Here is a 55,694-nt window from a genome sequence, read left to right as displayed (position 1 = left end):
AGGAATTTGCCATCATCTGGAGTGGTTTTTTACAACATTTAAATGTAGAAGCCCGAGCTGGACTGTAGTGTGGAAGCGTAGGAGAGGCGCTGGAAGCGCTGGGCACCTCCGGAGGGCACAGGGCCAGCATCCCTCCTATCCCGGCTATCCCCAAGCACAGCCGGGCCGCCCGTTCTCCCCAACAACCCCTGCAGGCTCTGATCTCCCTTCCTCCTGCAGGAGCCGCGCTGCCGCTGCCGGGGATGCGGCTGCCGGGGATGCCGATGCCGGGGATGCCGCTGCCCGGGATGCCGCTGCCGGAGGTACCGCTGCCGGGGATGCGGCTGCCGGGGATGCCGATGCCGGGGATGCCCCTGCCGGAGGTACCGCTGCCGGGGATGCCGCTGTCGGAGGTGCCCCTGCCGGGGATACCGCTGCCGGAGGTACCGCTGCCGGAATTGCCGCTGCCGGGGATGCCCCTGCCGGGGATGCCGCTGCCGGAGGTGCCGCTGCCGGAATTGCCGCTGCCGGCCGCTCTGTCTCCCCGCGCCGCTCCCGGAGCGCGGTGGGAAGCGCAGGTCCCGCCCCGTGACGCCGGTTTCCATAGCGGCCGCGCCGCCGGCCATGGCGGCCGAGGAGGAGGACGACGTGGAGTGGGTGGTGGACACCATCGCCGGCTTCCTGCGGGGACCCGCCTGGTCCATCCCCATCCTGGAGTTCATGGAGCACAACTGCGAGGGTGAGCGGGTCCCCCGAGGCCACCGCCGGGTCTGTCCCGGCCGCGGGTGTCCCCCGGGCCAGCCGGGTGTCGGGAGGTGCCGTTTGCATCCAGTAGCTCGTCCTGGGATTATGGTATGAGCTTACGGCTCACACCGAGCGAGCGCTGCACCCTGCGGCTCCTCGGACCCCGGCACGGCCTCCAAGGCTCTCCCAGAGCCGGGAGCTTTCCTTGGGAAACTGCTCTGGGCAGCCGAAGGCGCCGTCTGGTCGGTGAGACAGAGGAGGAGAAGGCCCAAAGTTGAACTCCTGCAATTGTGTGGATGCTGTCAGTTGAGAGGTGAAAACCCCTGAGTTTTAGTACTTCGCAAAAATGATGGTCAGCACTGGCAGGGATTACCGGGGACGTTTTGTGGGTGATCGTGTGTGTGAGTTTAGCTCGGAAGTAACTCCAGTTAAACTTCCATTTCTTTCTTCGTCTTCTTGAGACAATCGAGGCATGATTTGGGGAGCAGCCTGGGTAAAGTGGAAGTGCAGGCAGTGACGGGGGCGGGCCGGGATTGCCCTGTAGCCAGGGGAGGCCTGTTCAGGTTTGTATCTGCAGGGAGGGAGGGAGGAAACAAGACTTTCTGATGTAGACATTTGGATAAAATACTTCTGCTGCTTACAGAACAATTTCTGCTGCCAAAAAACACCTGGATGCTTACAGTAGCAAAGTTAGAACAATTTGGGCAAGTCTGAAAGCAGTGCCTGAGCCCTCTGGAAGAACAAAGACAGCTTTTGTTTGTGATTCCTGAAAAAAAAAAAAAAACAAAACTGCTTCTCAGTTTCTCCCTGAATTGTTTCTACCCCTGAAACTTTGCATGAGGAACGATTGTTGTGAGTCCGTACGCCTTTCCCTCTTAAAACTGGGAAAAGAGGAAGGGAAAACTCCGGGAGCCTTCACAGCTAGGAAGGGTTAGAGGAACCTAGACTGGAAGTTTTCTCCAGGGAAGTCTGCCTAAACTTGAGGTGGGCCAAACATTCTGGTTATCATGCAAAGGGTCTGTGTTTACCTATCGAGGGAATTGATTTATCCCTCTCAGGAGCAATGATCCTTTCTCCTTAGAAGGTTGAGGGGAATTTACTGACAGTAAGAAGATTTGTGGAACCGCTGTAAATTTCCACCTAGTGTGAGGCAGGCGTGATGGTCACTTCCTGTTGTGCTGATTCCATTGCTGGTTTTGTACTGACACAGTTTGTCAGGACAGAGTCCTTTGCATTCCCAAAACATTTAATCTTTGGGCTGGAGAAGCAAACTGACAGCAGTCTGATTAACTGGCAATAATTTGTGATTCCTCGAATATCCAATTTGGATTTTGGTAATTAGTATGTGAGGAATTTATTTTAGAACTATAGTTACTTAGGCCAAGTCCTTGCACTTCAACTTGTAAACTTACTGTAATGTTTTTCTATCTGTTAGTAAACATTTGCTTTCTCTCTCTCCCTCTTTCTGGGAACTTGATTAATTTTTTATAGCTTGATTAATTTCCTTAAAAGGAAACTGAAATTAAATATTTCAGTGTGTATCATCCCATTCGAGGGGTCCTAGCCAAGGTTTTCAGTTTTAACAGGAAGATAATGAGGGTCTCCCAGGACATCTGTGTCCCCTGGCTTGTTTTCGTACTGTGGTTCTTCAGATCTTTATTCCTGTTGGGCGACCAAAGACCATGCCAAAACCTTAAGGAATAATGACTGCGTGATTCAGGAGCCCTGACTCAAGGAAATCCAAGGTCTCTGTTCCAAGTACTCCTTAAAGCCACTTAGCTGAGAGGAGATGCTGACTGCAGCTTGCTTTACTTGGCACTCGACCTCATCCCGTTGTGCCCCGAGCCTGGGGACAGAGCACGGTGTGTGCCAGCTTCCCACTCTGCTCCGAGCAGTGACACCCCTGTGACACCCCTGTGACACCCCTGTGACACCCCTGTGTCACCCCTGCTTCCCAGGGCAGGAAGGGTGGGGAAAAGGGGGGCAGAGAAGCCAAGGTAAAGCTGGGAGGGATCCCCAGCCAGGAGGAGACAACTGAGGCTGCCAAGTGTCTCCACCCTCCTGGGTTTGGTAATGTGGTGGCTGCCGTAGAACTGATGTCTATAATACCTTCCCTCCTATATGAATTTAATCCTAGATATTTGTAAACATTTTATTTTCATTTCTTCATTTAAAATTTTGCCTTGAGCAAAACCCACAAGCACTGTTGGTTTTCCAAAGCATGATTAAAAAGCAGATTTTCCTCTGCTTTTGGGGGATCTGAAGTGTGTGATTTGGTTTCTGTCACTGCACTGCTGTGTTAGGAAGTGATGCTGCTTTAGGAAGTGCCACCTCAGCTCACACTGAGTGCCCAGGTTTGGAGTGGTGTGGCCTCAGGGCTGGGAAAGATGTTGGACGCCTTCAAAAAGTCACTCTGAATTTGTGTGAAGGTTGCACTGATTCCACAGGCATCACCACCATCGGAGATGTCACATGCACATGAGGAATAAATCACACACCAATTAAAGCAGAATTCCCATTCCTCAAATGACTTCAAAGGATGTTCCTGGGAAGTGACTTGTCCAAGTGCCTAATCTTGAAGGGGATTGAAGCAGTCTTATTTCTAAGCCTCTGCTTTAATTTCCAGGTTTTACATTACCTCTCTTAGTTGTTGGCATGAAAAAAATGTAAATTAACCCCCTCTCCCCAACCTCAGTTTTCAGTTCCTCTCATTTTCTGCTTTTTCTACATATTCTGCAGCATAGAAATCATGAGCTTAGGTAGTTCCAGTCAGGGATTTTAATATGAATTTACATCAATATGATTAAATGGCCTATAGTATAGGAATGTCCATTTTTCCTAAATCAGGATAGATATAATTAAAATATAACTTAACTGCACCACATTTCCTCTTTGGATTTATCCGGTTTTGCAGGCAGGGACTCATTTTCCTGCATCACCTTGGCTTCTCACTACATGAATGACACTTCAAAAAAATTGTTTAAGTCATTAATAAATACATCTTCCATGTAAACAGATGGAGAGTGAGAAATTTCCTGCTTGATGTTTCTTCTGCCACCAGAACCTTACACAGGTTCATGGGGTAGCTCTTATATTAAAACTTTCTTTTTAGTGGATATATCTGCTGAATCCTCAACTTGCTTACAAGTCTACTATGAAGACACATTTTCCCAATTTTAAATTATGCAGCTTAATTCCTTTAATTATTAATTATCAAAAGTACACGCTTAGCCCGAGTGTGTGGAAAAACACAGGAGTTTTATAAATTATGGCCTGTACTTTCAGTGATTAAATATATTACCCTGTAAAGGTTAATCTTGCTATTTAGGGTGTAAGTTAATTTGTGGTGGTTTGTACACTGAGTGCAAAATGTTTCTTCTTCCCCTTCCTCAGTTTTCGATGATGAAGAAGAAAGCAAGTTGTCTTACACAGAAATTTATCAGGAGTACCAAGCTCTGGTGAGCATTATTCACTATTTGTGGTAAATTTCTAAGCAAAACAATTTAAAATGCTAAATGAGTATTTAGATGAACTTGTGATTGGGTTATTGGGTTATTTATTTATTGGGTTATTATTGTTATTTAGGATTTTTCCACATTATTTAGAAATCCTCTGAGTTGTAGTTGTCATATGCATTTTTCTGCCTAAGACCAGGTACATAGAAAAGAAACTGTGACACAGTCATAGCTCTTAGGCTGCTTTACATATTTTTCATTAAAATTAATATATCCACTACCTCCAAGATTGTATTTATAAGCTTGATAATGTTATTTTCTGGCAAGTTAAAATGACAACCAGCAGGATGTCTGAGAGCGCTCACAACTTTTATTTTGTTCACTAATGAGTCTGGGAAATCTTTTGAATTGCCTTTCAATTATCAGAAAAAAACAACAGGAGATTTTTGGAGTTTAAATACCCATAAAACAGTACATGCAGATTTCTAACACTTTCTGTAAGGAGGCTGGGGAATACATGATATTAAAAAGCTTTGATTGAATAAATACAAACCAACATTCATTTCTGCTCTGACCCTAAAGGCTTTCAGGCACAGACTGGCAAAAAGCCTTCTACTTACATCAAAAAACCATGAGGAATACTAGCCAGGAGTCTGGGGAAAAGGTGCACAAGTGAAAGCCCTGGAAGCTGGAGAAGATACATTAAGGAGTAATCAAATTTAGCAATAAAAATGCTCATTTTGAACAGTTCATGGAAACAAATAAAGCTTGACATCAGAAAAGTCAGTTATGCTACTGTAGTGATTTTCCTTTGACTTTATAAACCACAACATCAGCAGAAAAGAATAGACAATCATGACAAAAATTCCTAGGATTCTCAGGGAAAAACCTCAGAAGGTAAGGCTTATATTTTCTTACAGGTGGAGAGATTACTAGAGGACTACCTTAAGGAAGTTGGAATTAATGAGGAGAAATTTCAAGAGGCTTTTTCTTCTCCTCTTGCAAAGACCCACACCTCCCAGGTATTTTCCTTCATTAAGAAATGTATGGATTTCATTCTTAGCTTCATGTTTCTCCTAACACTGCTAGCAGGAGATGAAACCTGGAAAAGTTTTCGTGGTGAAACTGTAATTTTCAATTGAACTGCAGCTGTAAACTTACACTGGGAAACCCAATTTTGTCATAACATTATAATATTGTCATAATGTTACTGCTGACATAACCCCCCAAGGTATTTTCCTGACTGTGATCTCTTCTTGTATATCTGTAAAAACAGCCAGGTAGGAGAATGAAATACAATTATTACAAACATGTTCCCCAGAATTGAAAAACCCAGCTCATTTCAGTCAGACCGAGCTGGTTAGGATTTCTGGGGGGGTTTAATTTTGTGCATCCCTTTCCTCCCACAGGCCATTCTGCAAACGGTGTTGGCAGCAGAAGATTTTAGACTATTTAAAAAAATGATGGTTCAGAAAAATATTGAAATGCAACTGCAAGCAATTCGAATCATCAAAGAAAGAAATGGTGAGCAATGATAAATGGGGGGGTTCACTGCAGGTTTTTAGTGTTCCTTTGATGACTCTTTAAGCCATTCATAAATGGGTGTGGAATGCTGGTTCTGCTCCAGTTCAAGTTGTGGGAAAACATCCAGTTGATGGTACTGGGACAGGGATTTCATTGCTTACTCCTTGGCTTGCACTCTCAGTACAGCTGTCTGTGTTTTAAAGTGGACAGAAATTCAGGTCTGTCTCAATTTCTCTGTGAAACCTGACTGAGTTTGCTGTTGCAGAATTTTGGTGACGAGTCTGAGTTAGAGCAGCTCCTCAAACGGAGCAGTATCAATAGCTGGAATTCTGCTCCTTGCAGGGCAAGGATGGTGTGGTGTCTGCTGTGCTTACTCTGAAAAATCCATTCAGAAAGCACAAGTTAGGGCCTTCATCATGCTCACACATGCATGATGAAGAAGATGGAAGAGGAAATAATCCACACCAAATTTTGCTGCTCTGGTGATGCTTTTGAAGGGATTTTAATCCCACTCCTTCCTTCCTTCCTTCCTTCCTTCCTTCCTTCCTTCCTTCCTTCCTTCCTTCCTTCCTTCCTTCCTTCCTTCCTTCCTTCCTTCCTTCCTTCCTTCCTTCCTTCCTTCCTTCCTTCCTTCCTTCCTTCCTTCCTTCCTTCCTTCCTTCCTTCCTTCCTTCCTTCCTTCCTTCCTTCCTTCCTTCCTTCCTTCCTTCCTTCCTTCCTTCCTTCCTTCCTTCCTTCCTTCCTTCCTTCCTTCCTTCCTTCCTTCCTTCCTTCCTTCCTTCCTTCCTTCCTTCCTTCCTTCCTTCCTTCCTTCCTTCCTTCCTTCCTTCCTTCCTTCCTTCCTTCCTTCCTTCCTTCCTTCCTTCCTTCCTTCCTTCCTTCCTTCCTTCCTTCCTTCCTTCCTTCCTTCCTTCCTTCCTTCCTTCCTTCCTTCCTTCCTTCCTTCCTTCCTTCCTTCCTTCCTTCCTTCCTTCCTTCCTTCCTTCCTTCCTTCTTCTCTTTAGTTTCACTCACTTCTTACTCTGTGTGTGTTTTTCAGAGGATAATCTTTAAGTTTCACCTTTCATATAACAGCTACATTTGGCAGTGGTTCAGGTGGCCATGGCTGCATTGCAGCCTACGGGAAATGCCACATAATGGTCAATGCAGAGTTTGGATTAACCTTTGATGATGTCAAAACTTGCATTGCTAGAAATCTTCGCCTTTTTCCTACCAGGATTTAGGACCTTTTCCTCTAGGATCTAGGACCTTTGTGGGAACAGTTTCAGAGGAAGAATTACATGGCTTTGGTTTGGTGAATGTGATTTTGTGTTTGTGAGGGTTTTTTTTAAATTTTCTTCTCTGCCAGTTGGAGCACAAAATCATTTTCCACAGAATAATGCATAAATCTTGGTGTTTTCCAGGTGTATTGCCTGAGTGTTTGACAGAGGGTTCTGATGTATTCAGTGAAATTGAACAGGAAGAAATGAAAATACTCAGGGAGGTTCTAAGGTAAGAAATCAATCAGTCCCACTTTGTACTTTCTTTTAAAACATAGCTCTGTAGGACCTAACTCTTCCAGCCTTTTCCAGGGAATTGCCTTCATCTTACAGATAACAGGAACATTCTTGTCAACACCCCACCTGAGGGAAGATGGGTGGTGCTGGGCAGTGGGTGTGCTCAGGAATGTTGAAATAGTGAGTGAGAACTGTTGCTGTGATCTGAGATAAGTGTGAGACCACTACAACTTCTGCAGATTCTCCCCCACTCCCACCTCACAGACACATAAATACTACCAGATAAATCCATCCGGGTTGTGCTATTTTCCCTCTGGATTCTGGAAGTACTTCCCTTCCTGTCTTTAAATTAGCAAATTAAATAAAGGGATAGATAAGTCCTGGAAATTCTTACACAATTATTTTTGCACAAAGATAGTTTAGGACAGTGGGCTCTTGTGTGTTTAATCCAATTATTTATCTCTATTCAGACTTAAGTCATGGGAATATTTTGGATACTGACAAATTCCTTGTAATTAATTAAATTACCTTGTAATTAATTCCTTGTAATTAAAACAAATTACCTTGTAATTGCTTTGATAGTCCTCTTATATTTAAGCAGTGTTAAATTTCCCTGAAAATCACTACCTGTGAAGGAGTTTTGAGTATTTACTCATGTTTATTGTTACAGAAAATCGAAGGAAGAGTATGAACTAGAGCAAGAGAGGAAAAGGACTGAAGAAGTGAGTATTTTACCTTTGTTATGTGAGTTATGGGGAGGGTTAAGAAATCCCCTGATACTCTGTCCTGGCTGTGCCGTGTGTTCCATCCAGGCAGTATCCCACAGGAAGCTCATTCCCTGCTCAGCACCTGAATCCTGAAATCCTGCTAACGGGTGTCAACCTTTCAGATCCAGAGAGCAGCTGAATTGCTGATATTGTCAGGATCAAAGAGCCTTCAAAGTGTAAGCTGCTTGGAGATGACAGGGCAGACAATCCCGCAGGAATTACCCTCAGGATCACTTGACAGACAGTGTAGTTACTCATTAAGTGTTCACAAGACAGAACTAATCACCAGGACCTGGAAATCCTCTCCAAGAGACCATCCCTTGGTGTCCATCAGACTAAGGCACAGAGAAAGGAAACTGAATGTAAAGGGGGACTGGCCAAATAGTGCAGTCATGGCAATAAAGCTCCCCTTGACTGGGGAAACAGGCAGGTTTTATCCAAATCTCTACAGACCACCCAGAATATCACTATTCTTGATAAACCAGATTGCAGAGCACCCAGTCAAGCTGACCTGGCCAGAGAAGGTGATAGTTAGGGGACAGTGGCACGTTTTTTGTTAAAAGAATGTTTTAACACAAAAAGTTTCATATTTTAATGAATGGTGTGGGGTTCTGACATGAATCAGATGGTTGATCAACAGCAGAGGCAATTTCTAGGCAGAAATTCTGAGAGAAGGGTTGGATTGTCTATAGTGTAAACAATGCAGTTTTAACTGAAAGTTCCTCTGGGAGATTCCTTTGTGTGGACAGTTCAGTACCTGAGGTACAGTGCCAGGAAATGTAACACTTAGGTTTATTTGTTTTCTAATTCAAGGCACGTGCTAAACTCAAAGCTCCAGATGTTACCCACAATTTTCCAGGAGATTCGAGAGAAGCTGTCAAAGTTAAGGAATCCACCGAGGGAGCTGAGGATTCTGAAGAAACCCCAAAATGCCCATTAGGTAATTTGAGGGGGAGGGCAGTGCTGAGTGGGCAATGTGATGCTGGTTTTAAATGATTCAAGAGTCCACTTGTATCAAGATTTTAAGAATTTGGCTGGATAAGGCCAAGTGTATTTGCCCTGCAGGAAAGCCTTCCAACATGGCATGTTTTACTATTCCATGATGTTCTGTTCTGACTGATTATTTCTACCTGATCTATTTCTATTCTTTCTAATTGTTTTCTATGTAAAATTACTTAGAGGGATCTCATCAATCTACAAAAGAAGACCCCAAACCAGTTTGCCCAGTACAAAAAGGAACTGAAAACTTACCCCAGCCCTCTTGTACCAAGGGGAAAGAAGACACTAAGAAAAGGTCTGCTGGGAAAGGTTCAGAGAACACAGTGCAAAAAGCTGGGGTGAAAGGACCTGTAAGTTAAAAACGAATAAGAAAAAAAAGCCAAATATAGAATTAGAATGCATAAGAGGGGAATACATGGAGAATATATATTTAAAATAGTATTATATTTAAATATAGAATTTCAGTAATTGTAATGAGGTGGGTTTGAGGTATTTTGGATTTTTTTAAAAACAAACATGTAAACACTCATGTTATTCACAGTTTAATTAGCACAAAGTTCAGCTCATGATTTCTGGTTTCAGACTAGAATTCAGCATTTAGTCCTTTGGTAATTTCTTAGGAGACAGCTCTAACTTGAAGCCTCAACCTGGATTTGTTTTCACCTGGCAATTTTGGAAGCAAATAGGATATCAGTGTGCTTTTCTTGCACAGGATATTGATACAAAAGAATTAATTTCAAAATTTTAATTTTTTTCCCCCCAGGATTTATCAGAAACTGAAAAGCAGCAGCTGAAGCAACGTGAGGATTACCTAAAGAAAAAACGAGACTTGCTGTTGGCTACGAAGAAAGAGTCAAAAAATAATGCACCACCACCAGCAGCAAGCACTGACCAGAAAGAGGAGGAATCCCCTCCCAAAGAGGTGAAGCACTTTCATATGAACCCACAGGTGCTTTCAGTGCAGGTGCCCATGCTGCTGCTCAAGAGTGGGAATGGGTTAAAAAGAACAAGGGGGGAGATATTTCCAAGTTACTGGTTTTGCAGAGGCTTTGGGCTGGAAGGTTGAGTGATGAAGCTGGCATTGGTTGGCTTCAGCATCATCAAACCCTCCTGATTAACTTCAGTTTCTGAATGGATAAAATGCCAGCTTGCTGCTAGTCTGTGACCAACGGTTTGGGCTCCTCAAATCTCAGGGCCTTTTCTTTTCCAAATGCTTGAAAACTCTCAAAAAAGAGGAAAATACTAAAAGACCTTAAAACCCTCTTACATTACAGAACAATGTAGTAACTATTCTGTTTCAAACCCAAAAATCATTACTTTATTTTATAGAGCAAGTACTTAAAGGTGTGAAGTCCAAGGACTTTCTGTTGCCTCAAATATTTTTCAAAGTTTCTGTGCATTTTGTTATGCTCAGCAGGTGCCCCAAATGCTGGTGACTGGGGAGCCTTCAGGACAATTGCTCAGCAGGAGCTGCAGTTGGGGCTCCCAAAACAGGGATCAGGGCAGTGGGAGAGGGGGGGGCTGGTGGCAGGAGCCCCATCCACACCCCTCTGGTCCATGGTGGGGGATTGGTGGTTGCTCACTGCAGTGTTGTTTTCACTCTGTTTTTAGGGAATGTCAGAAGAGAAGCAAAGGCTGCTCCAGAAGAGGAAGATGCTTGCAGAAAAGCTAAAAGAAGAAGTAATCAATAAGCGGTAGTTTTAAGAGGCTCATTGCTGACCCCAAGAACAGAAGGATGTTTTAGAGTATCAGTAAGTGAAGGGATTTCCAATCTTGCACTGGGATTTATAGAACTTGCAGACGAGCAGCTCAGTAGCTGGTAACTCCCTATTGCAAAGGCCACACCATGAACACTCATTTTCCAGAGTGCTGGAAACTCCCTGACTCTGCCCCGCAGCGAGGCCGTGCCAGCACTGCAGAGCACAGCCCTGCTCCAGCCCTGAGCCTGGAGAGCAGAGGCAGCGATGGAGAGCTGGGAAAGGAATTCCTGTGGCAACAGCTCCGAGCTCAACATTTTAACTTTTCCATTTCAACAGTGCAGAAGCTGGTTCCTTTCATTAGCCCGTTATAAACAAATGGCTCTTTTCAGCTGCGCAGTGTAATAAAGTCTGGTTTCACAAGGAAGCGCACCCTCGACCAGCTCATTTGTGAGAAAGCCAGTGTACCTTGGGAGTCAGGACATTGAGAAATTAACCCCAGGTTACAGTGGTTTACAGGCTTTTGGGGCAGCTGCCCAGTCCCCAGGTCCCAGTTTGCAATAAATGCAGCTTTAAATAAAAGGAGTTGCTTTAGTGCAAAGCTGAGGCTGTTCCCAGCGATTCACTGCCAGAGTAGCAGAAATCTTTTAAAAAGCCCCTTACTGGGTTGGCTGTGTCAAATTTGAAGAGAGGAAAGAGGTTGCCCTTTGGCATCACCTTGCTGACTTCCACAGTAACTCCCAGGAAAAGAGACAAACCCACCCATTTGAGTTTCATGGAATTTTTATTAAAATAGCATTTGTAACTGGTACACGTTGGCAGATGTTCTGTTCTTGCCCTAAAGAGTGGCAGTGGAATTCCAGGCAGGAGAACAAGCACAGCTGCCCAGGAGGGCACACTGGGAACCAGCACTGTGGGGTGCCAGCCCCAGGGAAAGGTCAGAGAGTGCTGGCTGTCACCTTCTCCCGGGATTGTAGGCTGGTGTTTAACAGGATCTCTACTGCCACTGCGCCCAGTCCTTTCCTAGGAACTATAAAAATTCATGACATTCTTGGTTTTGCTGTGAAACAGCTCCTGTTTGAGTGTTTTTAAAGCTCCTGCTGTACTGCAGCAGTGTGGGCGTGCTGGGGAGCAGAGCAAGGACCGGCGCTCCTCGGGCTCCCCTGGAGAACTCGGCTTGGGAGGCTGCTGGAGAGAATCGGGAACGCGGCTCCACGCTCCGGGTGATGCCACTTCTCCTCCTCAGGTGAGCCAAGGCACATCCCAGGTACCTGCTGCTCTCATGGCCTGTGAATCTTCTTTACTGATGGAGACAAAAGAGCCACTGGGAAGCAAAGCAGCTCAAGGGTGAGCACACGAGGATGGTGCCGCAGCTTCTCTTTACCAGCAAACACCTCCTTGGCTCCGGGGCTGACGGGTGGTCCCTCAGTGTCCTGTGCTGGGTGGCCTGGAGCTCTCCAGAGGCACCACCACTGTCCCCAGGTCCAGCAGAGCACCTGTGTCTTGCTTACACACTGGGAAGAGCTCAGCCTTTCCCTCTGGGATTCCATCCAGTGGTCTGGAGTTACTTTGAAATCTGCACGGATAACTAACCTTAAACAATACCCTACAACAGCCACGCTGAAAAATCTGAGCTCACTTACCATGAGGAACAAACCAAACAAAAGCAATAATTATGGAATTACAGGGTCACATTTTAATTCCTGAATTTTACAGTTCAGCATTAATATCACCACATGTATACAAATGGTGTAAAACAAGTACAGTGGTATCTTTAATACAAAATAAACTTCTGTTTTATGGAAAAAACTATACTTCATATCTACACAGACAGCCCATCTTTTTCCAAACAAGAGCTAAAATTAAAACTAACTACAAAAATCTCCAAAACAGAGAAACTGCTTCAGTTTAAACTATTCCAGGAGAAATGGACCCATAACACATATTACAAGAGTGATCTATGTGGTGGATTGCAGCTGGTTCCATCTTTAACATCGCTGACACAGTCGCTGGGAAATCTCCTCTCACTGAGTCATGATCTCAGATCACATATGGGCAAACTAACATTAAATATTTACAGTTCATGTGCTGCTCTTGAAAATAAAACCTGGACTGTTTGCCTCTGTCACCTCACCATGAACTCCCCCGTTCCTGTCACAGTTCACTCACCTATGTGGAATGTGCTTTTGTGTTTTAAAAAAGCAGCTTTTGTACCACCCCCAGGCGGAGGCGCTGCTTGTGGATTCCGCCTCCGAGCCCTCAAGGTGTTCTCTTGGTCCAGACTGACTTTGGTGTTAAAATGCTGCTCGGTCCATCGCAGTGAAAAACCTGTGAGTGTTGCTTATTCCCTCCCCAGCCGTGCAATTCCAGCTCCCGAGCAGGGAAACGGCTGCTCCGGGAGGAGGCAGCCCCTGGAACACCGCGCAGGAGCGCGGTTGGAACTCGGGCTCTTCCCAACCCGGAGCCGACAGCTGAGGGATGTGCCGGCTGCAGCCCCACCGAGACACGAGCAGCTCCTGCGGACCCTTGGGAAGCCACTGCTCCTTGGCATAGACATTTCTGGACGTCTCACTGACAAAATAAGCAAAACCTTCCATTTTGAATCCAGCTTCCATTCTCTCCTCTTGGAAAATTACAAATTAAAACTTAGTTTAACTGTTTTAAACAACTCAACATGCACTATAACTGCAGCATCCCTCCCCCTCCAACCATGAGAAATGCAGTTTAGTTGGTAATAAATGGTCCCAAAATATGGATTGTTCTTATGCAAACAGAGTTAGTTTTCCCTTAAATTTTTTTTAAAAGAGGCATTGCTAAAAGAACACAACTGACAGCACCATTACAAAATTAAGATTACTGGGTTCAAAATTTAAGCTTGAATTTTTTTTTTTCCTAGTTCTGTTAAAACACTGGGGAAACCCTGCAATATTTTAAAAAAAGTGTTACCATACCTTTCCCTCCCCCTTTCCCTCCCGACACCTGAGACTTTCCTTGCTGAGAAGCCATCATCCAGGTTCTGAGAATACTAACCCACCTTTTTTTTTAAAAATTTTTCATTTTTTTGACAGCCTGAATGGCAGACTCCTTGCTTTCTAGAAAGACATTAAGTTCCTTGGAAGCTTTGTGTTTACAGAACTAACCCTTTCTAGCTGATACACCGAGTTTCTTTTGCTACTCCTTGTATTATCTTATATACTCATGGGAGAAAGCTTTCTGAATCGGATTCTTTTTAGCTCTTAAAACAGTTGCAGCATTTGAAACCCCATCATAAAAGTTCTTATTCCAAAGTTTTGGTTTCTTTTATGAACCCAGACGAGGTCTTTTCCTTGGAGATGTCTCCTCCTCTTCATCATCGTCTTCATCATCAGGATAATCCACTAGCCCAACTAGACTTCCCTGCCAATTAGAAAAAGGAAATTTTTATATTGAAGAAGTTCCTAGAAAGATGCCAATTTTGAACAAAACCTCCAGCCAACCTGTCCAGGGCACACCAGCCTTTGGCATTCCAAGCCCTATTTGTCTGGAAAACCTGCTTGAACCTCAAGCTGCAAAATGTACTGGAGCTTCCTCACTCCTCTGGGTCTGGACTGAGAATTAAGTTCTCTTTCAGCCCAGCAGGACAGACAGGAACTCCACCGTGCAGGCTGACATCCCTTTGGCTGCTCAGCCTCAGGGTGGGCAATCAATCCCTGCCACTGGAGCTGCTCAGGAGCTCCACGGCTGAGGATTCCAATAATGCACGGCTGAGTCAGCACCACAGAGGGGTCACTCAGTGCATCTGTCTCCTCAAAAGCTCTCGCTAATTCCCCAGCCAGGGGGGCACTAAGGGTTCCCCAAAACCCCAAGTTCCTTTGGATACATGGGATACACAGAGCAGCAACCGGGCAGAACTAAAAGCAGCACCAGTGAAATGATGCAGAGGATGTGGGATGAGACTGAGCCCACCACATTCCAGCAGAGCCCAGCCCCACTGCGAGCTGCCCGGAGCAGAGAGGGATTCACTGAGGGCTCAGGGAGAGTTTATCCCCAGCTCAGCACAGGGACAGCCCTGTGCAGGAAGCCCCACACGAGTCCTCCCACCTTGGGGGCCGGCACCGCCGGGCTCAGGGCCGTGCTCTTGGAGGAGGAGCCGTTGGAGCTCGCTGGTGATGTCTGAGCTGCCACGGATTTGCTGTTTGCACCGTTCGCACCGTTGGCTGCGCTGGCTGAGTGGGAAAAAGTGAATTTGAATCCCCCAGCTGAAGTCCTTTTTGGAAGATTCTCTTTGTCTTCACTCTCCTTAGCTGAGGGACAAACATTGTCACACTTAGGTATCAGCTGCACACCAAGGAGTACAATCCACATCACAGTGCAATCGCAGGGCAAGAGCCAGCAGGTATTTTGGTTCCAATTCTGCTGCAATTCTCAGTTCCCCAGCCAAGCCCATCCTGAGCCCACCAGCAGCAAACTGAGCTGGGCCTGGATGCTGAGGGCACGGGGACATGGCTCACCTGGAGCACACAGGCACATTCAGAGTCCTGCTTTTGAACACCATTTAAACCAGATGCGTGCTCCAAGCAGTTTAACTCGTTATTTTAATCCTAAACTGGCTTGCAAAGACACGTTTGGATCTCATGACTCAATTACACAGAATACCCTGCACTGCTGCTTGAGGTACAGAGCACAAAGCATGGGTTACTTTAGGTGCTACTCCATGCCATGGAGCCCTTCCAGTGCCAACAAGCTCAAACGGAGTAAATACCTTTTTTAGTTTCCATAAATTTCTCATAGCTATCTGGAAAGTCATCCTCCTGTTTTGACTTCTCAACTGGAGGTACAACAGCTTCGCCTTCTTCCTCTTCGTCTTCATTGAACCACATTTCTTCATCCTCCTCCAAGGCTCTGGCATCCCTGCGGAATCTATTGCTACGCAATATGGATGGGACACTGTAAGAGACACACACAGGGATTCCAGCTTGGCTGCTGTTTCAGGCTGGGGATCAGAAACACCTTCCAGAGCTTTACAGGGAATTCAGTGCATTTGAGAAGGCAGTGCAGCTCTATCTCTGCTTCTGCCCTCACCCCAGGACACCCCAGCTGATGATGAGCTAAGACTGAATCCCAAATCAGATTGACAGAGCAACATTCTGCTCTTCTCAAGCTGAGAGGTTTCTGAACACAAAATTTAGTCCAGTGGCCAACATCAGCTCGACTACACTTGGCCACAAGGGAAGGCAGATGGGGCTTTCCTCTAATCCGAGAATGAAACCCAACCCCAGTCATAGCCTCGTGCTCCTGCTGCCCTCTGGGAAGGAGAAAAGCAAGGAGCAGCCCTGTAGAGCAGCAGCCCCTGCCAGGCTCAGAGCACAGAAACTGGGCTTACCTGTTCAGCTTCTGGCTTTGTCGGTCCTTTTCCTGCTCATACTTTGTCTTCAGCCCCTTGAACGTCTGGACATACTCAATAGATTCAAGTGCATTATAGAAGTTTTCAACTATATGTGCAATAAGGGACTTAATATCTTCCTGCAGAAGAACAAAACAGGACTTCAGGCTCAAATGGGCACAGGCAGAAGTTCAGAAAGCTTTTGAGTCTAGTTTGAAAAGTAACATTTCCTGCTCAGAGCCAAAGCATTACTGTACAGTATTAAAGCAATGTGAAGCACAAAATCAGATTTATCCTTAATAAAAGAGATGAGATTGAGAAATAATTATTAGGCTTCCCATAGAAACAGACAATGGACCCAGCAGTGTTTGTGATACTTCTGTTAAACAAAGATCTTTCAGGAAAGCTGTGCCCTGTCCTCCCCACAGGCTCCAGCTCTCCCCAGTCCTCAGCAACTACAGCAGCTCATGTGGGACCAGGAGCCTTTTGGTCAGTCTCCCTCTGTCAACTCTCTCACCAGATCAAGCAAATCCCACCATTCCTAATGTTCTTCTTGCTGGAGAATACAGCAGCTACCATATCCTACAACAAAACACCTCCCTTCACTTTCACAGAGCGCAGAGATTCCCAGCAAAGCCTCCCACGCATGAAGGCACTGGCAGCAAGCGGCTCAGGAGCTGCTGCAAGTCCTTGTTTGTTTCCCAAGGAGCTGGGTGCTCCTGTAAGAGCTGCAGCTGCACTCACCACTCTGATGAACTCAAACAGCTCAATCACAGCAGAGTTGAGCAGGTTGTACCGAGTGCCGTTGTCCAGCAGGGCGTTGATGACGGGCTCAAAGAGGTTTCCCTTGGTGATGTAACGGTTATAAAATTCATCTTTCAGGCCGATTATCCTCCTCATAAAGCGAAGAGCACCTGTGGGAAGCAAAATTCAAGGAGTTAATAAGCACATGCCAGGGCTCATGGAAAGAACTGAAACCCCTGATGTTACCCAGAGGAAGATGCAGCCCCAAACCCAGAGCATTACAATCTCACCCACACCCATCAACACGAATTCCAGGTGTGCACTGGAACACCTTCCACACATTGCCCACCACGCCTGGAAGAAGGAAACCACATCAGCTCCATACTCACACAAGGCCAGAAAGGTGTGTTTCGAATTCATCAATACCAGTACCCTTCTTAGCAAATCTTTGTTCATAATGTAATTCTTGATGTGATACGTGTGGTGTTCCACACAAAAAGTAAGCAGCTCCAAAATTAAGGCAAGTAGTTGTGCTGTTTGGTAATTATCTGCAAGAAAAATGAGCAATTTAAACATTCAGTAGCAAGGTTGACTAGGAAAAAACAACCTCACTAACTTAAAAACAGATGAAAATGTTCCTTCAGCTTCTATGTCATCTCAAGTGAAGCAAAACCCCTGCATCTATTTCAGTAAAAAGTATTAAAAGAAATAAAGTATGGGCAAACCTAACTTTTTTTTTTTAATAGAATACTATACACAGAATAAAAGAAAAATTTCAAAACTCAAAGTCAATTCAGCCTTACCAGGACAAATTGTATTACTCTTAGTGGATCCAACTACTGCATCTGATGAAGAGAAAATAAAAACAAAAATCAGAAGAAGGTTTTCAAAGCAATGACAAGATTTAAAAGATGGGGATAAACAATCGATTCTACCAAGTGGTCAGATTTTTCATCAGACCAAAAGTTTGAGCTACAGGGACATAAACACACAGCAAGAATGCAGCCAGGTGAGATTTCTGTATTTAATTCACCTTACAAACTTTTAAATCAATCTAGGTGAAAATGTATAACCTAAAACTTAAGACTATCATAGAGAATAAAAAGCACCAATCCTAAATTTTTCAAATAACGCATTCAAATGTGTACTGCAGATATTTTACAAGTTTTATTTTTGTATAAAATGTGCAAAACATTTTTCCACAAGCACATTCCCAGCTGGCATCACACAGGCTGATCCCTGGCACTCACTGGCAAACACCACAGGCCTGAAAGGAGGAAAAGGAAAATGGGAATATTCCGTACCTTTTTCACATTTATCCTCTGATGTGTTGGCCAGCAGCGGCGCAGTGAGAACGTGCATACAATGGTTGTAGAAGAAATTGAGAAATTCGCTCTTTTCTGTTTTCTGAAACAAAAATAACTTTAGTAAACACTGGAATTTGTACACATGTTTTTAACTAAGAAAGAGCAGTAACACAGGAAACAGCCCATACAGAATTCTACTGACTCCTTCAGCTCTGCCTGTAGGTTTGTTGGGTCTGCAAGACTCTGTTTGCTCAGGGAAGATCAGTTTTTGCATTTTGGGACAACTAACCAAGCTCACCATCACCAAAAAATCCCCACCATGCAAACACCTACTGAAAAAACATCAACAACTCAAAAAGCTTGACAAAATTTTTTTAATAAACACCTGCACAATGCCCCAAAATGGAAACATTAAGCTTATTTTTGGCTTATTTAAATTGGGTATCAGAGCAAACACAGAGAATGTCAGGTTTTCAGCTCTGCTGAGCCAGTGCAGTATCTGCACCCCCATATCTCCTTACATTGGCTGTGGCCAGCATGTTCTCTGGGTCAATCAGAGTTCTCAGCAGCCCCATTAACTGAACGGCTCCCCCGAGCTCCGGATCCGTGTCGCAGATCATCTGCTCAATGACCACATTGATGAGGAGGATGTCCTGCAGGAAAACCCCAAACAAACACACCACCAAACAATTAGACACAGTTTGAAGAGTGGAAACTCATTTCCATACTCTCTGTAACTTTCTGAAGAGAAATTTAAATGACACTGAAGAATTGAGGGTTGCATTTGGATACAGAAATTCTGGCAAGCACAACCTCCATACCTACAATCTTTGTTAGTCAGATTTCCAAAACTGTAAACTCATAAAACACCAGCATGCTCAGAAATGTTTATATATTAAGTCTACTTTTTCCTGTATTTCTGGAGGTTTGTTTTGCTGTTTTGTTTGTTTCCTGCTTGCCCAAAGACTGATATACTCAACAAACTGCAAACCACTGACTTACATCATCACTCTGCTGGGCCTCTTGCATCACAAATTCTCGGACCATGGATGGGCTAAATTCTACTAGATAAGAAAATATATCTGTAGCAGCAGATCTAACTTGCAGATCATCCATTCCCTAATAAAGAGAGAAACTGATTAGCAAGAACAAATTAAGTTTTATTATTACATTAAGGTATTTATTACCAAGTAAAGCTACAAATAATAGGTAGTTTGAAGTTTGGAGTACATCTCATTACAAGAGTTTCTAAGAGAAACACAGTTATAGGGTTACAGAAAAACAACAATAAACCAGCAAAATGAATTGCAATGCTCAGGCAGCAACAGCTGCTTCAGCCACAGGAGTGAAAGAAATTCCATTTTCCCACTGCTGATTAGGACAGATTAATCTGCTAACGACAGGATTATGGGATCCTTTGGGAGGAACCAGCCAACAGTTCCAGATTATCTAAAAATACTCCTGGTGGCCCTGGGCCAGCAACAACCACAACAACAATCCAGCTGCCCCTGCACAAAGAGCCTCTGCCAGTTTCCACTGCCAGCTCCCCCGTCCCAGCTGAGCACCGGCTCTGAGAGAGTAAAAACACCCAGAGCAGCCAGGTCGGGCACTGCAGGGCTGGAGCCCCTGCACTGGGAATGCTCAATCCACTCCCAGTACAGCAAAACTGACACACAAGCGCTCAGCAGAGCCAAAGCTGCTTCAGTGGGTGTGGGTGTTCTAGCTGGGTTAAAATCAGCGTGAAGTTCCACTCACCATTACAATTTCAAGTGCGGGAAGAATTCCCAACTTTGCCAGAGTTTTGAAAAACGCATCTCTGTTCTGAGGTTGTAACGTCTGAGAAAAGGCGCAGAATTCCTTGAAAAAGTTCACCTGTTGCACAGGAAAAAAGTAATTACAGGTGTATTTGGGTGAGAAAATGCTCTGAAAGAAGGAAAGGGTTACATTTTGTGTCAAATCCCTCAGTGACTGCAGAAGAGTTTCACTGTTTCTCCTTCATCCCTCTCACCTAAAGCCTTGGAGGCACCACGGGGAGCCTGGACTTACCAGTTCACACCGTTTGTCATCGTCTGTAGCTTCATCTGTCAATTGTGCAAAAACTTCTGATAAAAACTTCTCGTCTTCCTGTGCAACACACAAAAGGAACACACCTTACACAGCGCCTCTGGAAAACAACTTCCATCCTTACAGGATCCAACCCTGCAGAAAGACCAGCTCTCCATCCAATTTATCCCAAAGAAGACAAACCCCAGAGCACACATCCAGCGGGATCTTTCCCAAGACACAGTTTCAGCACTCCCTCTGAGCAGCAGGAGCAGCTCCACGAGAAGCTGCAGGTGAAGCTGAGCTCAGTGATGGTCCCTAAAGCTGCCACTACCAAGGGCCAGCCAAGGGACAACAGCCCTGTCCCCATCACCTTACTCACAATAAAACACCTGCTCTGCTTTGCCAAGCTGGGAAACTTTATGGACTGTTACTGGCTTTTCATAGCCATATCCTCTGTTACAGGACAACACCTCACTTCATGCAAAGCATTTGTTACCCTGGAACATCAAGAACTACCCCAAAACCAGCGGCGTCCCTCAAGGGTTTGGGCACTTTCTGCCCTTTGATTTTTCACATTGAAAATAGCGTTGGCATTCTCTCAAATTCAAATGTTTCTGTTATCTTTTAAAGACAATATAAATCTGACAGCAAACAGTAACACGCTACAGCTTTACAAAATTTTGCATCACTGGTACCAATTCAACTCAATAAACTTGTGCATTGAACAAAAATGAACAGAACAGCAGCAATCCAATAAATACACGTGAACTTTACATTCCATAACACAGAGTGTGCTTACCTCTCTATTTTGCTGTGTGCTGTCACCAAAATCTCTCTGCTTTATTAGAGCAATTTAATACAGAATTTTTACAGTTACAGCAATGCCAACCAAAGACTGGCAAATGTTTTCCTGACAATATTAAGATGTGGGGATAAAAATGCTTTACAAACAATTGATACCTGGAACCAACATCACAGGGAGTGCAACATAGACAGATTTAGTAGTTTATTTTAAGCTTTGCTGGCTTAAACAGCTTAATTAGGCCTGTTACAAAAAAAACCCCAAGCCATACTACAATCAACAGCAGATACAGTAGAAAATCCCTACTGCAGGACACCTGAGCACAGAAACATCTCCTGCTTGTCTGAGGCTGCTGCCCAGCCCAGCGCTGTGTCCTGAAGCAGGGGATGGATGGATGGATGGAGGTTCCTTTCCCACGTGGCTGCCCTTCCAGCAGCAGCAGCAGCACTGGGATCTAGTGCTCCGTGGCACGTAGAAAGGAGCTTTGCTGCCGTGGCAAACACAATCTGCTGCTCCTCTAAACTGCCTTCTCCCAGGGAGCTTTGCCAGTGTATTTAGGGTAACAGGGCGTCCCATGTGTTCCCCAAACCCAAAGGAGCTTTAGAGTTCTTGTGCCCAGCAAGCTGATTTACACCACTGGGAGAGCAGTCCTGGACCTGAGGTCCCCACTACCAGGGAATTTCCCTCAAGTGTGCTATAACAGCTTTTCCACGTGTGCTTTCTTCTCAACCTGTTATTCTCAAGGATCAACGTTATTTGTAAATCACCACACATCTCAATTACAGACTTTAGAAGAAGCAGGCAAACCTGTGTGCCACATACTCCATCTATGATGGCAAAGAGCCACAGCAGAACCAGCAAAGAGCTGTCAGAGGATTTCAGAACCTTCTGTGAGGAGTACTCAAGGTAACAGCAAATCAGAGTTCTCTGTTACTGCACAATTAAATATTCAGCACTGTACAGCCTCAGTGAAAAATAAAGAACTCTACAGACTTAAAAATCTCTAAATGCACACAGGACTGTGGCCTCAGGAGCATAATACTGAAATTATTATTAGTTTTTGAAAATATATGCAAAAGAATTTAAAGAAAATATTTAACACAAAGCCATTAATTTTCCAAGAGAGATTTAATTTTTTGTTTCTTTCTACTATTGAGCCATAAAGATAGTAGAAAGAAGCCAAATAGCATACTCATGCAATTCTCTGCAATTACTCAGTTTTATTTTCCAGTCCTCTATTGAGCTCTTTACCATGTTTCACCCATATCTGAGCTCATTAGAATATTCCATATGGATATGTTATGTCTCCAGTGCCTCTTTCTTTCCATCATTTTTACTTTTTTCCTCTTCTCCTCAACTCCTGGTGCTTCACAGAGGCTGTCCACACCCAGCCCAAGAGCTCTGTGATGAATTCTACACAAATGTACCTTTTTTAGACACAAACAGAATAAAGCTGCCTGGGTACCCACGAGTTTGCACAAGCTGAAAACCCCAAAATGCCGTGAATTCACACAGCTCTTCACCGAGGCTCCTTCCAGGGTCCCAGCCACCTTGGAGCCAGGACAGCTTTTCACAAAGTAACAGCTAGGTTATTTGTTAATTATTAGTTCTGGCTATCAGTATGAAAACAACCCAGCAACTAATGAATCTTTAACACAACATGAACGTTTGAAATTAGTGCCATGATGTAACAGTAGCGTAACAGGAATGGTTCTGAACCTGCTCTTTTGAATCACACATCCTGAATTTGTTACAAAAGCAGTAAAATGTCCCCATTACAGAATGCAACAAGTTGCCTGTTCCCCAAATACCTTCACAAACTTGACCAAAAATTGTATGTTGCTTGGGAATCAAGGAGAAAAAACTTCAGCTTTACAACCCATTGAAAAAATATTAATATACTCACCTGAAATGTACCTTTTCAAAATACAAAATCAAAGGTATCAGAGAGCAGAGGAAGCATTCAAAACATTATGCAAATGATGTGTGTGATTAACTGTAATCCATTTTGAAAGTACAGCTACAGGTATCTACACACAATCCATCTAGACCATATGAAAAACCACTTACCTGCAACATACTGACAATCTCAACTTTGTTGAAGAAAATAAAGGAAGTGAGGGTAGAAAGAAAATTCTCTTCAAAAACAGATGGTGTCGGCAAGATGATGTCCTGAATATACTGTACCCTGTAAGTCTGGTGGATTTTTTGCCTGAGTTCAGAGTCTGTAATAGGAATAACCTCCTTAAATTTTGCTGTTTTGGTCAAGAACTCCCTGTGCCGTTTTGGCTGAGCCAAAGAAGGATCATACTCCAGGCATCCAACCACATCCATAATACACTCATCAGAGAACATCACCTCAAACAGAGTTGCTTTGTTGAGGAACAAAATCCCTCTAATAATTTCATACAAATGATGTAAGCCTTCGGTGTTCTCTAAATTCTCGCAGACTTGGAAAAGCTGCAGCAGTTTTTTAATGTAGCCTTCGTTCTCCAAGGCCAGCGCCAGCTTTTCCCTACGGATGGGTGAGGAAAGAACAGAGGTAACTAGGTCAGCAATCTCTTCAAGTTTGTTGAGTTCACAAGTAGGAAGGTCAATCAGAGGACTGGTTTCAGGCATTTCCTCGATGTGTTCCTCTTCTGACTCAATAAGGTCCTGCGTGACTTCCACCGAAGGATCCTTACCCTGAACCTAAGGGAAGAGTGCACACAGTTACTGCCTGATCCCAAAATGAACCCAAAACTGAGCAGGTCAGTAACTGAAATAACCCATCTCAACTGCCCACTGTGTCCCAAGGCAGCTGCAATGGGATCTCTGCCTCCTTACAGCACACTGGCAGTTCCATTGAACTCCAACAAGCTGCTTCCTGAAGCCACCTGGGAGAGGGACAGTTAAACCATGGGATCCTGGCAGCCCCTTTCTAATAAACACAATCACACAAACACCACCCCCCTCCCAAAAAAACACCGACCACCTGAGCCCCAGCATTACAGTGATTTTTCAAAAGCCTGACATTCAATTATGAGAACAACAACTGGTGCTCTAAGCAGGGACAATTTAAGACCTTGCACAGAAAAGAACAATATTTGCTTACTTTACAAGCACAAATACATCAAGTCACACAAGACACTAAAATACCTGAAAAAACCAACATGTTTCAATTTACTGTACCTGGCAGATTTTTTCCCAAATTTCATCACAGCCAGCTTTTTCTTGAAAACTCAGTGCTAAATCATAGTTCTCTGCTTCTGACCAAACAATCAGGGTGTCCTGTGTGAGACAAAAGCAAGGGAGTAATTGTTTCTGAAACAGGTCAGCACTGCATGTTAATCTCTATTCCTTTACAGCCAATGCCTACAGAATAAATCATTCTAATTAAAGCTACACTTGTCAAAAAAAGAACTTAAAACACTAAAATATTAAATCACCTGCTCTGGAACATTAACTTTCTTTCCTGTTATTTTATGATCACTACCTTACACAAAACATATTTAATGATATTATTTTTCATATCCAAGCCGTTTATGATGGCATTTTTCTGCAAGATACATTTCTTGAGCCAACACTCTTGAAATGGGAATGCACACCCTAGATTAAGAAAACCTACAATATTACAGGTTAAGTATTTTCATATTTAGTAAGGTAGAAACAAATCCCCTAAGATTTCAGGTTTCCCCTCAGAAAGCATTTAAGACAACCCTAGCTAATGTTCAAATATTCCTTTCTGAATTAAAAGCCATGCAGTCTGAATAATACAAAACTCCTAAGTTCTTACTGAAGTTATAACCATCTTGCCAATTATTTTCATTTGAGTCAGGATTTTCTTCTCTGTTACTATTGTCTCCATCAATTTAATTTGTGCACTTGCACAGCAGATGTGGAAGTTCTGATGGAATTTCTGAATAGGCTGAAATGGTTTTTGAAGAGCTTTTATTAGGACTTTATTTTATTAGGATTTTATTTATTAACAGGACTTGCTGCTGTCCTGTTAGGAATGCAAGCCTGTACTTCAGCATTCAGATCCAGAGTGGTTGTGGTTAAACCCAGCTGCCAAGGAAGTACCACACTGCTGCTCACTCACTGCCTGCCACCACTGGGATGGGAAGGAGAATCAGGACAAGGTGAAAGTTCCCTTCTTGAGGTAAGAGCAGTTTCAAAAATGAAATAAAGTAAAACATAACAAGCAATTATAATAGTTACAGTGAAAGAAAGGAAGGTGAAGAAAGGAATAAACCCTGACTTAAGGTAAGTGATGCTCAACAGAGCCGCTCAGCACCACCTGAGCAGTGATCAGCCCCTCCCAGCCAAGCCCCCCAGTTTATCCTGTCCCTGTTATCCCAGGGGATGGAATATCCCTCTGGCCAGGTCAGCTGTCCTGGCCACGCTCCCTCACAGCTCCTTGTGCAGCTCCTCACTGCCAGGGCACGGGAACTCAGCAGTCCTTGACTGAAGGTGAGCCCTGCTCAGCAACAACTGAAACATCCCAGTGCTGCCAGTGTCATCCTCACCCAAAATCCAAACCACAGCCTGCACCAGCCCCTGGGATGGAAATTAACTGTCCCAGACAAAAGCAGGAGAACAGCTCACCATCCTACATCAAACTCACCTTCACAGAAAAATATCCAAAGTGAGCAGCTCTCTGCTAACTCTCCAGTGTGTTTGATGAGCTCCAGCAAAACTGTTCAACATTCCAAGTTTGTTGACTTCCTGAACTGTTCCCATAGTTTTTTAAAAACTGAAATGTTTTGTAAACACTAGGAAGCCCTTGCTTAATGGTCAGTAAGGTAATTTAATTTCCACATTTACAATGTTCAATATTCACCACACAACTCATCAAGGCTGGTTGGTCTTTAGCTTATGCATCACTTTTAGTGACACAAAAGATGAAGAGTGGTGTCTTTAGGCTCAGTGAGGAAACCCAAAGAAGCAGCTGATGATATTCCTTAGGAAGCTTCAGAGGCACTAAACAGACATTTGCAAATGCAATTATCTGGGTTTACACAGGTCAGGGAGCACTCCTGTACTTCCAGGTGTGAGGGGACTGACATTTGGGAAGGACTGCTGGCATGGGACAGCAGGTTCCCTCTTCCATTGGAAAACACACATCCAGCTCAACAAACGCAACTTCCCAGCTGCTACAACTGTCACTGGAACATGAATCATCAGCACTGATACAGCATTAAATCTTCAGTTCATTTCTGCAGTGATCCTAATCCCTCAATATCCATGAGGAGTTGTAGATCTTGGGGGGTTTTGCCCTTTTTTTTTTCTTTGCAAACCAAGTTTAGAATAACATCACTGTTGACAAATGCCAACCAAGAGATCCACTTCCTTCTCCCGAAAGAATCACAGGCCGCACTAAAACCAATGGAATTTGCACAGACACATTTATTTTCCTTTCTTACTAATTTTTACCCATTTCTTTAGCAAAACAAAGTTTCCCTGTTGTGGAAAGAATGGAGTTCAATGCACTGTTGTGAGTTGTTTATTTATATTACAGTGTCCTATATTACACTTGCACTTTTCTCCTACAGAGACAAATATTAATAGGGAGCCTCTCTGCTGCCAGGCTCCGACTCACAACTGGTCTGAGTTCTCAGAGCTGACATGGTTTTCACCCACAGCTGTCCCCTCTCATCTCCAGCTCAGGACATCTGGATCTCTGGATTTATAAATGTGTGCCATTTCAGAGTCAACAACTCAACTGGGCTTCAAGGGAAACAGAGTGATTGTTAACTGCACACACTGAAAAGCCTCATCAGCTCCCTGATTTGGTTCTCCTTCAGAGATTAATCAAAAAATAATTCGTAACTACAGTTTTATGGCTGCTACAGAATTCCAAATCTGAAATGTTTATCTTGAAACATTCTGTGTAAGTACTGATGCCCTGACACTCAAAATCAGTGCACTCCCAGGTAAGCTGAGCCTCAGAGTTCCTTCACTGAACAAAGAAGGACACGCACATCAAGCAGCCCTATTCATAGCCCAGGATGATTCAAGAAAGAGAATTAATGCAGTAACTTAAAATGACTCCAGGCACCCAGGGACTGCAGTCAAAAAATTTGTGAAAATTCTCAAGTTACTGAATGGTACTTGTTACAATCTGTACTGCCCACACAAAGCAGAAGTTATATAAGCTTTTCCAAAAATATTTCAGAAAGGCTGAAAGATGGTTTCAACAGAAAATAATTGTCCAATACCAATATAAGACATACTCATCTGGCACACACTTCCTGCATGACCTCAGACAACCCACGAAGAGCAGAGACAGACAGACAGACACCTTCCAGGCCTGGCTCTACCACTCCCACCTGCTTAGAAGCGATGCTGCTCCATCCATGAGCAACAGCAATGTTCCTTAATTCGCTCAAGCACCACATAAAGGCAAAACCGATTAATTCTGAACAAAATCTGAAACTCAGAGCAGTTCAAACCCTTCTCCAGTGCTGGTACTGTTTGCACAGTGCCTGCTACTCCAGCTCTCCGTGTTCCTGCACTGCACCACGTCCCAGTGCCAGCACAGGGAAGCAGATGGGGAACACGTGCCGATAAAAATGAAGCCAGCGGTCTTACATCTAACCTGCCACAGGGTAAGGTGAATGCTCCTGCTGCCAGGAAACAGGAGTGAAGGAGCCCTCTGGCAAGGCTGGCTTTAACAGCACCCCTGCAAATGTGTTAAATCCTGGCCACCAGGTTCCACCAGGAACTCGTGTTTTGCCTCGAGCAAAGCGCTCTGCTGTCACACAACTCTGGGCAAAAGACAGGATTTGCACACGATCTTCATCTCAGAGCTGCAGAGCCCACCCAAAGGAAAGGTAACACCAGCAGGCAGCACTCCCAGAAAGGATTTCTGCAGCAGTTCCATGTCTTTCAGCCATGGACTCGCTCTTCTGCCAGCTCTGCCAGCGAACAGTAACCTCAAGCAGAGGCTGAAACAACAAATGGGTGTGGTGCCAACATTTCAAACTCCTCCTGCCAGAGTCTCCAAACACATCTGACCCTGCCCTCTGGCTAATGTGAGGAGTCCAGCAGAGGTGTGTAACTCTCAAAACCCACGCCCCAAAATCCAGGGGAACCTAAAGCTCTGCAGGCTCTCGTGTTCTTTGTGTTCATCTAACTCGAGATAATTTTACATTGTATGTAAATTTACATTGTAATTTCACATTGCTGAGCAGTTTGGCACCTATGTCCCAGCCATCCGAGCCCAATTTCCCTAGAGAAAGCAGTCGTGATGACAGCCTGCCCAACACCTGGACGGAATGAATTCCCCAGGAACCACAAACACGACTGGAGCAGGGAGGTAACAGGCCTGTCCTGTTTGGGGTTAGTCAATAGCAACAGCACGACTTGGCACTAACAGCGCAATGCTGGAAGTCACAGATTGATGCACAGCACCGAAAAATCAGCGGCTGGTTTCCTTTTCTCGCAGGACGCTGTTATGCAAACCTCAATTAAGCGTTAAGCACCCTCTAAGTCCACTCAAGTCATTTACACGGGGACAGATGTGTAGGGAGGACACGTTTCTCCTCCATCAGGCTGCACCACCCTGCGGGCTTTCCCCAAATCTAAGACGATCAACTTGAGGACAACGCTCCGTGTCAACTAAAAGCTGCACGAGGTTATGCAAACCTTAAAGGGTGAACAGTGAAGCAAACGCTTTCTGCCACACGGACACAAAAGCATTACTAACAGAAATAAAAGCCAGCCAAAATAAACCTCAGCTTGAGTTTTTCTAAACTATGATCTACCTTCTCCACAAGGAAAATGGTAACAAAAGCTACTTAAGTCGCCTGAAGCTCTGTTACCAAGTAAAAAAGGCCTACAATTAATCAGCTGTAGTTTCAGGAAACAGGGTGTGAAAGGAAGCATTTTAAAACTTGACAGCAACAAAATCAGCATTTGTATTTCGCTATGTCTAGGTTTCCTCTAGTAAACAGGAAGCAGTTGTAGACTCTTGGAGCTCTGCAGAGCTCCTTCCTCAGCACGGCCTCCCCAAGGAAAGCCTCCAGACCCCCTAACAAGGGGGCAGCAGAAACCACAGCAAACAGCCCTCTGGAAAGGCTGGCCCAAAACTCCACCTCACTCCTAACCTAGAGCGAGCCAACCAATGCCCACGAGGTAACAAAGTTTCTTGCTCAAATTCTCACACTGTAACTTGTCATTATAACAAAATCCTCAAAGATGTGTCCCTCTGTGACTTAAGGAGAACAAAATTACTGTTTTCTAGTGCTGAAACACTTCTGGATACCATAATGATAAAGAACAGTATCAAACACTGAATGAAAGGAACAGAGACTGGGCTGTAGAACAAAGGAACAGACAGAAAAAACTCCAGAAAACCCGTGAGAACAATGCAGGCAGAGACATCAAAAATTCCTGCTGAAAAAGGGAAAACAATAAAAGCAGAAGAGATTCAGTGAGCTGATTTTTTTCAGTGGATGAAACAAAAATAACCTATTAACACAGCTCCCAACTGTTTTACTGCTTTGTCTTGCAGGAGGTTTACCCCTAGGAAAGGTAACTCTCACCATGGCTTGTGGCCTTACCTAGGACAACAGGAGCTTTCAGGGCTTAAAATGGAAACTAAACAGCAACAACAAAGAAAGAAGTCCCACAAAGACAAATTCCTCCGTGTTACTTCCAGAAAAAGAACTCAATAAATGAATAAATACACTTCAACAGAACTGGCCAAAGTTTTGCCTCCCTAATTTTGCAATTATTTCAGATGGCCTGGCATGGGAGACAAAAGTTAAATATACATGTTTCCAACTATCTTTCCTGTAATGACTCCAATATTTATCCAAATTGCATATATGATCTTCAAAACCTGAAGTCCAAAATGTATTTTTCTAGAAGACCCACATATTTATTTCTAGAAAATGAAGTGTTTAGCACCTACAGGGTTCTAAGCAAGTTTTTCACCTCTATAAAAAACACCATCAGCAATTCCATGTCCTCCTGTTTTTCCCTTTTTCCTGAAAAATGCAATTACTCTGAGTACAAAACAATTTTCCTCACCATCAGCAACCAGAGAAAGTAAAGCCTAGCAATAATACTTGCCTGCTGTTTCTGATATGCAGTATTTGGATTTATCTTCGATTCTAACAGTAGTGAACCTGAAAAAGGTATGAAGAGAGATTTACTGAATCCAACAAAACAAACATCACACATCTCACACCACAGCCCACGTGCCAGCCAACAGACTCCCAGCTTAATCCAAATCTCACAGAAAATCCACAAGAACCGCCCCCTTTAAATATAATTTCCTAAAATAAGCCAGGTAAGACAAAATTCAACCGGAACACCCCTATTAAAATACATTTTCCTCTTCTAATTTAGTCCAAAATCCACTGTAGCACTCTTTTCTCCTGAAATCTGGTGCAAGAACCAGCTCGTTTAGTGGTCTTTTAGGCCAACTACACAAATTCCAGCAGGTAATGGAATTTTATGCTGCCCAGCATAAAAATGTTTTTGCCCAGAGGAGCCACGTGGGCCACTTGCTTTTATTCCCTTCAGCTGCCCTTCAGAAGTGAATCATGCAGCTACTATAAACGCGGGGACTTTATCTTGTGTATGTAAGTAGTGTATGTCTCCTGGCAACAGCTCCGCAGCAATTTATACCACTCTTAGGTGGTTTATTTAGCACATTAGCACCTGTCGGCTGACAAACTGGGGAGCACGAACCTCCCCCCTCTAAAAAAGACCCTTTAAGGTGACTTTAAAGTGCAATAAAACACAATGGACGCCACCCGACTGGAACACAACCAGTGAATTCCTGAGGAGAAAAAGAGCAACAAACAACTTTTTTTACAGCGGTAAGAAAGGGAGGAAAAGAGCACCTCAAAAGCAAAGGATGTTGCTCTGAAAAGCAACAAAATGTCCTCACATGTCACAGCTTCAGCTCTGTGCAGGCTGGGGAGCCGCAGCTGCCTGGGGTAACTGCATGGAGCTGAGTCAGGGAGGTTTGGGAGGGATCTCAGGGAAAGGTTCTCCCCTCGAGGGTGGTCGGGCACTGCCCAGGCTCCCCAGGGAATGGTCCCGAGGCTGCCAGAGCTCCAGGACAACGCTCTCGGGCACAGGGTGGGATTGCTGGGAGGTCTGTGCAGGGCCAGGAGCTGGACTTCGATGATCCTGATGAGTCCCTTCCAGCTCAGCATATTCCATAATTCTAGGAACCGGGAGGGGAAAAGTCTAGGACCACGGTAGCAAACGCTGCTGTGGCTTGTGGGACAAGGAAACTTCACACGAGCCGCAAGATAAAGAAATGCACGGAGGGTGGAAATAATAATAACAACAACAATAATCCTCTGGGGTCTCCCAAGGGAAGGCACCATCAGCCGAGCTCGGCGATGGTGGGTGCCAGCCCCGGCTGCGTGGCCCGGAGCCGGGCGGGGGCCGAGGGGAAGCGGCCCGGGCGGCCTGGGCAGCCCCGGCCACGCTCTCACCGTCCGACTCGGCGCGCACCAGCAGCGACATCCCCTTCAGCCGCTCCACGTAGCTGGAGGAGACGTGCCCGGTGCCCCTGTCGTCCCATTGCCGATCCTCGTTGAGCGTGTAGACCTTCACCCGCCGGCGGGTGTCCGACATGGTGCAGCCCCGGGCCCGCTCCGCCTCCGCGGGGGCGATGGAGCGAGGGCGGCGGGGAGCAAGCGGGGCCGCCGGGCCGCTCAGGGGCACCGCGGGGCCTTTAACGCGCCGCTTCCCATGGCGAGTCAGCGCCGCCGCGCCCCGGCCCGGGCCTCGCTGGCGCCGCTCCGCCTCAGCAGCTACCACAGCGCCGCCGCCATCTTGTAACCCGGCTCGGGCCGCCTTTCTCTTCCTCCCCGCCCGGGCACGGGCTCCCCTCGCAGGGGCTACGGCGGCCGCTCGCTGCCGCCGCGCCGCCGACGGACGGCGGCCACGGGGGCGGGGCCACGGGGGCGGAGCCCGCGCGCTCCCTCACGGCGCCGAGGCGGGAACGGGGAGGTGCGAACAAAATGGCGGCTGTCCTCAGCCCCGGGGGAGGGGTGTGAGCGCATCGCTGCCTTGTAGCATCGCTGCCTTTTAACGCCCAAGGTGGCTACAAGGGGGAATGGCTCACATGTTTCCCCGAAAAACCTTAATTTTTTTTTTCCCTCTTTTCGTTTTCTTTTTCAAGTCTGTCTAAAAGCTGGTGCCACCGCTGACGAAACAGACGCCTCCCCCCCCTCACGCCACAGAAAGTGCCACCCACCGCCCTCATCCAAAATGCGGGCGAGCTCCACACCCCGGACAGAGTAAATTTAAATAGCGCACGCAAATGAAACACAGTTTCAATTTTTAGGAAGGAAAGGTATCCCTTGCATCACAAAACGGCAGAAAGGTTAGTGAGCGGCATCCCAAAACAACAGCCAGACTGTATAATGCAGTCTGTGTCTGCTTTGTACGTTTCCACAGAAGGCTCGAAAGCTAAACTTAAGTTCAAAAATGAGAGAAACGTGCTTAATTAATCCTTACACATAGCGTACAATTTAAGACAGACCACTTGCCAAGCGTCGTGGAGCCTGTAAATCTTAAGTTTTCCACACTAAACACCATCTACACGTTTCGTCTGTACTACAAATAGAAAAATAATTACATCTCCGTGCTTGTGTGGGAATAGGGAAGAAGGATGCAAAAGCATTGAAGGAGTCAAGCTGTGTGAAACAGCGGGGAACTGGGGACGAGGGGAAGTTTGAAAGTGACTCCGAGCTCAATTTTTGAGGCTGTGAAGGGGAAGGAGGGAGGACGGGATCTCCTGAGGCCAGGGTGTGCCTCATTCCCAGACAAAGCCAGACTTCCCTGGCTCTTGCCTCACGGTGAAAGCAGTCACACCGGTATGGCTCTTCTTCACACGACTGCCATTTCCCTGCTCTCGAGTTCAAATGTCGACCCAGAAGAAGGGAAAGAAAGTGTTTCCAACAAACTTTGCCACTCTAAGTAACAATCTGCAATTTTTCCAAACATTCTCTGGGCAGGTTTAGAAAGTATCTAAGTAACACTCAAGTCTCAGCTTTTCCTTTGATGTTCATTGTAGCAGGCCTCTTAAGATTCATCACACAGTCACCAAGAAAATACAAGATACACCTCAGAGAATTACCGTATTCACTTATATTTAGCTGTTTAGGAGCACACTTTGAGACATGTGCATCATTATGGATAAGTGAGTCAGTAACTATAAAAGGACCACATTAAGTGGTTTCAAAATCCCGGACTGAGAGTCACATGAACCAGTTTACAGTCAGGTACCACACAAACCTTCCCTGCTACGTTTTAGTGACCTTTCCTCTCAAAGTTTTATACACTGAGCATATTTCTACCTTAGAGAAAGCTCAATAAAAAGCAAACACACAAAAAGAAACACAAACCCAATGGCCACAGCACATTTCTGCCTCAGGACATCTGCTGCTCATGAACTCTCTCCCCCCTCTGCACGACTTCTGTGCGTGCTTTTTGGCTCTTCAAACCAAAAGCACAAAAATAAAAGCATGACTTCTACTCATGATTAAATGCAGCACTTCTTGGGATATATAGAACAGCAAGAAACCACAACAGAGTATTTTGAAGCAAATTCTTATGGCGAATAGCTACAGAAAGGAGATACGTGAATTAGAATTGGCATGAAAAACTATTTCTCATGCTTCAGCTGTAAAACAAATCCACGATCTCTCCAGGCATGAACTCAATGACCTCTGTGGAGAAATACCACTCCAGAACACACTGGGATTGCACTCACTCAGATGTGGGGCTTCTCTTTGCCCAAAACAGCATCCAGCTGTTGTAGAGCTCAGTATGACCCTGCCACAGGTACCCACAACCTGGATAGGACACACAATACTTCCCCCACCAAACATTACCTACTGGATTTAAACCCAGGCTAAGACCATCTGCTCTTGAAGATGCACAGAAAGCAAAGCAACATTTTCCACTGTGGTGTTGCACCTGCCAGCAGCTCACCCCATTACCACCAAGTTATCAATGTTGAGAATTCTCTGTTCTTCACCAAAACAAAGGATTTCATTAGGGTAGACAGCAGACAGAGCAACTCACAAGTGTCACAACATGAACAGCAGAGAGCTCCTTTTTTTTTGTTTTCCCAAGCAAGAAAGACAACTTATTCCTAAATCACTTCAAATTTCTTGGAGTGAAGTTAAGACTGTATCATTCCCTCTGGCAGGTAAATCCCAGAAGTACAATTAGGCCAGCTCTTATACTTTTATGATAGCACTTGTAATATTTATTGCTGGCATTTAAAGATACTCCAGCTCTTGACTCTCTGCACCTGCATGAAAACTTCAGACTTGTCAAATAAAGGCATTTCTGGCCCTTCTGAGTTGCTGCAATGCTGCACCTGCCCAGCTTCACTCTCCAAGGCAATTCCTTTCAATGGTTCCATTTAAGACAGGTCATTACAGAAGCTAATTATGTTAAGCAGTTAAGAAAGAAGAAATAAATCATGTTTCAAACACAGAAAAATATCTGCTGCAAAAGGACTGAGCTTGTTCTCTCAAGCCCTTTGGACCCACCTGGTTTCTGATCATAGCTGATCCCACCTGAGAGCCCGCGATGTCCTTCCCTCCAGGAAGGATCAGAGCAGCACAGGCTTTCTCAGCTCTTGGCTCCCATTGAGCTTCTCTCCCCAGGTAAGAGCAGCTGCTTTCTGCTCCTCCCAGCCACTGCCCAAATGTCTTCTTCCCCCGCCCCTTCCCATAGGGCCTAAAGCTGGTTCCAGATGCAGAAAGCCAGGCTGACTGTACAGGTTCTGCCACAGCAACATTAAAGTCATTTTGCTCCTTTATCATCACCTACCAAACAGACAATGCCCCAGCACTGCAGTAGCTGCTTTACTGAGACCAGCTCCACAACACAACCTCTCAGAAATTCCTGTACAACAAAGGGAGCTCAGCCTGGGAAAACCACTTCCATTGGGGTGCTCCATTTCTAGGCAGAGTCACCAGAAATGGCAACATCTGAGATTCTGTTCAGGGACTTTAACACTGACCTACATCATTTCATTAACACTATTCATATGTAACAATCACGTATCAGTCAACTGTCACACTAAGAAGTGACATCTGAATTCTTACTAAGAAATAATAAGACACAGCCCTCAAAGAGGAGGAAAAGATTGCCAAGGAAATCTTCCTTCAATCTTTCCAAACTTTTTTCAGTTTTTCAGTCTTACATTATGAAAGAGACAACTACAGAGCAGCATACCAGTCATTTCTTTCTTCTTTAATACTTTAACTTAGAATAAAAAAAGAAGTAATTTTTACTGTACATTCCCATTTCTCCTCTTCCCCAATGCTTTGTTTTTTCTTTCAGGTGGTTCAGAGCCCACTTGCCATCAGGTAGGAAGTTGATTTTCTTATTAGTTCTGCATACATATTGGTGAACATCAGAAGGACCCTGTTTGGTTTTCAAAGTCTGTACCTCACAGTAGAAAAACAAGTAATTCTCGTGAGCCCCTGGAAAATGTTTTGAAGTCTAAAAGAGATCAGTGAACTCACTGATGCAACATAATTTATAGAGGGATTAAGATACCCTTAATGAGGGTGGTTTAGGGGAAGATTTATCACCTCGATTGTTCAGTCCAAAAAAAAGTATTTTAATGTTTTAATTATGTATTTGAAAAGTCAGTGCTAACAAACCCAGGTGATAAGGGGTGATGTTTCAGCCAAGTTCTGCTCAGATATTGCAGCAGGTTGAGCCTTTTGAGAGTGATGTATTATTCTAAATCAGCATCCATCACGCTAAAGGTGATACTTTGAAGTCTTTATGTCTTGCTCAACATTCTTGTACACTGAAAAGCCAGGAAAACCTTGGCCAAGTGTGACTCTTGACCAAGTGTACAGGATAATTCCTTCTCCCACAAAAGACTTGTTCAGTTCTTACTTCCCATATTCACAGTTTTATTTTGAGTGGATAACTCAAAAGAGAATAATCTTTAGCACTCAAGTATCATCTCAGTCTGTAGAATTCTGTGTTCTTGTATTCTCATCTCAACCTTGCTACACAAGATGAGGGAATTGCTTGTTTCTGGTTTTATTTTAAAGTTTTTAATCTATTTGAAGGCTTTGAAGTTCTACATCACCTTTAAGCATAAATGGTGTCTATTTTATAAATATGATTCGCTACCATCCAGCTGCAGATCCTTGTGAGGACATGTAGAGGTTCTAGCAAAGGTCACTTGTACTTTCACCAACTATCACGCCTTTTTTCCTGAAAAAGAGAAAACATTTTTGTAACCAACTCATTATATCAAGGTATGAGATTCAAAAACATTCCTTAAAACCAAGATTTCTTCAGAGTTTTCCCTTCTTTTTGTGCTGTCAGTCATTCCTTGAAGATTGCCAGAGATTGCCTTGAGTTCCCACTGGTGCACTGTGCATTTGCCAACCTTGCTGTGTAACTGCTCCTGATTTTAACATCAGACACCTTCCTGCTCTAGCAGCTTTCTAACAAGCAAACCCACACAAATTTTGGGAAAAGTTGAGGCATAAGCCTTCTGACAGTCAAATACACGCTGGAAAACTACTTCTAAGGAAGAGCTTTGGCTATTTCATTAATTGACTGAAATCTTCTCCACTAATCAAGAAAGCAGCTTATTTTTTCTTCTCTTCCAATACCCTATTTGGGTTTTTTTTCTTTAAAAAATAGAGAGAAAAGATGCTGGAGATAAACAACTAAGTTTGTTTGGTACAGGGGGAGCTGTCCTGACTGCCTGAGACTGTCAAGGCATTTAAACCAATTTCACAACATCGAACTTTCTCCAGCTCCAGCGTGTGAAGGGCCAGTTGTTAATTCCCAACAAGCTCCAACAGAGCTGGCAAGCAGTGCCTGCACAGCACTGAGGGGTAACTGCTCAGTACAAACCCAGACTGCCACAAGTCTTTGGCAGAGCTGAAGTGCAGCCCTGAGTCAGCTGAAGCTGCTCTGCTGGCCTTACCTGTCACTGGGATGAGGTGGATGTCTGTGGAACAGCCCCTCCCAGGACAATGCTGTTTTTGTCTGTCAGGGTTTTCAGGGTGCTGCTGGCTGGGGACTGCAGAATTTTACGTGAAAGCCTCATTCTGCCATCAGTGGGATCACGGCCAAAGTATTTAACCTGGTAAGGAAACAAAGCACTTTCACACTGAGCAACTTCAAGTGCTGGAAATAGCATTTTCCTTAAAAGATGGGGGGGGTTGGGTTTGAGTTTTTATCAATTTGATGCTAGAAGAGCCATAAATAGGCATCCTTTAGCCTATATTTCTACCAAATTATGTGGTGCCTAGATAGTAAAAGTATGATTTTAAATAAATCTAATTTGAATGATCAGGCCTTTAACTAGCACAGAAAGGGAATCCAATATGGAAAAATATCTTCTTCATAAACACAAAATATATAATTAGAAAAAAAAATCAAATTTTTAAATACAAACAGCATTTCATTAGCATTTTAAAGTTAAAAAAATAATTACCTGAATTTCTTGTCCAACTTCTAATCCCAGGGCACTAGGGTGTTTAATCTAGAACAGTGTTTTTCAGAAAGAAAATGATCAGAGTTTGTTCTAAAAATCCCTTCTTTCAGGGGTTCTTCATGCTACACTTCAGCCCAGTGGCTCAGCAGTACCTTAGGAACAACAGGTTTCTGAACATTACATGGAAAAAAAGCATTGCAGAGCCAAAGAACTTGGTGTAAAAACCATTGCAGCAGGCACACAGTTGATTCTTTGCAGCTTGAAGGCAGAGCAGGAAGAATTAGAACAAAAAAAGTGCTGCTAATTAAGCTGGAAATGTGGAACAACACTAAGTGTGTTACAGCTATGCTGACTGGTTAAAAATAAATCTAATTTCCCATTTAATACTTGTTTAAGGATGGGTTACCTTTCTTTGATCCAGCTGTGAATTATGAAGTAATACTGGGGTCATGTTTGGGTAGAGTTTTACCATCACTCCAGAATCTCTGCAGCAGGAAACAGCACAGTTATTTCCAAGTGCATCAAGAAAAGTCCACATTTCACTCTGCATATGGTCCCCAAAGCAAGCATTCATAAACTTCTCATGAACAAAATTTTACTCATCCCTTCTTAAAAATCTTTTATCCATCCTAACATGTCCACTCATTTTTCCTTAACTGAAAGTGGATGAGAATTTCTTAGTATTTCAGTAACAGGTACTATCCAAAATGTAATTTTTACAAGACAAATACTGTGATGAAAAGCAGAAAGCAAATTCATACCATGACTTTCAGATTCACAGATGAAAAAGGCCTTAAGCTGTATGATTTAGAGACATTCCAAAAACTAACAAACAGCAAAAAAACCCCAGCTTTATCAGGAAACAAAATATTTTCACCAGAAAAAGTATCAAAAATGGTGCAGGTGCCAATATCCCCAGCATAAGTTTGGCACTCCAAAAAAACCCAATGATTATTTTACATCATATTTAGGTATCAGGAATACAGCTATGAAAGTAAATTAATTTCAACTCCAAAGCACTTTTTATACCTTATTTCAGTAATTGTGGCTGTATAAATTGCCCCAAATTCCAAATTAACTTCTTGCTGTGGAAGACAAAAAGAAGAAACCAATAAAACATGAAGTCACAAAGAGCAAACTGGAGAAGTTGAAGGCAGAAGTCTGTCCTTACATCATCTTTGCAGATTTCCCCGATGAATTCCCTGGCTTCGTGCATTGCCCCCGGCGTGGGGGCGAACACAGAATACGTCTCCTCATCCAGCTGACTTACAGTCACTCCTGAAAATGGGGATTTAGGACAGCACTTAGGGGCAGAAAAGGCACGCTCAGTAAAGACTTGCTCAGAGCACAATGGTTTGGCACACTCATTAAGACTTCAGATTTCTAATCATTATTTAATCTTCTTTAATTAAGGCATTGAACAATTTCATATGGTCACCACCTCCTTGCAAATACCTCGAAAAACTTGTGGGCCATAAAGGAACACAAAACTAATTTTATAATCCTTTAAGGGTGGGGGGAAAGAAATCCTGAATAAACGTTGAGGGTTATGAATCAATTTTCCAGAGATTTTAAATAATACTTGCATTAATAGCTGAGGGAAATGAAAGTGTTTTGGAGTCACAATGGTAAAATTCTTTGCCCTTCTAGAGTTCTGTGGCCAGACCACATAGGCTTTCAACCAAAAGGAAGTAAGATTTTTCCTCCTTTTCTCCACCCTAATCCCTGAGAAGCATTAAACAAGTTCACCAGAGCATTAAGGGTTTCAGGTCCAAAGCAAAGCATCTACCTGGACTCTACAGATATCAGAATTTTTTCATTTTCAGTTTGCACTGAGCATTGAAACAGCTCAGCATTCAAGTCTGAAACAAAGGGAAACACACAAAGATAAATTATCACAGGGATCAAGAATGTCTCACCAGTCTGAGCTTGAAGCTTCTTCAAATTATAAGCCCCAGGACCAACAAATCTTAATCTTTTTGATAATGGAACGTGGATAGTTTCTGAAAGAACATTTAGAAATCCTTTGAAGTGCTAAACATAATCATCTTGAAAGCTATCACACAAAAAGGCACATTCCTTTAATCTCTTACAGCTACCTGTGGTATTTGCAGAACAGGGATGTAATTACAGGTAAGAACTGAAAGAAATGAAGACACAGAGTACACTCTGATGACTGTAAATTACTTGAAGACATACTGATACTCTGATCTATATCAATTCTGATATTGTGGGAGCTTCACATCACTTAAATTCTGTTTTCTGGTGTATACTGAAACTGAAGTGCTACCCCACGTGGCAATAAAAATCCCCCCAAAATATCCAAAAATAACCAAAACCCCTCCACAAATTATCTCCACAGGGCAACAGCAAAAATATATAAAAATCAATCATTAGGAAAAGAAAAAAAAGCTATTTTAAGCAGAAGTTTATTGTTAAAAAGCAAATTATATGAAAGCTATGAATTCACACCATAACATTACCTACAACTGGTCCACTTTCTTTTCTGTTAGGTCTGGGTTTTGCCAGTGTTTGGTTCATAATTTGTAAGATCTCCCTCTTTGCAGCTAGAGGGAATAATAATAATAATAATAAAATCAGCAATTTTGTGTATGATTAAAATAAATGTATGAAGTTTTTGTTATGCAGTAGAAAAACATTCCTTATCAAAACCTGTCTCCTGCCTAGCTGGAGAATGTCAGGCTGGAAGTTTTCCAACTCATGAAATCCTTATTAAACCACGTAGCTTCATCTTCTCATGTGCTTCAAGAATATTTTAGCTGCACATGTCAGAATACAGATGGCAGCAAGTTTCACTTGTAAATATAGCTGAATTTATGTGGAATGAGAGAAAGTTTGCTGTTATTTTTATAACATTATCCCGTTGGACTTAAACAAAGACAAGTAATGTGCTTTAGTCCAAATCACGCAATGGCTGAAGTTACTTTGAAGTTAGTTTGGAGCTTATTGATTAAGCCAAACCCATTTCATAAAGATAGAAGCTTGGTTTTTTCCACAGTGAGAACAAAAAAATGAATAGTTTATTATTTAGTTTCATAAAACTTAAAACCATTTATCATTTAGTATGATAAAATGAGTGTAAATCCAAGAACAGACCTACCTGTAGCTTGCTGAATAGCTTCCACCACAATTTTTATTGGTATTCCTGGCAGCTTGAGATCAACCTGAGAAAAATTAAGTGCCATCAACATGTCAGGAAAGCTCTTCTAATACTCTCTGAGAGTTTCACTTGAGGAAGATTTCATGTCACAATACCTGCAGTGCTGTTATCCCTTTGTTGGTGCCTGCCATCTTGAAATCCATATCTCCATAGTAATCCTCAATTCCCTGCCAGCACAGACAGACAAAACCAAGTTGGAGTCATTCTATCCCACTATACCAAAAGAGGAATTACTTCTGAGATTTCCAGCTTTATTTTGCTGTTCAGGATTAACTCTGTTCCTTTCTCTCCTTGGAAATTAAGAGCTTTTGTGGACAAATTTCTGATCCACAGCTGATCTTGTGCTCTCAGTGGCTGCACATTTTGCTCCCCAGCCACTCTTCCAAGTGCTCATTCTCCACCCAATACATTGTATTTTCCAGTAAATTATTCATCTTTTTCTCCCATAAGAAAAGACAACATTAATGGGAAGGAGAAAGCTTATGAGTGCTTAAATAACTAATAATACAAAAAATAAGAAACACGATTAGACATTTAATACAAATTTTTCAAAATATGGGAAGAATTTGGGAGATGAAACAGAAAAGATACAACTAATTTTTCCAGGAGCTATGTTCCAGAATTGACTGGGCAAAAGGTTACAAAAGAAGGCCCAAAGGGGTATTTTTCAGCAGCAAGCTGAAATAATAACAATGTGAGGAGCACTCACCAGGATGTCTGTCAGCAGGCGATAGTCCTCGATATCCCCTTTTCCCTGAGCACACTTGGTAACGAGGCCTATGGCTACACCTGCCACTGCATTTGACACTGGAACTCCTAGGAATGGCAAAAACCCCACATTTTTGAAGCTTTTGCTCATTTCCAGACCCTGTAACACATTATCACGTGCAGCTTATCCTTGCAAGTGCCACGTTTTGTACCTGCATCCATTAGTGCCAAACTTCCACCGCATGCAGAAGCCATTGAGGAGGATCCTGGAGTGGGATTACAGGAAAAAAACAGGGATTAAACATTCAAAAATGGGTCTGAATACAAACTAGAGTTATCATCCTCATCCTGTAGCACAAAAGTGCCCCAAAATACCATTTTATTAAACCAAGAAAGGTCCATTGCTCATGAACACGTACCCTTAAATATTTCAGGTAATTGTTATTAAGAACATTTAAACAGCAATCTATTATTTAGCATGCCTATAAATCAAGTTTGTCAAACCTAACCTTTTTAAGAACCAAATTTAGTTTCCAGCATCATGTTAAAAACAAGAAAATCCCAATACCATTTGATTCTAAGACTTCAGAAGTAACTCGGATTGTGAATGGGAAATCCTGGGGTATAACTGGTTTCAAAGCTCGTTCTGCCAGTGCACCTGTTCAAAGAAAAATCCAAAACAACCACTAAGTGATCCATAAATAAAAAACAGATAAAATACTGGAACTTTCAGCATGGAATTTCTCTAGTCTGGACTTACCATGTCCAAGCTCTCTTCTGTTCATCCCAGTAACTTTGCCAATCTCATTGGTTGCGTAAGGTGGAAACTATGAAGCAAAAAAATGTGCACACAGAAAATTAACCTGCTTTTCCATTTTAAAACATACACTTAGAAAAAGATCTTTGAAGTTTTGGTGCATCTCAAGGTAAAAAATACATTAAAAACAAAATAATCAAACCACCACATGACTTCTATCAGTCACTTGGCTTGCAAGCCAGGACCAGTTTAGGTAATGTTTAGTAAATGTTTTACTTCCACAGGACAAAAGAGAATAAAGCAGAAGCAAGGTAGCTAAGACAGAACACAAGAAGCTTCCTCCAAAGAAACCTGTCAAACAACCTAGCAGAAATGTTATTTCTGTCACAGAGATAATGGAACAAGATCTGCCTGTTGCCTGTAGGAAACACTTAGGGCAAGCTCCAAAGGCTGAGTGAGATCCAAGATGTAAAAGCATTTATTTACTATTGCTGTGCCACGTCAGCTGAACATATTAATAGAGTTTACTAAAAATAATGGCACAGGTTAATCCTGCTTTCAGTAAGAACCTGTTCTGAAGGAGCTCACTTAATGTTATGCCATTAAAAAGCCTGTATAAAATGGCAATTTACAAGTTACCTACTGCTTTTCAGGAAACCAGCACTTCTGCTCATATAAATTCATGCATGAATTAGCATAAATACATTTTAGCAAAGCTAGAGCTAATTTATAATCTTGGAAGTGATCAGCTGCACCTTTAAAAGCAAGATATCAAGCCCTTCTGTGAATCATGCAGAAAGCTGTAACACAGGAAAAGTCTCACCTCATAATGCAGCATGAAGTTTTTATCTTTTATTCCACTATTAATTAAAAACAAGACGATGTCAAAAAAGGAGAAACCAAACATGTTTTACACACAACAGGTAATTCAAACTAATATTGTTATGCTTACAAATGGACCCAGCCAAAACCAACAAATCAATACATTTGCTGATCACTCACAGTTACCAAAATTAGAGAATATGGACAAACTCCTCCAGGGTAACAAAGATTTAGCTACAGTAAAGCTGAGACATTAAAATGCAAAAGCTCCCACATTGGGATGAAATCATTGGGGTGACATCACTGAAATGTGGCTTTAAAGCAGATGAATTTCACTTCAGCCCTCAGCCATAAAGTGTTCAAAGCTCGAGGACCAGCTTGCTACATCCTAAGTTAAATTTTCCACAAACATTAAATGTATTTGTGAATATATGAAATATATGAACCAGACTGGATGTTACTTGTAGCAGTCCAGTTTGAAATGTGTGCTTTGGAATTAATGTTACCCTCACAAAAACCCACTGCCATGATCTCTGGAAAACAGGCCACTTCAAAGTCTAATTTTACACATTTTTCAGTCCTAAAAAAGTATCCATGACAAAGTTCAAGGGAATTTTATCAAATGTGTTTAAATGCTCACCCTCTTGTTGCTACTGCCAAAGCACCAAGATATACATACCTCACTGCTGTGGAGATAACATCTGATTTTACACTCGATTCTAGAGAGTCAAATGTAACTGTACACAGAACCTAAAATAAAAATGAGGTAAAATAAAAAATAAACCCAGCCTTCACAAATGCTACTGTTTATGAAGAATCAAAAAGAACCAAGTTCAGAAGCAAATGAGAAGCCATCAGCTACAACTTGTACAACGTTTTTCTCTCCATCACACAAACTCATTCATAATAAAGATCACACAATCTTACAAGAAACCCCATTAAAAAATACTAATTTAATGCTTAAGTAGCAGCCAAGAGCAGTTTGCTCCCTAAGAAACATTTAAGAGACAGGGCCAGCTTCAGCCACGATTGTTTGTGGTTGTTTGTGCCTGCTTCCCACACAGACCTGCAGTGGGTGTTATTTTTAGTGGGAGAAAGCTGAGGAGTAAATCACTGTTTGCAACTGCCACCCTAAGCCAGTGTAATAAGAAGTCAGATTAATGGCTGGCAGCCTTCCAGCAAAAGGAGCTGTAAAAGTACAGAAGACCAGATCTCAAGTATGATTTTAATTCAATCCACCCAACAGCTGACACTTTTGGCAAAGAAGAGGAAAAAAATCCTCTCATTATTGCAATTTTTTGGGTAAAATTTCCCTATTTGGTTCAGGTTACGAATGAAGCTGCTTTTAAAAGATTTCTCATGACGTGCACAATTTAGCAGAGCCCTACACACCGATGTACTTACCAGCCTACACACCATTTCTGCTTGTTGCTATTTAAATGTGAAAAAAAAAGGAAACCTGGCATTTAAATGAAAGACCCAAATCTTTCAGCTCTTGGTAATTCATTGATCATTTCTGATGTTTAAGTGACACTACCTGTGTTTGACCTCTTTGAAATAAGGCTGATCCATGAAGCATTTTGAACATGTCCACTTCACATTTAATGTCTCTGAGGGAAGTCAAATCTCTCCCATCACACCTGAAGTGACAAAGAGAAATTAAGAGATCAGTTCAAGTACAGTCTTGGATTAAAAGCTGACAGAAATATTATCAGTAGGAGTTTGACACACCCACCTTCTATATTCACTTAGCACAAGATTTCTAAAAATATCCTTTGAAACCACATTGAAAGATTCCATGATTTCGTAAGGCTCAGCCTCCGGAAATTTTTCTGGGTATAGAAAAGAAATTGCATCTGAAGTTGGGAAATTAATTTTATTGAACTCTTACTAATATAGCTTCCAACAAAGAGCACACTCTAACTCCAAGCAGTGCTATCTCCATTGAAGCATTCTCTAAATATTAACACAAAATAATACCTTTCAGCTGTTCTTCTGTTTCGAGCCTTATTTTGTTGATTGCCTCATCTCTCGAAATCTAGAACACAGGATTTGCAACCAGTTAACTCTACAGGGCCAAACAACAACAGAGGTTTGGGGCTGTGTCTGGTTTAAGGATCTGCAAAAATTTAAGGAGTAAGAAACAGAACTGTCAGACAAATTCAAAAATCAATCATCAGGTTGGAAGAGACCTCAAGGGTTGCGTGGTCCAACCTTTCTTGGCAGAAGCACAGTCTAGACAGGATGGCCCAGCACCCTCCCCATCTGAATCCCAGAAATGTCCCACACTGGGGAGTCCACCACTTCCCTGGGGAGGTTATTCCAGTGACTGATAATTTCCCCCAAGGAGAACATTGCTCTTGTGCCCAATCAGAATCTCTCAGGATTAACTTTCAACCATTTCCCCTCATCTTTTCCTTGTGACTCCTTGGGAAAAGGGAGTCTCCACCTCCACATAATGCAAACTAATATTCTGGTAGGTAAGAACTTAAGAGAACAATTTATTATTACTATTACAAATAGATTCAGGGAAGGAGACAAGATTAAATTACAGTATCACTGAGGTTGGAAAAGACCGCTGAGATCATCAATTCCAACCTGTGATCACCAGCTTGTCAACCAGACCGTGGCACATCCAGTCTTTCCTTAAAACACCTCCAGGGACAGAGCTTAGAGCTAAAAGCTGCAAGTACTCAATCCTGTTACAGTTTCATTAGGATATTAATTTTTTAAAAAAATTACATAATGATTACTTACTTTATCATGGCTTGAGTCTGTGAACACTGCATAGATCTTGTTAGAAGCAAGTCTTTAGGGAGAAAAGGAAGAATTTTTGAAAACAAAGCTTAAAAACTACTTTCTATAATTAGGGGGTTTTTTTGAGGACTAAATATTTGAAAAGTATTTAGTAAAATACCAGTCTGGTGAAAGCAGCAGACTGGTACTTATAAACATTCCTCCATCTGCATTATTTATTGTGAACTTACTTCTTTGCAAGTTCCACGATCTCTTCAGGAGCAATAAATAATTTCTGGACAGCTCTCTTGACCACGCCCTGCTCCTTCACCAGCTGCTGAATGCCCTGGATGATCTGCTGGGTCTGCTTCACCCCCACTTTGATGGCATGGCAGAAGTCTTGCTGCAAGATGTTCTCAGCAGTTGCTTCCAACATAACTGCCAATGGAAAGGGAAAAATTCAGTCAATTCCCGTTTTATTGTCCAATAGCAATCTAACTCAACTGAGGAAATAAAATGAACATTAAACTGCATAAATATGAGGGAATCTAATTAATTAACCAAAAGTTACCTATCACTGTTGTTTGCTCCTTCTATTATATAAAAATCCACATTTTGAAGATAATGAAAATATCTGCAAAGATTTCCAAGCCCTCAACAGACAACAATGAACCTGCTTACCAACTTGGCTTTGTGGAGCTCCAGCAACAACTAAATTTAGAGCACTAGAGGCCATCTCTTTTCGAGTTGGATTGATAACAGTCTCTCCATCCACCAGCCCTACCCTCACTGCACCTGCAAAGAAACTCCAGAAAGTCATTATTGTAATAAGGAAGTTCTTTAAGGCAACACTTTACTTTGAAAGTTACACAGCTGTTAACAATAATTAAAGCTACAGACTAAATCTAAAATATCACCACGTTGACTGGATATTAAGAACAAAACTAGAAGACAAAATTACCTAGTCTATTTTTCTTTTGGGTACTATTACTGGGTAGGGCAAATAACACCAAGTAGTATTACACACAATGCTGTGAGTGTACTGGGAGTTTTTTGTCATTTCAGCACGTTTTCTAGAAAAAAAAAGCAGCTGAAAGGAAGATACTTGTTCAAGATTTGTCCTTGGGTAGATCTTTTCAGAGAAAATGTTCACAGTTAAATAAATCTCTTTTTGAGCTCCTTGAGGAAAAGTATTCTGAAGCAGCTATTTTCCAAACAATGCTTTTGTATTTATATATTTCTCTTAAGAGAAAATTAACTTATTGATCTCTACAGTACACTATTTCTGTATTGTAATTCCTCCCAGAAGTGCATTTAGTCCAGAAGAAATAATCCTTTGAAGTGCAATAATCCTATCCATTGTGAAATTATTCCCAATGCTTGAAATTTAATGTTTAGATTCAGCTTCTAGTTAAAAAACCAAAGTACCACCTGTGGTCTAAATTTTCCATTACATTAAAATCACCCAAGATTTCAAAATGTTTCCTTACCAATAGGACCATTCCAGGGGATATCAGACAAGGCAAGTGCTGCAGAAGCTGAAAGGAAGACAAAAATCTGGATTAGAAAAAAAAACAGATCTCATTAAATCCCACTGAAGCACCAATTTCTCACAGCCCTCTTACCTCCATTAATTGCCAGAACATCAGGATCATTGACACCATCTACTGCTAAAAGATTACAAAGGATCTGGCATAAGATAAAAGACAATGAATAATTTTGACCTATACATTTTTATGAGCTGTCAACACAAAGCTAAGGACACAAAAAAACCCCCACATTCCACATATCTACACAAGCCTATGCTGCACATGGAAATTTTTTCAGGTATTTAAAATAGGAAGCTGAAAACAAACCCCCACAAATGGATAATATTGTATCACATCATATATAAAATATTTACCATTAGCAGCTTTCCTCTCTTGTACAGAGGAAATTTTAATTTTGTTCCTGTATCTTGACAACAAAATTTGGAAAGTAGGATGTAATAATTTAAGACAACAAGACTAATTAACATTACACTTGTTTGTGAAGTGCAAACCCCTCCTTGATGTTAACAAAAACAGCTTTTTTCTTAAAACAGGGCCTGTATCATGATACTTTCTTTGGCCATATCCAAGTTTTCTGTTTTGAAGGTAGCATGACCTACCTGTGTATCATAAAAGTAGCCTGCAGGGAAGAGTGGTCTGATTGACCGATCTGCAAAGGAAATAATCAAACTCTAAGAAGTTTGGTTTCAGTAATTAACATTCAGTTTGTCTTGCAACCACCCCACAAGAAACTGACAAAATTGGTTGTTTTTTTTTTTAAAAAAAAGGAAAAAAAAAGAAAAAAAAAAGAAAAGAAAAAAAAGGAATAAAGAAAGAAAAAAAAAGAGAAGGCAGAGAACCCAGCAAGATATTAAGATATTAAGCATGACATAGATAACCTTAAAATTTCAATTGTATGGATAAACAATAAATTAAAAGTTTGTTTTCTGGCATTACTACAGAAACTGCTCTGCAAACAGCAGTTATAAATTACTATTGTTTTCCAACACTCATGAGAAAATTACAACATTTTTAAAATCCATTGTAAAGAAAATGTTTTGGCCTACCTATTACTCTGCTTGTAAGAATTTCTTTATCAGTGGAACCAAGCTCTCTTCTTAGATAGTTTGTAGGAATTCTTCCTGCTGCAGCAGCTTTCTGTCGGTAGTCAACCTTCCAAAGGCAATTCAGGGATTATTAATGACAACTGATTATTTACTGCAGAGCCACAGAAACCCTCAGAGGGGACCCCCAGGGATCATCCAGTTCCAACCCCAATTATCTACTTCCCACCCTGAACAATCCCAGCCCTTCCAGCCTCACAATCCAACCAGTTTTCCACACAACCAAACCCCAACATCTGGGCTTGGATGTTGTGGCAAAGTTCACACTGGCTTCGAGGAAACCTCACTAAAGCCAAGGCACACAACATCCAAGGCTCATCCCTCACTCACACAGGGACCCTGGATTTTATCACCAACTGCAATTCTGAAGTCCAGGGTCTCTCATCTACTGTTTATATTCCTCACTCTCCTCATCCTGAACTCCACTCTTGAAGGACTGTGACTGCTAAGCTGACCACTGATTAACACAAAACTAATTCTGTCTTTAGTACTTACCACTAATGGCATAAACTGAGATGGAGAGGGCTTGGTTTTGCTGACTGCTGTGACCATCACTGCTGTGTCACCTAGCTGGGTTACGAAAAACAGGTAAACACTGAAGTTATCTGAAAAGAAAATAACTTCCAATGTTTTAAACTTACTCCCAAACCAGTCATTCTTAAGAATTATACTCTGCAGAAAACCACCACATAAATATGTGCTTCACACCACTGCTTTTCAAACACAATTTTTTTCCTAAAAAATACAGCTGGCCCTTCATTAGAGATTAAATTACCACTTGAGGATCTATATCCCACAGCCTCTGATGCCCAATGACTTTTAAGACACAGGAATTTTGAAGCTGCACAAATTTTGACTATTTTTTGTTTTTACCTGAACAACAGCAGATCCATCAGCAAACTTTGCAAGTTTTCCAGAAGACAGCTCCATCTTTCTAAAGGAAAGAAACAACCTGTTACATGAGTTTATGGTGAATTCATGGATGTTTTCCAGCAATTTCTGCACTCATCTGTAGCCCCAACTGCACAGAATGAAGGCTATGCTTCATAAGAGATATAAAAATCCTCCTTAGATACAAAACCTGAACCTCTTTGAACAAAAGTGACCAAAATGCCTTAAATTTCGAGGCTTTAGCCTCAAGTGAGTGTCCTGTCTCCTCTACCTTAAAGCAAAGCCTTGAAGCACATCAGCTATCCCCAGGAGTTACATCCATGCCTTGGAGGCAAAGATGAATCATCCCCTTTACCAGCTGGGCTTTAGGCAAGGGGAGCTGCTTGCATCTCACCACAGCTGCAGAATATTCTCTCCTTCGTGGCAGAGAATGGAGATCAACAAAGCAATGATGACACACTTGAGAGTGAAATATGGATTATTTATTCCAGAGCTGTGCTGGGTGCTCAGTGCTACTGCACAAGTCCAGCACACCCTCCTGACTTTCCATGTCATTATTTACAAATGGAAATCCAGAGCTGCTCCCTTCCCAAGCACAGCCCCTCTGTTAGGATTAGTTAGTAATTTCTGTACAAATTATCCCAGGTAACTTGTTCACATGCTCAGGAGAACCACCTAGGCAAGGCCCTTATGACCTGTAGATGTGACTTTTACTGTTATAATGAACACAGTTCAGCTAAAGACTCACAGAATGGTTTGGGTGGGAAGGGATCCTGAAGATTATTGAGTTCCACCCCTCCACTATCCCAGGTTACTCCAAGCCCCATCCAACCTGGCTTTAAACACTTCCAGGGATGGGGCAGCCACAGCTTCTCTGGGCAACCTGTGCCAGAATCTCACAGGGAAATTTTTTTTTCCCTACTATCCCGTCTAAACTTCATGTCTTTCAATTTTAACCAATTCCCCCTTGTCCTCCAGAATGTCATAAATAGTCTCTCCATCTCTCTAGGCAGCTCCCTTCAGCTCCTGGAAGGCCACAATTAGGTCACTCCAAAGCTTTTCTTCTCCAGGCTGAATAATCCCAATTCTCTCAACCTTTCCTCACCGGAGAGGTTTCCATCCCTCTGATCAACTTGGTGGCCTCGAATATTTTACTAAGTTGGCAGTGTACACATAGACATCCATCAGCATCTTGATTTTTTACATCCTTAGGGCTCGTTAGCTCCCGGATGCCCCTGACCAAGCGATGACAAGACTGATTGCACTGCTCTGGTCTCCCTTCTTGCTGACTAGGCTTTGCCGCACATCACGATCAGACATCAAAGACCGTCCCAACTGAGGATAAACTCGACACATTCCGCGTTTTGCACCAGTTTTTCCTCACGTTTGCTTTCCTCTCCAGCCGGGACAGCGCTCTGCCCTGCCGCGCCCCCCCACTCCCCTCAGAGCCCCTCACCTGCCGCCCACCTCCACCGTCACGGCCCGCCCGGACCCGGCCTTGGGCCCCACCGCGGCTCCGCGGGCGGGCACCCAGGGCAGGGCAGGGCGGCCCGGGGGCAGGACCGGCAGAACCCGCCGCCACCGCGCCGCGGCCCCGCCGCCATCCCGGGACAGCGCGCCCAGCGCGGCGCGGCCGCAGCTCGTGGCGGCCGCCATAGCGCCCGCTGCAGGAAAGGGCGGCCGCGCGATTGGCTCGGGGGAGCGGCGCCGCGCAGTAAGAGCGAAGCGGATTGGCTAAGGCGCCGCCGCGCCGGTTTCGGTTCCGTACGGCCGCTATAGCGGCTGAGGAGGGTCAGGCGGCGCAGAGCGCGCGAATGCGGGTGCTCCGCCACTCGCGAATCCTGAGGGAAAAAGCTGCAGAAAAAGGTGCGAGGCGGCGCCTGAGGCGGCCTTGGAGCCACACTGGGCTGGAATCTGAGGGAAACCCTCTCGAACGGGGCCTCGGACCGAGGAAGAGGACACCTGCACCGGCTGCCGCCTCTTCCCGCCGCTGCCGCCTCAGGAGCCCAGGTGGCGCCCGGGAGAGCCGGTAACGTTACCGCCAAAAGCTCCCCACCCTTCCTGAGGGGCAGGCCCAGAGACCGGCTTAAATTCATGAGGGGAAAAATACTTGCATTTGGAATGAATTTACCTCGCAGACCTTGCTCTGTGATGCACCCACAAAAATACCACTGAAAAAACAAAAAACAAACCAAGCCAAACAAAACACACCAACAAAACAAAACTAACAGCCCCCCCAAAACCAAACGAAAAAAACACCCCAAACCAACCAGCCAAAAAAAAAAGCCAAACAAAAAACCAAAAATAACCCCAAAACACCCCTTTAAGCCAGGAACACTTGGCTTCTGCAAGAAGGCTAGAGCACAAATATAATTTATCACAAACTTTGTGTGCTCTTAAATGCTCAGAGTGCATCAGAATGTCACTCAGGGGACAGTGGTTTGGTTACTTTATTAATCATTCCTCAGTGCAATGCAAAATAGATTAGTAATTAGCTAATGTCACTGAGGTGAGTGAACAATAATGTGATTGTGGAGATCTCATCACACCAACAGTGAGATAATTTATATTAATTTAATCCCATATGTATATGTCACACATCACCTTTAACTCATCTGCCATCTGGATTTAACAATTTAAATTTGGCAAGTAATTAATAAAAAACTTAATAAATTACTACCATTTTATTTCTAAAGCTATTTTGGTACTACTTGTTTACTTAACTGGACTCTTCTGTCCAAGCTGCTTTTATAGGAACCAGATTCACTGGGAGAACAGTCCAAGCAATAATTTTTCTTTTGTGCCAACGTTTCTTATCTTTTCGGCAAGACAGAAAAGAGAGAAGTAAAATGATCAGAAACTTGGGATTTGGCCTGGGCAACAGGGCTGTTAATTTTATCCAGATTTACAATTTATTGATACAGTTTTATTTGGTACAAGAATATATTAGGTGGCAAAGCAGAAACGTTCCCCATATTCTCTTGAATTCACATTCACTTTGCTGCTGACAAACAGACAATTGTTTGGAATGTTTTTTATGTAACTATTACAATTGCTATTCTCACACTCACCAAGATGGTAAGTGAACATTTCATCGCTGTCATGGACTAACAAACTATGGCCATACCACTGTCATAGGAAAAGGATAGCAGAGCTTGGATTTCATTCAAAGTACTAGGCAGCAAACAAAATTAATGTTTAACATAACGAAAAAAAAAAATGGTTCATTTATTAAGAAAGATTTGCACTTAATTTCCCGCTTCATTAAATTTTCTCAGTTTTTGCTTTTTTTTTTCCTTTAATTCCACTGTTGGAAATTGAAACAAAAACCCCAAAACAAGCCACAAAAAAAGTTCATTATTAAAGCTCGCAGGAGAGCAGCAGTAGTTTTTGAGCCTTTTCTAACAGCCCCTGTCACACTGAAATAAACATATTTAAAATCTCCCTGTGACATTTTTCCATGTTTTTATGCTGTATGTGCCCTACTGATATTTATCCTGTGGCTCTTAATAAAAGTAGGGTTTTTATTTAGGAGCAGCTTAAGCAGCCCCCTTTTGGCTACTTTGTGCCCCCTCCTCTCCAGCTCTCTGGTGCAGCAGAGAGCACTTCTGCATTAAAGTTTTTCCAAGTTCCTTGAGGGAATTAGTTATGATCCACTTAGTCTTAAGCCACTTATTTATTTTGGCCAGGGTCCATCTGTAGCTGATCACCCAATTCTATCCATCCCCATCCTGCAGCTCAGTAAATCTCTCACTTCAAGTGCTACAGACACTCGTTAAAAAAAAATAAAATAAAATGTGTGGCTATTTTAAGGAAGGGTAAACATGGATCCAACTGCCCTAGAAAGAGGCTGTGAGTATTTTCCATACACTCCTCCACTTCTTGTGGCTCTATTTTTCCCTGAGCTCGAGCCTATATGCTAAACAAGATTAAACTGAGCCCCTTACATAGTTATGGCATAAAGCTCTACACACTTACTATTTGATTTTTTATAATTTTATTTGAAAGTGGAACCCATTGTACAGACCTAGCTCTATAAAAGCAGCTCAATATAGAACTTAAATTCAAAACAAACCCAACAAACAAACAGCCTGCCAGTGATGTATTTCCTTCTTTTTTCTATCATTGCCAATAAGGACAGTGCTGGTAAGGAATTGTACCTGCAGCTGTTCCAGGAAAGATTCCCAGTAGGGTTACAGCTATTCCAGTATGCCTAGGTGGGGGCATCCCATTCTGGCTTCATTGCAAACTGTGAAGAGCAATTATGGCATCATTAAAGAGTCCTGGGAGCCCTGGGATGCTGCACCTGAGCAAGTAACTCCTTTGGAACTGATTAACTTGTTTTAGCAGGATACAGATCTCCCATCCCAACTTTCCAAAGAAGCTTTAGGAGAATCCATTGAAATTACATGGCTTTAAACCAACTTATTTTCTACTTCACTTGGTTTTCTCTCCTTATTCTTGTCATGCTTAGCTCTACCTTAATTTAATTTCCTGCTGTATCTCTTGTGATGGTTTTCAGGTGCCTCTAGATTTCCTCAGCTGGTATAACTCCAGTGTCTCAGTGTTCTTCAGAGAACTCATGTGGAGAAACTTTGCAATCACAATGTCTGTGGGGCAATTGCATTAAACAAATTGCCCATCTGCCCCTTGTTGGGGCACCTGTGTCTCATCCTATTTTAGGGTAGCAGCTCTGTCCTTTCCTCGGTTTCTGAGGGCTCTGTGCTGGTCTCCCTGAGCAGGAGGTGGGAAATTGCAGCATTCCCTGGGAGTGGATTCAAGTAGAAGATGTAGGTGAGTAAACTGAAGCCTCTGCTCATCCTAAGCTGTCCTGCTCTGCCAAGCAAGTTGGAGATTTCTACAACCATTTCTCTTATGGGATTGCTTGCATACATGAAAAAGAGTTGAAGATGTAAATTCCCTCTCCCAAACCAGTGTTGTGGTTTCTAAAGTGAGCTGGATGTGTTGTTTTTTTTCTAATTTTATTTTTGTATTTTGCAGGAGTAAGTAAGGGAGAAAGTTGAATAATTGTCAGAGCAGACTTTTATTTTCTAGAAGATTTATTTGGATATAGCAGTAGTCAAAGTGCATGTGCATATGAAACCTGTGTGCCATACCCATGGTGTAATAGACCCATGAGGTATCATCTTTTTTCCTTTTGAGGAGGAAATTTTGAAATAACTTGAGTCGTTGTTTTTAGTGATGTGAAACCTAAACTTAGCAAAGGGCCTTAGGAAAACTGTTGGGTTTTGGTTTTTTTTTTTTCCCCTCCTTGTGGTAGTGGACAACAGAAGCATAACAATAAAGGGAGGATAAGCTCCTTACTTGAACTGGTGGTGTCAACTCCTTCATGTTTTCTTGAGCTCTCTTTTGTCCCATTTATTATCTTAAGTTGAGAGTAAAAGCATCTTTTACTCAGCAAACTGTGTTCAGCTGAGTCTGCCTTGGTGTATGGGATGCACTGTGCTTCCAAAGGCCAGCTTTTAGGTGTTTCACATGAAGGAAACATCCAGACCTGGACAATTGGAACTTCTGGCAGGTAAAAACAGGCTCAGGAGATGCAAAGGGTGGGAGCAGCCTCTACAGCTGAGGGCTTTCCACAGTAGTGGAAACTTCTGTGTTCAGCTGCAGAGACCTTGTAGGTGTGCAGGGGATTTGACTCAAACCTGTTCTGTGAGCTGGCATGGGCAGTGGTTATAGATTCTGAGAGAAATCCCTCTATATTGCTTGGAAACAGAGATGCTGTGTCATCCTCCTTTCCAGGAGTTTTTAATGTCCTTGACCAGGTACTGAATTAGAGCTGCACTGGTTCCTGGGAGCTGTGGGTTTGGGTTCCTTGACACTTAGAACCACTTGAATTTACTTGTGCAGGAATAATTATGTACATGTGCTGCAAGATTGTAATACACATTTCCATCTAATGAAAGGAAAACTCTTCCCTTTAACCAACTCTGTCCTTTTAAAGGTGTTACCTTCATATTTTATACCTCTTTATTGAGCTGCTTTTTATTTCACCAACTCCCCAGGAACATTCCAGGTCAGTGGGACAACTATTATGTGGAAGTTCTGCTTGTATATATTTACTTATGAAATATATAAACCTGTTTGTTGTAGCATGTGAGATTCTGCAAGTGTTTCTTTTATTTGCAGCACGTCTTTGAAGTAAATGTGCTTTATTTGAAGTGGTTAATATACTTTGGCAGTGGGTGTTGAGCTGGGGGTCAGGTGTGTGTTGGAGGCTGCTCCTGGCTCTGGACAGAGGGAAGAAACTGGAACACTGGCTTCACCAGAAAATCAGGGGGATGAACACCACAGTGAGAGTTAATTTTTTTCCCAGCCAGTTCACTGAATTGCTTCAAGGCAGTGTAAAGCATCACATTTTAGTTCCAGAATCTAGCCCTTTTCTCGGGGGGTCTTCACCATGCCCTGGCTTTTCTGTAGTACAGAAATTGAGAATACCGTGCAGGAGGAGGCTCTCTGGACGGAGAAAAACCCTAAAAAGTGTTATTTGGTGTGTCTTTACTGAAAATAGCCCTCTGGCGTACGGTGGCACTGGTGAGCTGAG

General features: G+C 43.0%; 3 protein-coding genes across 7 annotated transcripts; 1 reads left to right on the top strand and 2 right to left on the bottom strand.

Annotated features, from left to right (window-relative positions):
• The first annotated feature begins 444 nt into the window (after positions 1-444).
• Positions 445-11,084, top strand: CFAP36 (cilia and flagella associated protein 36). The gene is made up of 10 exons (XM_058834599.1): positions 445-718; positions 4,117-4,181; positions 5,099-5,200; positions 5,588-5,702; positions 7,106-7,193; positions 7,869-7,920; positions 8,779-8,905; positions 9,145-9,314; positions 9,728-9,886; positions 10,576-11,084. Exons 1-10 carry the CDS (start codon positions 604-606, stop codon positions 10,660-10,662), a joined length of 1,080 nt encoding a protein of 359 aa, XP_058690582.1. The 5' UTR covers positions 445-603; the 3' UTR covers positions 10,663-11,084.
• A 1,250-nt stretch (positions 11,085-12,334) lies between these two features.
• Positions 12,335-31,822, bottom strand: PPP4R3B (protein phosphatase 4 regulatory subunit 3B). Of its 4 annotated transcripts, none has more exons than XM_058834595.1 (16): positions 31,368-31,822; positions 29,983-30,038; positions 24,094-24,192; positions 22,993-23,613; positions 20,121-20,198; positions 19,830-19,946; positions 19,077-19,193; positions 18,596-18,727; positions 18,072-18,174; positions 17,571-17,612; positions 17,157-17,315; positions 16,768-16,937; positions 16,024-16,163; positions 15,403-15,587; positions 14,742-14,944; positions 12,335-14,057 (listed from the first exon to the last, which is right to left on the bottom strand). In XM_058834595.1, the coding sequence occupies exons 1-16, from the start codon at positions 31,507-31,509 to the stop codon at positions 13,962-13,964; spliced, it is 2,460 nt and encodes an 819-aa protein (XP_058690578.1). In that variant the 5' UTR covers positions 31,510-31,822; the 3' UTR covers positions 12,335-13,961. The 4 variants fall into 4 exon arrangements, with proteins under 4 accessions (XP_058690578.1, XP_058690581.1, XP_058690579.1 ...); XM_058834598.1 differs by having other exon boundaries at positions 14,742-14,866; XM_058834596.1 differs by having other exon boundaries at positions 15,403-15,566.
• A 2,873-nt stretch (positions 31,823-34,695) lies between these two features.
• PNPT1 (polyribonucleotide nucleotidyltransferase 1) lies at positions 34,696-50,819 on the bottom strand. Of its 2 annotated transcripts, XM_058835951.1 has the most exons (29): positions 50,586-50,818; positions 49,112-49,172; positions 48,734-48,808; positions 48,182-48,287; positions 47,735-47,784; positions 47,211-47,274; positions 47,076-47,123; positions 46,267-46,380; positions 45,837-46,023; positions 45,607-45,658; positions 44,830-44,887; positions 44,585-44,681; positions 44,387-44,489; positions 43,529-43,599; positions 42,851-42,887; positions 42,031-42,097; positions 41,839-41,928; positions 41,483-41,536; positions 41,272-41,378; positions 40,658-40,729; positions 40,503-40,566; positions 39,865-39,948; positions 39,301-39,384; positions 38,553-38,659; positions 38,411-38,466; positions 37,788-37,866; positions 37,382-37,429; positions 36,869-37,027; positions 34,696-36,141 (listed from the first exon to the last, which is right to left on the bottom strand). In XM_058835951.1, the coding sequence occupies exons 1-28, from the start codon at positions 50,783-50,785 to the stop codon at positions 36,872-36,874; spliced, it is 2,391 nt and encodes a 796-aa protein (XP_058691934.1). In that variant the 5' UTR covers positions 50,786-50,818; the 3' UTR covers positions 34,696-36,141; positions 36,869-36,871. The 2 variants fall into 2 exon arrangements, with proteins under 2 accessions (XP_058691934.1, XP_058691935.1); XM_058835952.1 differs by lacking the exon at positions 39,865-39,948 and having other exon boundaries at positions 50,586-50,819.
• Positions 50,820-55,694: the final 4,875 nt, after the last annotated feature.

This window comes from Poecile atricapillus, chromosome 3 (assembly GCF_030490865.1).
Source record: "Poecile atricapillus isolate bPoeAtr1 chromosome 3, bPoeAtr1.hap1, whole genome shotgun sequence".
Lineage (NCBI taxonomy): Eukaryota > Metazoa > Chordata > Aves > Passeriformes > Paridae > Poecile > Poecile atricapillus.
Note: the sequence above shows the minus strand (reverse complement) of the source record. Positions and strands in the feature narration are given on the sequence as shown.

Bases quoted from the DNA above. Each gene is read 5' to 3' on its own strand.
- CFAP36 (XM_058834599.1), top strand. From the start codon at position 604: ATGGCGGCCGAGGAGGAGGACGACGTGGAGTGGGTGGTGGACACCATC. The intron at 5,201-5,587 runs GTATTTTCCTTC...TTCCTCCCACAG, and splicing joins CAAAGACCCACACCTCCCAG to GCCATTCTGCAAACGGTGTT. The intron at 9,315-9,727 runs GTAAGTTAAAAA...TTTTCCCCCCAG, and splicing joins AAGCTGGGGTGAAAGGACCT to GATTTATCAGAAACTGAAAA.
- PPP4R3B (XM_058834595.1), bottom strand. From the start codon at position 31,509: ATGTCGGACACCCGCCGGCGGGTGAAGGTCTACACGCTCAACGAGGAT. The intron at 16,164-16,767 runs GTGAGTGCAGCT...GTTCTTCTGCAG, and splicing joins TGTTTGAGTTCATCAGAGTG to GAAGATATTAAGTCCCTTAT. The intron at 15,588-16,023 runs GTAAGCCCAGTT...TGTCTCTTACAG, and splicing joins CAAAGCCAGAAGCTGAACAG to TGTCCCATCCATATTGCGTA.
- PNPT1 (XM_058835951.1), bottom strand. From the start codon at position 50,785: ATGGCGGCCGCCACGAGCTGCGGCCGCGCCGCGCTGGGCGCGCTGTCC. The intron at 47,785-48,181 runs GTAGGCCAAAAC...TTTCCTTTGCAG, and splicing joins TCTTACAAGCAGAGTAATAG to ATCGGTCAATCAGACCACTC. The intron at 37,867-38,410 runs GTATAAAAAGTG...TTCCTGCTGCAG, and splicing joins GCCACAATTACTGAAATAAG to AGATTCTGGAGTGATGGTAA.